The 50,957-nt window shown below is 38.1% G+C and overlaps 1 protein-coding gene across 1 annotated transcript; it reads right to left on the bottom strand.

The window, feature by feature from the left end:
• Positions 1–25,386: 25,386 nt before the first annotated feature.
• Positions 25,387–49,875, bottom strand: LOC146550326 (uncharacterized). Its single transcript, XM_085260686.1, has 15 exons — positions 49,675–49,875; positions 45,507–45,611; positions 43,811–43,915; positions 43,109–43,213; positions 41,027–41,131; positions 40,325–40,429; positions 34,895–34,978; positions 34,189–34,205; positions 31,726–32,325; positions 30,863–31,594; positions 28,845–30,639; positions 27,705–27,881; positions 26,864–27,040; positions 26,551–26,597; positions 25,387–26,345 (listed from the first exon to the last, which is right to left on the bottom strand). Exons 1-15 carry the CDS (start codon positions 49,710–49,712, stop codon positions 25,822–25,824), a joined length of 4,716 nt encoding a protein of 1,571 aa, XP_085116812.1. The 5' UTR covers positions 49,713–49,875; the 3' UTR covers positions 25,387–25,821.
• Between the last annotated feature and the right edge of the window lie 1,082 nt (positions 49,876–50,957).

The raw sequence follows: 50,957 nt of genomic DNA, 5'->3' as shown, positions 1-50,957 counted from the left end.
TTCTGTTCCTGTTTTTGATGTGCAACAACTCCTTTGTCATAGGGGAGTTTCTGACTCTCCAGCTGCTAAATGTTACACTATATAAACAGGCAAATCAACTAACTGTTTGTCTGTTCCTTGAAAATGAGCCAAAGAATAAAAATTCCATCCCTATTTGCATAAACATGAGAGGTTTTGGACAGTACAGCTAAACAATGACATAAGACTCATTAAAAACCAATAGAGTCAGATATGATTAATCATTCAAAAAACTATATGACTAATATAATCGCATAGTCTCATAACACTGTAAGAAATGTAGATTTAGTAAGTAACTAGGTAAAATGTATTTAAAGTACATTTAAACACAGCTTCCGCTACCAAAGTGCTGTACATGTACATGCAGTCATATTAAAAAAGTCAAAGGTCCACACAGAATACAACAATAGCAGGCCATTCGTAACGACAACAGCAAGATGCAAACAGCTGCAAAACAAAATTCAGACACAAACAGAAAAAGATGAATTAGGTGGTGCACACAGCTGTGAAACTGACAGCAGTTCTGTTTTGATGCAGAACGAATAATAAACTCAGACTGTAAATAGTCACCAGTGAGGTCAAGTGTCTGGAACTCAGTCCTCTGTTTCATCGACATGTGATGGGTTACATATACACAATGTTCTCTGCAACAAAGACAAATAGCAACAAAAAAATTGCATGAAATAATTTTAATTTTCAAGACGCAACAAAATTTTGGTTTCTGTTGATGCTCTCAGATGCGCATTTAACATATGCATATGCAATCGTGCATAAAGACCAGTTTGTCTTTGTACTTCTTTATCTATATATGTATGAGGACATGACATTACATTTCACTGAGCCTTACTCTACACGTAACAAAAACTGCTTGCCTAACTACAACCCTAACCATAACCAATGACATAACCTTACTCTAACCTTAAACAAAGTCTCCACCTTAATATTTAATCATTTATGCTGTGGGAACTTGCTTTAAGCCCCTGACACATACCCACAATGTGTGAGCATATTAAGGTCCCCACAAAATGAGCAATGCAGGACTTGAGCCACACAAAAACATGCACACACTCACACTCACACACACACATTCAAACCCCTCTTTAGCCCTCAGGCTAATTTCCTATTTCCATGCGGCGCCTTGTCGTAATCCTTGATTTGACTGCTGAAATGACTCCCCAAAGTTAAACCATACACACACAAACACGATCCTGCACACACAAATACACAGACAAAGTGTTTAACCTTCCCACCAGCAGCCCTGAGGAACCCCCAAAGGTCTGTACAATCTCTGCACACAGAAGCAGATGTGTTTGGGTAACATGGGCAGGGTGATTTCAGAGTTTACCTTTCTTTGTTATCTTTGTTATCAATCAGTCTTTGATTGTAAGTCACTAATTGTTTTATATATATTTTTAAACGCAGTATAATTTTGAAGATATGCCGTATTATTAGAAAATACCAATCCTCAAGAAATGAATAGAGCTTTATTCATTCATCAGCCTGATTGATGGTTCAGCTTCTCACTGCTACTGTAAGGAAAAAGATAGAAATTCAAAAAAAAAAAAAAAAAAAGCAACAAATTCTGTATTTGCATGAAACTTATCCTTCACTGACACTTGCAGTGCACAGTCATTTGATGCAAGGCTCCCCAGTGTTCATAGATTATACGCCATTCCTCTTGTTTGGCCATGAATCAGACTGTCCTTGGTCTTGTGTTGGCAGTTTCCTTTTGAAAATGCCAAAGAATAAAGTGTTTTCTTGGCAGTAACCATCATGGATCAGTAGATGATGCGAGCCCAAAAAACTAAATGTGGGGCAAAGGATTTGTTTGTGTGGAAACATGTGTTTGACTCTTCATTCTGAGTAGTCTGAAAGTAGTCTGACATTTTGATAAATCTAACAAGCATGCAAGTCACACATTTAGCATGAAAGGACATATTTTATTTGAGTGAAATCTAAACTCCTTTGATAAGTATAAATTTTATTCCTATGGTCTTATTTGACAGTCTGCTTATACTCATCTGCTCCTATTGTCTTTTATGTAAACTGTTTGAGGTGTTGCTACAACTGTTGCGTGATTCCAGCTGCTTTGCTCTCAGGGAATCACCTTTGAGTTTTAGTACCGGTGCATCCATCACTTAACGGGTCTTTGTCAGCAGCATGTTTCTTATGAGATTCACATGATCTGTGTCACTTTATGGCACCGCCCTTTGTGATGACTTGTATTTTTCACTGGGAGGTGGAAAAACGTGAAAAAGCGTTCATGTGCAGCGTTTGCTCTCACTTGAGCCTTTTCTGCTTTCTTTGCCAATACTGAATGAAAGGCCTCTCAGTGTTGACTCCTGAGAAACAGATCCAATTAAAAATGTCTGATATTATCTCGTTATGATGGATTAGGAAAAAGGAAATATATTTTTTGAAGCTCCATGTAAAGTGGGACACCAAATCACTCATGCCAGATGCACGAGAGTGTCAGACTGAATTTATTTCAGTATATTATTTCCCAGCTGTGAATGCAAGTCTTTAAAAACTGTGCTTGTGTATATGTTAATTGGCACGAAGAATATTGTGGCTCCTGCTAAATAAAGATGCTTTGAATAAGCTATAACAGCAAAACCTGCCTTTTCACTATTTGCGCTGAATGAAAGGTTTTTCTCTTTCATTCTGTTTTGGCAGAGGCATGAGCAGCTCTGCAGAGGGACATTTCCACGCACCGCACATGAAACAGCAAATGAAAGAAACTGCACCATTCAGCAGACAGATTCAAATAAATTTGATTTGGCCAAAAGCTTCAAAGAGCAAAAGGCTGCCTGTTGCTAAGCACAGACAGATACAGAGCCACACAAATACGTAGACATCAAGACACACATGCAGAGTGTTACTTCCTGATGTGATAAGTCTTAATCACAAGTCAATGGAGCAGACAGGGAGGCAGCTTGGTGTGCACAGTGGCAGGTCTGACACACACACACTCACTCACACACACACACACAATTCATTCCACAAACTTAGTCCAGTGGTGGGGACTCCCTGGGGACTTGCAGATTAGCCATGGCCACAGCCACTAATCCCTTCACATACCTACACTCACCCCACACAGAATTTCTGTCTCTGTCTCTCTTTTTTCTTTTTTACTTCCATATTTGGGTGGAACTACTGAGGACTGAGTATGCTGGAAAAAACTGTGCAGTGCAGCCTGAAGTGACCGTTTTTCAAGATGTGGTTCGGCTCAGAGACAGAAAAAGTAAAGACAACGTCAAGAATAAACTTTTACATTTAAAAATCTGATTTTAATCTGATTAGATATTAAATGTTTTTATCCAACCATATTATTATGGTTATTAACTCTGCTTACTGCGCCACATCTGTCACCATTTAAACTAACCACAGGCAGGTTTATGGCTTTGCAGTTGGCAGCCCAAATGATCATGGTTGTTTGCCCCTGTATGCTCTGATATGACCCTAAATAGTTGATATGACCCTATCAACTATTTTTGTCCTCTAGGCACAAAATTAACTTGGTGTGATTATCCACACTCAGTTCAAATGAAGCTTGATTGTCCAGTCTCATAAGGTAAAATCCTGCATTTGGATAAGCCACAAACAGATCGCCTGCTTATTCAGACTTATTAAGACCTCAATTCTTTCCTTGCTTCCTTCATATCTTTCAAACTGTGTAATCAAAGGGAACTGTTGTAAATAAAAGCTTCACTCTCAATTGGTTTCCTCTGCCTAAATAAAGCTATACTGACCACAGTCCTTAATGAGCACTGTCAGACTGAACCCAACAATGGTTTATAACAAGCTGCTTGAACAAATGACCTAAAGGGTCCACCTCAATCACCTCCTGGGGACGCTGGTTTCAGCTCATTAATGCAGAGCTTCATTCATTCAAAAATGCATTTCCTGTGGTCACAATGCAGGTAGGATTTTTTTTGCCACCCCAGAATAACTGGAAGAATTTGGAGCCACAAAGTAACATTAGCATTAATTGAAAGTCATGTTTGTAATCCTTTCATTACTGATGATTCACCTTTCCCTCACTTGTAGCTCTGCTTCAGTCCCTCTATTCCAGAGGGAAGATATTGTGCCATTTAACTGCTAAAAGTTAGTTGGTAACTGCTGAGCAGGTGCTCTTTCTCGTGTTTGCTAAAGCTTCTTTTTTCCTTAAAAAACACAACTGCCTGCTAAATGCAGCATTTTTAAAGGTTCCATGTCTGAAATGAGCTAAAGAACAGGAGATGGGACACATTCAGAGATGGTTTAGTGACGTAGCAGTGGATCTGCGGAACATTCAGCTGTTATGCATGCATGCACACACAAAGCAAACCAAGCTTCAGTCAATACGTCTGCCCTGCCCTGGTGCTGCCCAGTGCAGTGTCATTGAACAGGTCACTGAAAGGTGAAAGGCTTAAATTCAAAAAGGACACATGGAGAAAAAAAGAAATGAGGAATCGAGAAAGTTAGCATTAGAGCTGAGGGGGTTGTTCTCCAGAGATTTACTGAAACCACTCTGCTCTACCTTTAACCCCTGTGTTTGCTCTGCCATCAGAAGGAATCCATGTGAAGAAAAGAAGAAAATCTTTAGATGAGCTTGGAAATTTTGCTCAATTACTCATCCACGTGTCTATCTAATCTCAAAAGCACTGCAGCAATGCGTGCAAAGGGAAAATGAAAGAAAGTTTCAAATGAAATTAAGACAGACTGTGTTTTATATCCATTGCAAACTGAGGATGCTACATCTGCTTAAAAATGTTACTTGTGGGGCAATTTTTATATTCTTGCCCTACAATACAGACACTTTATTTAAAAATATGAAATAATGGCCAACACGATTAAGTACCTGCACAGTTTGTGGCTGTGTAACAATACATAGATCTGCATGCTGAAATGGCAGATTGCCTCCAGAACGCTTAATTATTTACAAGAAGAAAAATGGCAACCTCTGCAATTCACTGCATAAACGACGAAGCCTTTTAACTGCACTTCATTCAGGTGAGATGGCTTAACAACATATAATCACTCCCCAGCTACAACTTTACCACAAGTATCTGATGGTTTCACAGCGGCTAAGCTGTCTGCGTTGTAACTAAGACGAGGTCGCAGGGTCAGAGGTTAAAACCACACTGGCTCCTACTGGGAGATTTGGTTTCCTAATATATGTGTGCGTGCATGTGTGTGTGCACGCCATGTTCAGCTTCTTCACCACTCCATAAAAATCATTCTTCTCAGGCTGACCACCAACTCAATATCCTGTGTGGTTTGTTATGTCAGTTCACAAATGTTCGCTTGTTTTATTTTGCCTCTTTCCATCCCGCAGCTTTTCCTCTTATTTACGTTCTCATTCTTTTACACCTCTTATTGTTTCCAGTCGATCCCACATTATTCCTTTCTATTGTTTTCATGCAATATTTCAGTAAAATCATTCCCACCATCTCCCTCTCTCTTTTGGCATGTTTGTATTTTTCACTTTATCTTTCTCCTTATAACTTTGTTCTCTTTTAAGCGGACATTTAATTCTTCCGCTTGTGCCGTCACTCCATCATCGAGATCCTCTTGCAGATCCTCTGATTTCTGTTGGAAGAAAATCCGGGGCCAAACTAAAAGCAGATTACAATTTCTTCTTAAAATGGGAAAAGAGAACAAGAGCTGGTCCACTTTTAAAGGATTATCAGTTTTAAACCCCGAAGAAAGAAAAAGGATACCTTTGAAATTTAAAAGGATTACCTTTCTGCCTTGAAAACTGAACAATGGTCAGGAGGAGGAAAACAATCTGCCCGATGGGTTAGGGTTTGCTAACAAAAACTGTCCATTTAGCTTCTGAATTATAATCACATTGCACCCTTGTGGTAGCCTGTGGGTGGTCTAATCTCACAAACAATTTGGTAGTGAGTTATAAAGCTATAAAAAATACATGTTGACATTTTCTGTTTGCCTTTCCCTTAATGCAAAGTCTTGTAACCTATCACATGCTCTATGAAGTCACTGTTGGCTCTTGATCTCTTCCATGACCTGAAATATCTCTCAGACAAAATAGCAGATTGAAGTTTGGCTGCTTGAGCTGTGCACAATGAGAACCATACTCTGTTTCTCTGTATGAAAATAAAGATCACAAATATAAATCAGAATGCTGAGAAAACCAACATAAATATTTAATCACTTAAAACACACACACACACACACACACACACACACACACACACACACTGATTAAAATCTGATATTTCTTGGCTGTAAACAGAAACTTCCTGGATTGTCCACTTGCTTCCTGGCAACTTGATTTTAAAAAAACTCAGGAAGGACGTGTTAGCCTAGCTAGTTCCATAGACTGTATATAAGAGATGGGCATTGACATTTTGAAGCATGAACTAAGTCCTTTGACCTCTGCAGTAGTGACTTGCCAGTCACAAGTAGACATTTCCAGAAGCACAAATGCTTCAACATCTTTTTACACATAATTTACAAAATCAACATCAAGTTGTATTCAGTGAGATTTTAAACTATCAACTGACACCATAAACTTATCAGGAAAGTCTCTGCTGAGGTCATACAGCAAGTGACCAGCGTAGGGTCATTTAATGAGAGATTGATTTACAGTCTAACTTCTTTCTTCTTACAGTCACCACCTGCTAACCATTAAAAAGAATGCAGACTTTTATCTTAAATGAACAGCTAGGACAATTAGGAAAATACTTCTTGTCTCAGAGTTTGAGACTGATCCTATCCTTATTTAGAATAAGGAGAAGTTTAGTGTAAATTATTTCCTCTTGATGTAATAAATATGTCTGTTGGCTTGATGTTCCCTTTAGTGTACAACGAGGTGCAATGGGCTTTGAAGTACTTAAGATTTACCCAATCAGTAGTGATTTTAACTCTGCAAGTGCTGCAATTCAGTAATGCAGCAGGGTGTATACCAAAAAACACGTATTTATATACTTCTACTGCAAATATTTTTTGGTGTGTTATCGAAGCTAAACACATCCCAGCCATTACCATTCAGTGTGATATGGGACACATGTAATTGGAACAGTTATAAAAAGAGGGTAAATGATGAAAGGAAACAGGGTTCAAAGGAGAGTGAGAGTGTCGAGGGAAGCTTAAAGATGTAAGAATAAGAAAAGATAGAATGACATAAATGGTAAAAAGAATTTGGGGGGTGGGGTTTGGTTGCTGGTATCCATGGAGGTAAATAATGAGAATCTCATGATATGGGGCCTCCAGGAAAGCGTCCCACTTTTCTCGATCCTTTGCCTCCCTTTCTCTTTCTCCCTTTCTTTCATTGCACCCCTCCTCATCTTATCCTCTCCCCGTTGTTTTCATCTGTGGTCCTCTTAGCTGACTCCCTTTTGTCTTCGAAAATCCTTCCTGCTTTTCGCTCAACCAGCTGCACACACACGTATGAATTAATAGACACAATTTGCATGAGAAAAGAAAAGTCTGTTTTTTTATTTCTCAATGGAGCAGTTGTGAGACATCATTGAAGTTTTGAACACTGATTATTGACATGAGAGGCTTTTGACTCTCGCCTAATTTTGTTCACGTCAGAAAGTCATGAATAAAAACGTATCTGTATTTCTCTGGAGTAATAATAAAAATGAGCATTTATCAAACACAGTAAAACCTATTAAACAAAGCTCTACTCATATGGATCAGCTGAGTATTTTAAATGCAAACCATGACTCCATGTTGTGTTTCCATATGTTGTAAACATTCACTGCTCTTTCCAGAACATTCAGAATTATGTCCCTATTGAAAACTATTTTTTTTAAAACAGAAAAATGAATGAAAAAAATGAATGAAATGAAACAAAGAAAGTGCATAAAGGGATTTAAAACAGTATTAGAGGGTGGGGAGGTGAAAGTGAAGTTATAAATTAAAATCATAACAATGAGCGCGCACACACACACACACACACACACACACACACACTGGATACCACGAAGCAGCAAAAACTGAATATCTTTTCTGTGTACTGTGGTGCTTAGTGTTCTATGGAAGAGGATTGGGGCACTGGGAAAAAAATTGGGGACGTCTTTTTTTTTCACTTTTTTCTCAGAATTTTTTGTTCTTGGAATTCTGACTTTAATCCCAGGATTCTGACTTTGTTCTCAGAATTCTGATTTTTATGTCAGAATTCAAACTTTTTTTCTCAGAATTCAATTTTTCTCAGAATTCAGACTTTAACCTCAGGATTCTGACTTCTTTTCTCCGAATTCTGGATTTAAGATCAGAATTCTGACTTTTTTCTCAGAATTCAAACTTTTTTTAATCAGAATTTTGACCTCAGAATTCTACTTTTCTTCTCAGAACTCTGACTTTGATCTTAGGATTCTACAGAATTCTGAGATAATAGTCAGAATTGTGACTTTTTTCTCAGAATTCTGATCTTATTCTCAGAATTCTGAGATTAAAGAATTCTGACTTATCTCAGAATTCAAATGTTTTTAAAAATCAGAATTCTACCTTTAAACTCAGGATTTTCACTTTTTTTCTCTGAATTCTTTTCCTTCAGAATTCTGACTTTAATCTCTGGATTCTCAATTTTTTTCTTGGAATTCTGAGATTGAAATCAAAATTCAGACTTTTTTCTCAGAATTCTTTGTTATCGGAATTCTGACTTTAATCTCAGAATTCAAACTTTTTTTTAAATCAGAATTAATCTCAGTCTTAATCTCAGAATTTGTACTTTTTTCTCAGAATTCTTAGATTAAAGTAAGAATCTCAGAATTCTGACATCAATCTCTTAAAAATAAGACATCCCCATTTTATTTTTTTTGTATTTGATATATATTTGGTTTATAACTACCATTTAACAAAATAAGAGATCCCACAGAGTGACTCAAATCATTACCTGGTGTGTGTCATCATTAGGATCTTTCTTTTAGTGTTTAGGGATAAACACAAAGCTAAAAAGTAGCCCAATGAGAAACTACAGCAGTTGTCATTGCAATTCTGATATAGAAACACATACGGTTAGAAGTGTAGCTACAAACATAGCCGCTTATCTCTCATTTTGTTCCCTGCTGGAGGAGCCAACTTTTCTGGGTTCAGCATAGACTCAATTTAATATCATTCTTCATTACTAGCTTTGTTTTAGCATGTTGTCTTTGTCCATGATTGCTTAGAGTTCCATTTATGTAGAGCTGGACAGCTGTGCCTGAGTTGAGTGTACTGTATTTTCCATGTGTGTGTTCTGATGAGATCATCTGATGATTTAAAGGTGTTTATACCACTGGAGTGACCTCGCAGTCAAACGACAGGTTGAATTAAACCTCCTGGAACCATCCCCACAGCAATGTGTGTTTGTTGTCCCTAATGGTTGTGTCTTTACTGTGAGGTCATTGAGGGTAATCCCCACCTTTAGAGGAAGGATAATCAGACACGCCACTACAAATGCAATCCTACAAAACTAACAGAAAAACAGAGAATTTCAGGGATATTTAGCATGTTGTTTAGGATGGCTCTTGCGTTTCAAACTGCCCTGTGTTTATTTTAAAAAGGTTTAGGATTACCTATGTGCCTCACATCCTTCCTCTTAAATAGTGTCATTACATTTTGTACAAGCCTTTTGCAGCTGAGGACAAAACAGGGCTTTTCTATTTGTGTCTGATCTACACTCTGGCTTCTCTCACAACCAGAGGCAGCCTACATTAAGGCCCTGGCTTACATCTGAAGGCAGTCCAGGGTCCATTCATCCCTTTTCTGAAGTGCTTAAATCTATATTCATTATAATAGCCACTAGGTGGTAACTCATCTGAGGAGACTGATTCTATAGAAACCTCTTTAAAAATTAGCCTTGGCTTGTTTGATCTATGAGCCTTGTGAACACTTTTCTAATCAGTGTATGGACTCAATATGGAATTAATAAATTTCCGTTTGTAAAGGTCCTACCCTTCAGAGTTAAAAATGATGAATAAAGACTTTAGTGTGGCCCTTATTTATACAGTTTTACCAATTTGTGTTATCTGTGACCAGTGTTGGTCAAGTTACTTGAAAAAAGTAATCAGTAACTAATTACTGATTACTTCCCCAAAAAAGTAATCAGTACTTTGATTACTTATTTTCAAAAGTAATTAATTACTTAGTAACTTAGTTACTTAGTTACTTTTTAAAAACACAATTTACAACCTGAATAGGTGATAGAGCGATAGATCTTTCAGCCAAATTCTACTTTTTCTACATAATCCATCATACAAAATGTAATCAAATGGAAAAGTCTCCTTTTTTAAAACTTGTTTTATTAGTTTTAATCTTTTAACTTTATGCATCAAGCAAAAATGTAATTATATGCAACATTCTCTGACTGGAAGAAATTTGTTTAATATTTAAACCTATTTTCTGCACATTCCAGCACATAAAAAAAATTTTTTTTGTGTGTGTTTACACTCACTCTTTCAAATAGATGCAAGTAAAACACAGCAGAAAATAAATAAAGTCAAAGACTAGGGTCCTTTTGCTCTATTTTCACCTGTAAAGCAGGAGTAGGGTAGGCGGAGGGTTACCCTGGTGCAGGTGTGCCGCTGCGGTCAGTGGAAGAATCCGCGAGTTTCTCTGTGAGTTTCCCATTACGTCGTTGCGCACTCGGTGCTTGCTTGGAAGTTTGGGGGTTTTTTTCGCTGTAAAAAGAAGTTTTCTTCCCACGCACAATGCTAACGGACGCTAATGTTTTTGTCACTTTTTATGTAATCAAACTTAAAGTAAGGTCAGTACTTCCACGCTTTAAACGCTGCACGCTCATACTCTCTCCTGCACTCGATATATGATCCACTGTTGATCTGCACACAGCTGTTGTCACGAACGTTGCACTTGCTTACATCACTGTCATGAGACATTCTCGCAAAATAAATCACGTTTTTAGTAACGCAGTAACGCAGCATTCCTACGGGAAAGTAACGGTAATCTAATTACCGTTTTTGCAATAGTAATCCCTTACTTTACTGGTTACTTGACAAAAGTAATCGGATTACAGTAACGCGTTACTGCCCATCTCTGTCTGTGACAAATCAGTGTTTGCATGATGTATGTGGATTTCAAATCACAAGTCTAACTTTGCTTGGATTCAACACACACATACACACAAAGCATAAATTCTCACAAGTCAAAATACTTTTGTATATGTATGTGTGTCTCAACAAGTATTATGCACTCATCACTCAGCCATACACCTCAGCTACCTAACTTTATAAGTGACACAGAAACTCATTCACATATTATTTGAACATTATTCTCACAGTCAGGCACTAATTTCATTTAATCTGTTATGCCATGTTACACATAGATGCCCTCATCCACAGAGAGGGTGCCATCCGTAACCCGCAGCACACACACTTTCCGTTCCTCTTATTTTCTCATCCCCTTAAGAACCGTCTTTGTTTAATGTGTGTTCTAACCATGCTCGCCCCTGCTGAGTGACAAATCTCTCTCCCAAAGAGGCAATCCGTCAAGTCCAAGCACACACACACATGCACACACACACACACACTGACAGATCCACTGTGTATTATGAAGATTAAATGTCACAGTAGCCTCACTTGATCCAGTCCAAACTGATTCTCATCCTGAATTCTTGTAGGAACCTGCAGCTGATACACAGATCATAGCAGGAATGCATGTTAAAAATGATCCAGACCAGAGTCACATACATATAAGTTTGTGTGTGCATGCGTGCATGCTTGTGTGCTTGCGTGTGCATGGACTCAATGCACATTCACACAGAGAGGCACACACAGGCTGCTCCACATACTAAGACACACAGTGTAGTTGGAACAGAGCTCTGTGATTTGGTCCGCTCAGCAGGAAGTCTGTTGTCACAGTACGGTTTCCCATGGTTGAACTTTAAAGGGAAAATCCACCGAAAAACTGCTTTCACATTGTTGATGGACCGGGCATAAGTATAGGCAGGAAAAGCAAGTTACAACAAAATCCAACAACTTGTATTTTGTTTTGGGGATTTCACAATGAAAATGTTTCTGTTTTTATTTTGTTCCATTAGCTTTTGTATGAAAATAAATAAACAAATATTCAAAATAAAATAAAATAAAATAAAATCCTGATATACATGGAAGTCTTCAGTAGGGAATGTACAAATATACAGGGACTATGCAATAGCAAACACTAAAAACAGTAATTATATAGATACGATTCTTCATTGTGAAACAAGGATTATGTGCATGCAGAATGGGCCATCACAGAAAAGAACATATTCTCACTCTGTCTTCACAGCTGCAGCTGCATCGACCTAAATGGGTTCTTTCAATCTAAAATATAAATCTGTCTTTCTTGTTGATTCTCAAAAGACCAGAGGATGAATGACTAGATTAGTTCAAATTATCTCATTTATCTTTGGTACTTTGAAACTTTAGGTCCCACTCACAGAATCAGGCCTAAGGTTTCACAGGTATTAAGGCTTCACAGGGAACTGGCAAACTGCTGCTAGCTCCCTCTAACCCTCCTTGTGACTGACTTCATTCAGCAGCAGCTAGCAACCTCTAGCAACTGGTGGTTTTCACAGGGTCACCAACCAGTCTTCAGGCCTGTTTGGTTGAGGCCATAAGCTTTGAAGAAATTCCAAAAATGAATAGTTCAAATACACAGAAATACAAAGCAACAGTGGGCACTAGAAGAGCTGTTGGCGTTAGATAAGTGCCTCCAAGTGTGGTGCTATGAGTAAAATTTATATTTCGATTTTGAATTAATAAATGAAACGAAAGCATTTTTTAAGTTATAGTGGATTTGATGAATGCTGTAGATTTATTTCCACATATTTGACAAAATAACTACAGCCTGTTAATAGCTCTTTTCTTAATGTGCACCAATAAATCGTGTAGTCTTAGTGAGTGAACTGACGTCTCTGAGAAACACCCTCTCACTTTAGACAGCTGTAGCCAGTGGAATCTGAAGAAGCATTTCCCACACATACAGTCTCCAATTTGGGATCAACAGAGCAGCTCCAGGTTATGCATTTCACCCCCCTGTCCTTTTGCTCTTGTGGCTTTGGAAGAGTCCTACCCTTTCCAGGCTGAAAGGGTTTGTTACAAAGACCTAGGAATAACAAATTTCAAAGCTGGTATGTGGCTCTCAAAGTTCAGCTGGTATTTGCCTTTAAGGTCTTACCAACATTTATATACACAGAACACTGCAATAGGGCAGAAACCACCCCAAGTGTTTATGTATGAGAGTAGCAGGATAGTCCCACAGTTCTTTTTATAAGCCCGGTAGACTCGGTTGGGGTTCGGAATTTACACAAAAACAGAAACGCTATTCTTTGTGATCTTTCCATCAATGTCCAGCACAGAAGAATCAGCCTCTATGTTTTCTCTCCCTTTAGACATACATGAAAATACCTCGCTTTCTCCTGTACCTCCTGTACCCCGAGGCACTTACAATACACTCCAGACACATACTCGAACTTACAAATGAACCATCAACAGCACCCACTGCTGCATTAGGCCTGAAGGTATGTTGGACAGTGAATGGAGTTATTTAGAGTGTATGTTTGAACATTAATCACATATTCAGAAACATGATAATGTTTCCCTCAGTATGCTGGTCAGTCCTTGGGGGGATTTGTAAAGGGTTTAAAATCCTGTGTTGGGATTTTGGTCCTGAATCAGTGATTAGTTTAGCTGATTTACTCCCCGAGAGGCAAAGAACCGTATGAAACCTGCTGCTGCCTCTTTTTTCTTTTTCTTAAAGACATTTTGTGGTTTTCAATTTCAATCTGTTTCACTTATCAAATTATTTGGAATTATATTTGGTACTCTGGTTCATTACGTTAATTTGCCCTCATTTCTACTCCTACATGTTGGATTTTAAGGGGCTGGACATACAAACGTTCTGTCATGCAAACTTTAATTAAGCTGTGTCATAAATCCAGTCCAAAATTCCTCATGTTTTCGTTTCCTTATAGTATCTTTAAAGGAAGGTCCTGTTACAAATGTGGAGTTTATACTATTTAAATACAAACTAAATGAGTATTTATAGTATTTATGAATGATGCTGAAATGTCACACCAGTGCGAGTAATATATTCACCCATTCCTCCTAAAGACAATTTTTTTCTTTGCCTTTGCAGTATGTCTCACTCTTAAAATGTGGCTCTTACCATGAGTTGGTGTTGATTTTGGCCTTGCCCAGCAGACTTTACTTTCGCAAAGTGAGCCTGAGCAAACTCTTTGTAATTTAATCAAACTATGCACTTCCAAGAAAATGGTCTTCAGCTGACGCTGCAGATGTCATGTCTCTAACTTTGCACCAAACATTTAGAATTAACTGCAAGATAGAAAAATTGCACAAAGGGTGAAAAGAAAGAAACTAAGTAAGGGAGAAAGAGAGATAAAGATACTGAGACAGAGTACCAGCAATATTATACTGAATCTGGATTTCCCAGTGGGAACCATACATAGCAGGGTACCCAAAGCGCTGACCCTCATCATTGTTCTTTGACAACGCTTCACTCTCCTGATTTATCGCACCATCATTCATCTTTCCTCTGCAGATGAGACGAAGAAGGGAGGGAGTGTAATAAGAAACTCAAGAGGAAGCAGTACATGAGAAATAAAAGTAATGAAAAGAGATGAAAACGGAACAACCTGGTTAACAAAGACGTGGAGAACCTTGAAGGCATGAGAGGCCAGCGTGCTACTAACTTATTTACAAATATATATATATATATATATATATATATATATATATATATATATATATGTATATATATAAAGAGAGAGAGAGAGAGAAAGATATATATATATGTTTTCTTTTTCTTTATGTATAAAAAGAAAAAGCAGAAAGTTGGATTTTAAACACAATCACATGATATGAAACCAGTAATAGCTGCAATAATCCATCATTGTTGGGTATGCTGCTAATGCATTAAGACACATTATTCCAGACAACCTGTAGATTATGTGGAGAAACCCCTGGAAATCAGTCAAGAGTCTATATGTACAGCAAACAAGATATTAAAAAATATGCATTTTTCTTAACCTCCTAGGACCTGGCGTCCACATATGTGGACATCACATTTTGGGTTATTTAGACCAAGATACTCAATTTTGCTCTACATGGGCCTGATATCCACTTACAAGCACATTATACTGCTACTGTTCTATCAAAATTTTAAATGAATATCCTCATTTGTGGCTCTCATTTTTCTTAAAAACAAAAATAAGGTTAAAAAAAATATTGTAATTCTTTGTTTTTATATTCATCGGGCCCATATATGCCCAAATGTCAAAGAGAAATTAAAAATGCATGTCGTGGAAGAGTTTGGGTCTTAGGAGGTTAAATAAATACATGCAAAAATATATTTAGAAAAAAATTTAAATGTTTGCTGTTGTAATCAGGGGAAAAATGAAGTAGATCATGGGGGGGAAAGACAAAAGAGGGAGTGTAGGGATAATAGAAACTACAAGGAAAGAGAAAACAGATGAAGGGAGCAGGGAGGGATGAAAAGAAATGAGGAGAGTGCTCGGGGAATAGCGGCCGTTCCAGAGGTGATAAATGTTGTTTTGACACGTGTGTATCCACAGGCATGAAGGTCACAGTTTAACAGAAGGAACGTAGGTCAGTTTTAAGTCTGGGTCAAGTCAAATATGATTCCTTAAGAGACACATTTTGAATTCAGATCTATGGCACGCTGTAGCTCATGGCATGATATTAACACAGGGTTTTCCTATTTCATTATGTGAGTAAAATTAGCTTACTGGCTGCAAATTAAGATAATGTAGCTGTGGTCAGCAGGGGGTGGGAGCAAAACAAAACTTTTCTACAAGCAAAGGAAAGGAAAAGAAAAAGGGAAACTCCAAGTTATGAGCAGGAAAAAGTAAAGCTATCAGATGTTGTTAAAGTTAACCTGAACCTAACTTTTAACTAACTTCAGTTACAAATTTGACAATTTGTATGCCAGTAAAGCAGAAACACACACACACAATCTGGAACCAGTTAGTTACTCTTTACCTGCAGGCCGGAGGCGACCCTCATCAAACATGCTGTGTTTAGACATGAGTAATCAACACCACCCTTGTGTGCATATATGTGTGCGTATGTTCCAATGATTATATTACTTGTGTTGTGGAGACATTCATCTGTTTACATAGTCACATTGTGAGCATCCACCTCCCTTATGGGACAAAGAGTAAGTCCCCATAACGTAAATCATACAACTTTAGGTTTAAGGTTAGAGAAAGGGCCAGGTTTAGGCTTAGTGTGTGTGGGTGTGTACGAGAGAGAGAGAGAAACAGACAGACAATAATTGTCTTTAATATTTAAATGTACACTACCTGAGGGAAACACATACACACATGTTCTGCTCTTGACTCTTCAATATGTGGCCATGTTATGTAAATAAGTACATATCATGTCCCACGATGGGGAGATGAGACAGATTACTGAGACTGAATCCACGCAGTGAGACTCCAACATCAGAGCATCACGTCAATACCCCATACACGTGGTGGATATATTTACGTCTCCATCCAAATTAATTTTGGTCTGGTATGATATTTTCTGTGGTCCCAACTCATGTTTCAACCAAATGCTAACACAAATAAGCTCAACGGATTGAAAAGCATTAGTAGGATTATTAAAACTCCTTCGAACTATCCTCCACCTGCTTCGGGTTTGCTGTTTAGGTTTGCCCTGTCCATGTCTTCAGTTTGCTTTGGAACTTGGGTTTGGTTCGAGTCACACTCAACCATAGTAGATCACAGTTTAAAGAGACATATAGAGTCTTGGGCAGATAAGCTATAATTTTCAAGCTTAAGCCTAAGGATTTGTTGCTTCTTACCTGGTGGGCAAACAAAACTTATACGAACAATAATTCAGCAGTTGAAGCAGACATATATATGTCATACATGCAGAAAAATGGTCAACAGATCTACTTAAAAACACTATGACAGGACTATTTATCCACTGCAACCAGTCAACTTTGTTCGTGCTTCTTCTGCTGATACAAAAGGACAGTACAAAGCTTTTTTAGAAGTTCAAGGGTACCACATCATTATTAACCTTGACAGCTTTTCAAGGCCTGTCCACTCTAAAAACACTAAATGAAAATATGAGTCAGTATTCACATATGGTTTTATCTATGACATCATAATGACGGCTAAATCATGTGTGTTTTGACTTTACAAGTGTGTTTAGAAAAAACATGTAGCATGTAATGATGGTAACATAACTTTACAATATGGACTTTCCAGAGTTTCCTGTCGTTGCCAAGACTGCACGCTACGTCTCCCCAAGAGACGTTCATATGGGTCTGTATGTCAGTAATATATCTTGGCCATATGCAATAGATATCTGGATGAAGTAACAACAGGCAGAATCAGAGAAAAAACTATGTATGCCAATGTGACCTTTTTGTTTTTTAAATGCTTTGTACATTTTATGGTTCATACTGACTGAGGGCTCACAGATCACAGCAATCCAATGTTAATTTTAGGCTTGAACAAACAGAGATTTCTTCAGATTCATGTTATTATGTATTGTAATCCATTTGAGTTTTGGAAGTAAACATTTTTTGTCAGTCCTTGCTGGAAAGACACTAGTTTTAGTAGAACAAATTTAAGACCTGGGTTAGCCATGATGATTGCAACTTTAAGACATCCACGTTCGTCTTCTCTGCCTCTGGACAACTCTCTATCTCAGCCCTTCAGTTCTCATTCAATCAGTGATGTAGCAAAGGGGGTGACCCTATCACCCCAGCACCATGGAAACACCCTGCAGCCCTGCACCCTGGGTCCACAGGGCCCTGGGAAGGTGGAGGAATGCGGGAAGCACAGTGGATGCGCAACCTGACCTGATGGATGGATTAAATGGCAGCTGGAAGAAACACACACACACATGTGCTTCCACACACTCACACACGCATACACAAATACATGTACAAACGTTCAACACATTGTGTTTAGCAAAGTATTAATTAACATAAAAACTTTGGAGCCTAAAGGTAATTTATTCACACAGAAACACACTAATACACAAACATGTGATACCTACAAATCTGCACCAATCAGAGTCTAATTTACTTTGTCCTTACAAGCTACAGGGCAGAGGCATGATGTGTCGGTAGGGAAGAGTGGTGAAAGGGCTTATTTCCATTCATTCACAGTATGTCAGAGTTGAAATACTTGAATTCTGCTCACTTAAGTGCAGCATACTAACTCACCAGCCTTCACGGCTCCTTTTTAGTTCTAACGTGGCTCTGGTTTTAAATCCAGCACGCCTGACATAGCTGACCCCGTGAACAGGTTTTATAGCAATGAACCAACAAGCTTGTTAAAGAGAGACACTTACAGACAGAGACCACACTGACTAGACTCACAAATCATTGTTCTGAATGAATGACCAGGTTAATGTTGAGAGAGATGTTCAAGTTGAAATATTTGGCGCTGGCTGAAGAAGAGTGAAATCATGAATAGACTGTGAAAGATAGTAAATCACAGCTCCCCACACAGATTTATGAGCCTATATCAGAGAGCAGTGAATGAAATGCAGAAAATCTGGAAAAATGAGGATATTTTAAGTAACATTTAGCATGGTATGGAGATGGTTTTATGGTTAAGAACAAATAATGTTCATTTTGAAGGTATAATAGGAAACATTGAAACATTATTACTGGGAAAGTTTACACTCAATGACATCCTCAGAAAGACATATTATTATTATTATTAATATTAGTAGCAGTATTGTTGCTGTTTTTGCTTTGATGAAGCCATATAGGTCAACTCATCTAATCGCACGTTAACGATTGCCATGTATGAGCTAGCATTACTTGTGGCAGTTTAATCAGAATCATTCAATCATTCAAATATAAATGTAACATGAATTAAACTAAAACTTTCTGTCTGACTTACCACAGACAGGTTTTCATCTGTAATCGTTGTTAAGACGGCAGCTTTAGAGGTTCTATGTTGTTTCAAGAGGTCTTGAAATTATGGCATTGTTTTGATTTAAAGACCCTTAATAGCAGAAGTGGTTAAGATAAGGATTTGAGGTTCAACCAGCAATTTAAGTATTTTAGGGGAAAAAAAGTTCCTACTGTAGTGGGTATAAAAAGTCATTTGAATATTTTCCTGTATGGTTTGTTTCCTTATATGTTTCAAACACATATAGCTTGCATGTTTAATAACAAAATAGGTAGTCTAAGGACAGATGGTTGCTCACAGTTTACGTCCACTGTGAGCGACCATCTTTGAACAGAGGCGGTGGTTTACGACACCAACTGTCTGCCATCTATAATCCAGTTTTGAGATCCCTTCCCAGACGCCTTAACGCCCACTCACATCCTGGGCCATCTGACCTCAGGAAATCACATGAATGGGTGGGGCCAGGTTTCACAATGAGCTTACCCGAAACCCTGGCTGATTGTGACCCACACCCGCTTACACATCTTGGCTCATGTGATTAGGTAGAGGATCATCAGGGGGTCCTTTGTCCCTCTTTGGGGGGAAACTCCCACTGGGTTTAAATCTGGGACTCTCCACCATTTGACCCTTAGAACTGAAGAAGCTTCTCGGATGAGAGGTAAAACATCTTCAAGCAACTCAAAGAAGTCCAGATGCTAATCTTTCCATGGTCCTTAGACTACGATGACCTGGATGACTGAGAACCTTCACAGACAACAAAATAGGTAATAGGTAAGTATATAAATGTGAAATAATTAATAAGTAACCCAAAGATGTGCAAAACAATTCAGCTTTGCGTTCTTTAAATCAACTAAATCAGCAAAATTCAACTTACACATAAACGCACTAGTTGTAAAAACATGAGTATTTTTTAGTAAGATTCTTTTAATAAAAGCAGCATAAAATTTTACATTTAGCTCTTTAATTGAGCAATGTACACCATGGTAATGTGGTCAATATCGACAGGAGGAGTAGAAGTATTAATGAAAAATTAATTCTTCACATTGGAAGTGGTTGAGGAACACCCTGTTCAACTTGCCTGTTTTATTAAACTGAGGTTGTCAACATCAAGGCTTTCCTAGCTAATGTGCTAAAATTAGTTTGTTAGCAAGTTCTCACAAACTTCTTCAGAGTTTCCCGGCACATCAGGTCAGGAGTGGAACCAGGATGTGTTCCTTGTTTTAACATTCACATCATGAGTTGTTCTCCAGGGTCAGACTGTCAGTGGAGATGTAATCTGTGAGAACTTTCAGTCAGAAATGACCTAAAATGCTGTGAGTGCCAACACGCCTGCACACAGTGCATTAACAAAGCAGGAGCTTATTGGCCACGACACCACTTTTTCACTCACAACCTGCTTCACTTTCCAAATCTGTCTTCTTCTCAGTTCTTTCTCTTCCACAAAATTGCCGTAGGATCCCAACAAAGTAAGACAAGGATTGTGTTCTGCACTTTGGTCCTTTTCACTTCTAGTTTGCTTTTATTAACTTGCTTTTTACTTTCACTTCCTGGTATTTTTATGCAGTGGATATTTCTTGATTCATTTTAGTTATCACAGTCTAATTGGTTAAATTTAGGATAATATAGTGGTCTGGGTTAAAAAGTTTCCCTTCACAACAGTAAACCTGCTCATTGATAAATGAGGAACTGGAAGTGGCAGATGCCTCTCATAAACTCCATAGACCAGGGTGTGGTTGTGGCTCATCTGTGGAGGGCAGAGGTGGGCTGCTGCAGTCTGCAGAAACAGAGAGTACTGTGAAAAAGTTCTTTTCCTCTTCCTAACTTCTTTTCTTACATTTTTGTCACATAGAAGTTTCAGATCTTCAAACAAATTTTGAATTAACAAATTAATCCACTAAAAATACATAGGTTCAGTTTTTGGAAGCCACTATATTCCCCATCATATTTAAATACAGTGTCCTGGGAAAGATATCCCTTTTCTGACTAATTGTGTTTTATGCATGTGGCTAGGCAGAGAAGGCTTCTTGGGGGGTATATCAGTTTGTATCTGCACCATCAGCCTCATGATAAAAAGGTCAGGACCCAGGTCAGATTGACTACTTTTTCCTTTCAAATATTTATCTATTGTTATTACGTGCTGCATTGTCTCACTCACAGCATGACTATTATGTAATTTCTTCTGTTTTACTGGCAGTTTGCAACCAATTTAATTAGAGCAGGTAGTACTGCCCTCTAGTGAAAGAGAATGTAATTTTCTGCCTGTTACTCACGCTGATTGCTTAGAGTACCAGGTGGAACCAGATAATCTTCCACGGGACAACTGATCATTTCTCACGGCACACCTATATGTGCCGCAGCACAGTGGTTGGAATGCATTGGATTAGAAATGCAACCCTCCTGTCTCCAGACAGCTGACAGCTAAACAACAACAGCTGTTTTAAGCTAACATGTTAGCTAATGTTAGGCTTGAGTATCCTACAAATCTCTTTTTCTCTCTGATATAGTTTAATTACAGTCTCACACCGTATGAGAGTTTATTCACTAATCATCACAGTCCAAACACTTCAAAGAATGTTTCAATAACAGCAGCTACCAACATCCAGCTAACAGCAGCTAACAAAGGTTAGAAGCAGCAAAAACAACAGTTTTACCAAAGCAAAAGTTCCATGTATCCTCAACAACACAACTCATTATTGCTGCCATGACTAGATTATCCATTGCCTTATGAGTTTAAAAACCTTTACTTCTGGAAATCAGCCAAAATTAATTAAATGTTGTATTAGTCAGTAGATGCGCATACACTATTAAAAAGGTCAACATAATCATTTAACAGGGCCTGTGGGGTTTTAAAAGGTTTTTTGATCATTGCAAAAGGAATGTACATTTTCCAGTTCAAAAGCAGAGACGTCCACACATTTCTCACAAAGTCTGTTGTAAACCCACACAAACCATTCATTCATTCAACTCAAAGTGTGCTCAGGCAGCTCTCTAATCAAAACAAATCTTAAGAGACTGATGCAGAGTGAGACAGAAAGAGCGTGAGGGGCCCTAAATGTGTTGTCAATTAGCTGCAGCAGATCAATAGTATGGAGTGAAAGAAGCAGAAACAGGAGAGATCCTAAGCAAATCAAACAGGTCTGTTGCTTTTATAAGGCCCGTGACGTGAGAACTGGAACTAAATTTTTTATTGTGATTTTCTTTAAGGCTCTTCACAGACTCAGTCAAAAAATAGGTTTATGGAAACAATGAATTGTATTGTGGTGCAAAAAGGCCTTCAGTTCGCTCATTGCCACATTGTCCCAGATGTTTCCTTTCTCTTCTACTTCCATCCCTTCCTTTGTAACTGCTTTCATTCTAGCCACCATCCACTCCTATACAGGGAGTGCAGAATTATTAGGCAAATGAGTATTTTGTCCACATCATCCTCTTCATGCATGTTGTCTTACTCCAAGCTGTATAGGCTCGAAAGCCTACTACCAATTAAGCATATTAGGTGATGTGCATCTCTGTAATGAGAAGGGGTGTGGTCTAATGACATCAACACCCCATATCAGGTGTGCATAATTATTAGGCAACGTCCTTTCCTTTAGCAAAATGGGTCAAAAGAAGGACTTGACGGGCTCAGAAAAGTCAAAAATAGTGAGATATCTTGCAGAGGGATGCAGCAGTCTCAAAATTGCAAAGCTTCTGAAGTGTGATCATCGAACAATCAAGCGTTTCATTCAAAATAGTCAACAGGGTCGCAAGAAGCGTGTGGAAAAACCAAGGCGCAAAATAGCTGCCCATGAACTGAGAAAAGTCAAGCGTGCAGCTGCCAAGATGCCACTTGCCACCAGTTTGGCCATATTTCAGAGCTGCAACATCACTGGAGTGCCCAAAAGCACAAGGTGTGCAATACTCAGAGACATGGCCAAGGTAAGAAAGGCTGAAAGACGACCACCACTGAACAAGACACACAAGCTGAAACGTCAAGACTGGGCCAAGAAATATCTCAAGACTGGTTTTTCTAAGGTTTTATGGACTGATGAAATGAGAGTGAGTCTTGATGGGCCAGATGGATGGGCCCGTGGCTGGATTGGTAAAGGGCAGAGAGCTCCAGTCCCACTCAGACGCCAGCAAGGTGGAGGTGGAGTACTGGTTTGGGCTGGTATCATCAAAGATGAGCTTGTGGGGCCTTTTCGGGTTGAGGATGGAGTCAAGCTCAACTCCCAGTCCTACTGCCAGTTTCTGGAAGACACCTTCTTCAAGCAGTGGTACAGGAAGAAGTCTGCATCCTTCAAGAAAAATATGATTTTCATGCAGGACAATGCTCCATCACACGCGTCCAAGTACTCCACAGCGTGGCTGGCAAGAAAGGGTATAAAAGAAGAAAAACTAATGACATGGCCACCTTGTTCACCTGATCTGAACCCCATTGAGAACCTGTGGTCCATCATCAAATGTGAGATTTACAAGGAGGGAAAACAGTACACCTCTCTGAACAGTGTCTGGGAGGCTGTGGTTGCTGCTGCACGCAATGTTGATGCTGAACAGATCAAAACACTGACAGAATCCATGGATGGCAGGCTTTTGAGTGTCCTTGCAAAGAAAGGTGGCTATATTGGTCGCTGATTTGTTTTTGTTTTGTTTTTGAATGTCAGAAATGTATATTTGTGAATGTGGAGATGTTATATTGGTTTCACTGGTAAAAATAAATAATTGAAATGGGTATATATTTGTTTTTTGTTAAGTTGCCTAATAATTATGCACAGTAATAGTCACCTGCACACACAGATATCCCCCTAAAATAGCTAAAACTAAAAACAAACTAAAAACTACTTCCAAAAACATTCAGCTTTGATATTAATGAGTTTTTTGGGTTCATTGAGAACATGGTTGTTGTTCAATAATAAAATTATTCCTCACAAATACAACTTGCCTAATAATTCTGCACTCCCTGTATTATGTGTGTAATTGCCTCCTACATTAAAATGCCCAAACATGCCAGCTTGGATGCAAATTTTGGTAAAACAAAACAAAACAAAACAAAACAAAACAAAAAAACAAACAAAAAAAAGATGGATGCATACAATAATATAATGTTAAAATGCACAATGGCCTGTGCCAATTTTAAGTAAACAAGCTGTGTCTTGAGTAGTATGCAAACTGTCCCCACTGTAAGGATGTTTAGCTTTAACAGTAATTTTTAGAATATTTGAAATACTGTTTCTTTCCTCTTTGATTAACCAGAAAGGCTCAAACTGGTCACAAACTAAAAAGGAAATAAATAACTGGTTATGCTCTGTAACTTTAAGCAAAGATTAGGGAGGAAAGAATGAAATAAAGTAGTCAAATTTAACATTAAGAAGATTTAGACAATTTTGGACATGGAAGCTGCTAAGCTTACCTTACTGTAAATGCAAAAGGTCTTTATTTCAGTTTTTCTCTTCTCTTCTTACAGTCTGGTGGACACCGATGGAAATAATCACTCCCAACAGACTCAACTGCCATGAATATAACTGTATGTGTCAGGGAAAATAGGCTGTTTTAACATCACATTATTGTACTGTAAATGTCTATGATTGTGCATGTGTTTGAGACCTGGATACCAAGACTGAAAACTGCGGCTGCCATTACTCCCCTAATTATTCCTATAGTCAACCAGGCTTCTTCACAGTGTAACACAGTAAAGTTTGATCAGGATCCAGATGGAAGGGAAGGGAAATAAATTGTGTCTGACAGCCGTTTGACTGAAATTATGTTAGAAAGAGTGAATGAAAAAAGAAATTTGGACAGAGACAAAGACAGACGTGGATGTAGGAACATACCACCTGGACAAGCGATCAACTGACACATAATTAGGAAGATAAAGACTAAGGCAGTAGATACAGTCCAACCACAATACTCATCGGGTGACATTCAGAAGTGTTTTTGTGTTCAAGTTTCCAGATGTATCAGTTAAGAAACACACCTGATAAAAACCTAATCCTGTGATGTGAGCCAAAGTCAAATGTGAGTAATTTGTCCTTAACAAATCAAAGTCTGTGAGGTGTGACATTTTGATATTTTTTGGCATACATTTATTTGACTTTGGGAGCAACTCTCCATAAATTTTTACTAGTGAAGCCTCTCGCTTTCCTTATCTTTTTCTCTCTCTCTCTCTTTCAAACTTGGTAAAACAAAATTATTTTTTTATCAATTTCTCAAGCAGTCTGACCTTTTATATCTATGTATATCAAAAAGTCAGGTTTCTGTATGTACAGTTATATATGACCATCAGTCTTCACTGCTGATGATACTGACAATAAAACGATCCATCCATTTTACCTCACTGTTAATTTAAATGTTAGCTATCTTTTCATTAGAAAGTGAAAACAAAAAACAAAGAAAAATGTCAATGTTCAAGAGGAAATGTAAGTATTATTTGACAGGGATACAGTTATGTATTCTTTCTTGTACATGTTCTGCTTTATTGTCATTTATAAAATATAAAATTAAAGTAATGAAAACATGAACAAGGCAGAACTGAATAAAAAACAAACAAACTTGAAACTCGTAATATTCATCATCGTTATCAGGATATCTTACACTTAGAAAAATATAAGTGATTAAACAAGGAAACACAAACAAGTTTTAGAAAGAAATGAGTGAAATCAGCGACTGTCCCTTCTCTTGACAAACAGAGCTGCCTGTATCATAGCAGATCTACAACTGCCATGGGTTAGTGCGTTTTAAGGACCTCTGGATGTTGTGCAAATGTAACTTTATGATATTACAAAAGCTTAGTTTTCTTTTTACATTGTTCTTTTTTTCTTTATCATCATTTATAAACAAGTCACATCTAAAAGGGAAAAACAGCAAAGTAATTTTTCATGTTAAGGAACTGAAATATTAATTAAATGAAATACGAAGAACATCTGTGGTGATCAGTTTATCAAACCTGTTTCAACCACAGTGATTTAGTTTATCTCACATAAGGTCACAGAGCCTGTTTTAAACCAGAACGCTGGGAAGAGCGGCTCTGTGAATTTTGCATGGAAGGTGTGTATGAGGCTCAGCTTTTCTGATGAAACACTGTAATAACTCAGAATTCCACCTTCACAATCCAAGAGCACTGCTATTTTTTTACTGGAAGGTAATTCCAGCTGTGTTGATGTCTTCCCATGCAAGGCAGTGCATTTAGTCTTAGAGCAGGACAGAGCCCAGGACATCTCATTGCATCCAAGGCCACCACTACTGTCCCAATTTCTACCCACTCTTTTGTATGCTGCAGCAATGCAGACTGTCCCACTCCATTCCACTTCCCAGTAGCAGAGACCTTTCAGTCCCTCGACACAAAACACCTGAGACCTCTTGAACCTGTCCTCATTTTCAGGTCGTGTAGGTTTCTCCTCTACCTTCTTTACAGTTTTTACTTTTCTGTCTCCTTCTAGGACAAGCCTTTTGCTCGCGGTAGTTTCGTCAAACTTCAGTTCTACACCATCTGAGAAAGACAACGCAAGAATTTGATATCTTTGGCATGACCAAAAAATATAAATACATAAAAAAATACAAGCAAAGCAACAAATCAAAACAACATTAGCAGGTATAGCTAATTATAATTGGTGATTTTGATTTCAAAAATGAGCAACTGGAGCTTTAATTTGGTTACTACATGACAAAACGCTGAAGATCAGAGACCAACTTACACTTCTTCATCCCCGGCTTTAACCGATGCTCTCCACCATGGTCCAAACTGTACAAGATTTTATTTTATATATTGTATTAGGTATAGTAAGGTATTGTGAGGAAGTAGTGCAGCAATAATTTTCAAACAGAGTGGAAAAAATATGACTTCAAATTTAATTTATGTTATAAATGAAACATTGACTTTTTACTTCAGGTTCTATTATAATTTTTCTTTAAAGTTGATGTAGGCTCAGAAAAAGATCCTTCCATATTATTAGAAATAAAAGCCTTTTATTTATATATACTATATAGACAATTATATTTATAACTTACAGCAGTGTCTTCAGCTTCATATTGGGATCTTCCTGTATATCAGTGAGTTGTCTGGTCCCAAGGTCTCCTGGGTGATTATAACTCAGATCCAGATGTTTCAGGAGGGAGGCTGCATTGGATATGAGAGATGAGGCCAAGAAAGAGCAGCCTGTCTGTGTTACCTGACAACCAGACAATCTGCAGAACACACAGAGATAAATTATTTTGATGGTCTTTCTGACTTTTTGATAAAGGTTTGAAACAATCAAAAAACGATTCAATAAACACATGACACATTAATGTCTTTAATAAGATGATCATATCACCTTCTCTTTAACATCAAGTTTGCTGCAGTGAATGTATTTACATAAGACATTTGAATGCTGTGAATGTTTTTCCTGCTTGGGTAAACTTGACAAAATTTTCAGAGAAATTTCATGTCCTATTTACATAAAGTATGAGGGTAGGTAGACCATTTAATTGGTTTCTATATTCAGAAACCCCAGACCTGCCCAAGATAATGCAAACAATTGGCTGTTAAAAGTCAGAGGCAGGAAGAGGCAGTTAGGATTAGATGACTGTTTGAAGAAACATGTTATTTGCTTTCATCCCCCTTTAGTTTGGGCTTAGGATATAATGGTAATGGAAAGCAATCATGTTGTTGAGGTACAGCTTTTCTGCAAACTTTGACTAAAGTGTAAAAAATATCTGTCTCTAATAAAATTCATATGTGGCTAAAAACAGTCTAGCGTCTCAGCAACCTAACAGTCTGTTATACTTTGTACCATGTGGAAACCTTTTAACTTTCTAACAAGAAAAGACAACAAAAACCTCTTTGGCAGTCTGATTTATGCACACTTACTTCAGAATCTCCAGTTTGCAGTGTGAACTCTTCAGGCCTTCTGCAAGATGCTTCACACCCACATCAAGCAAATCATTATGGCTAAAGTTCAACTCCAAAAGGTTTGAGAATGCAGAGCTTAGGACTGAGGATGTCAGACCACTGCAGGCATTTTCAGAGAGCTCACACCAAGTCAGCCTGTGAAAATGAGACATACAGCAAAGTGCTATGAACTGTTACTTTGCACTAGTATGTTCAAGTAACTAAAAGACCAGTGTATACAGTTATATAAATTATTTGTTGGACAGGGACATAATTTTTATAGCTCTGATTCTGTGCACCACCACATTAGATTTTAAATAGAACAATTAAAAAGATTCAAGGAGATCAACAAAAAATTTGCATTTACTTTAGAAATTACAGACACTTTTAAATATAGTTTGCCATTTTCAGAAGCTTTGAATTAATATCACAAAAGTACATAATTTTAAATCCAAATAAATAATCCTTTAAATAAAGAATTATTTGTAATATTTGGATGGAAATCATTTGTTAGTCATAGCTTTAAGTGTAGAGCCCATGGGCGTCACCAGATGCTGCATTTCCTCCCCTAAGATGCTCTGTCAGGCCTTTACTGCAGCCACCTTCAGTTGCTTTTTGTCTGTGAGCCTTTCTGTATTCAGTTTAATATTTAATGAAAAACCAGGTTTAGATAAGTTGACACTGAAGAATATCCCATTTCTTTGCCTTAAAAAAATCTAGCATGTCAGGACTCTGGAACACCGTCTGATCAGTTTTCTGGTGTTTGGCTGCAAACTTCCGAATTCATCCTGTGACTTACATCAGCAATCACATAATAATAATAATAATAATAATAATAATAATAATAATAATAATAATAATAATGAGCTATACTTTTAAGTTTCTGAAAATAGGTGACTTTCCACAAAGTTATCTGTAACTACTGAATAGTGAATGCCAAGTTGTTCTTAAACCCTCTGGATTAAAGCAGAAAGTTTGAAATTTAAACTCGATAAATGACACTGAATTGACTGAATCTCCCACTAAACTCACTGGAGTTCTACGTCTCTGTGAAACCCGTTTAGATAGTTAAACTTTGTGTACACTGAATTACAAAAGTAATTATTCAAAAGTACTTACAAGGTAGTTTTTGAGACTTTGACCACTGGCAACATTCCCAGAAGAACTTGCTCTGATTTCCGATACTTTTTCAGATCAAACACATCAAGTTTCTCATCTGACGTCAACAGCACAAACGTCAGAGCAGACCACTGACCAGCAGAGTAATCTTCAAAATTCTGTTTTCCTGATCGCAGTTGCTCTTTGATGTCTTTAACAAGAGAGTGATCATTAAGCTCATTCAAACAGTAAAAAAGATTGAGGTTTTTATCTGCATCACTGATGTCTTCATTGATCTTCTTTTTGATGTACTCAGCTGTCTCCATGTTGGTCTCCTTGTTATTTTTTTTGTTGTCTATCAGCAGCTCTTTCAGATGATTCTGATTGGTCTCCAGTGAGAGGCCGAGCAGAAAGCGGAGAAACATATCCCAGTCTCCATGTTTACTATCTAAAGCTTTGTCCACTGCCTTCTTGTAGAAGTCAGATGCAGGCAAATCTGAAACCACTGAAGGAGGTGGGGTAAGCAGATTTTCACTTTTGTTGTTAAAGACGTAAAACACATAGAAAGCTGCCATGAACTCCTGAATGCTCAAATGGACAAAGCAAAACAGTTTCTGTGGGTACATTGAAGGACCTTCTCTCTCGATCTGAGTCAATATCCCAGAAAAAACAGCAGCTTTTGTGATGTCAGTACCACACTCTGTCAGGTTTTCTTCAGTAAAGAGAAAGTTTCTTTTAACAAGCTCTTCAAAAGCTAGTTTGCCCAAAGATATAATGGTTTCCTTGTTTCTTTCATTCCAGCATTTATCTATCTCACAGCTTTCACTTGTCTTATCTTCATTATACTTTCTATTAGCCTGTCTGCACTCAATCAAAAGAAAGTATGTGTACATGTCAGTTAGAGTCTTGGGCATTTCATCATCTTGGTTTGTGGTCACATATTCCTCCAGGACCTTTGCAGTGATCCAACAGAAAACTGGTATGTGACACATGATATAAAGGCTCCTTGATTTCTTCACATGGGTGAGGATTTTTTCAGCCAGATCCACATTAAACCTCTTCCTGAAGTACTCTTCTTTTTGCTCATCATTGAATCCTCGCACCTCTGTGACCCGGTCAACTTTATCAGCAGGAATACGGTTCGACGCTGCAGGTCGGGAGGTGATCCAGATCTGAGCTTCAGGAAGCAGATTTCCTTGGATGAGGTTGGTCAGCAGAATATTGACTGATGTTGGCTCTCTCACATTGATGCATTTATTACTTTCACTGAAGTCAAGATCAAGGTGGCATTCATCAAAGCCATCCAGAACAACCAGAATTTCATACTTGTTATAGTCAGATATTTCTGAGGTTTTCATAGCTGGAAAGAACTGATGAAGAAGGTTTTCAAAGCTGAGTTGTTCCTCTCTTCTCAAATTAAGCTCTCGGAAAGGAAGTGGAAACATGAAATAAATGTTTTGAACTGCGTTACCCTCAGCCCAGTCCAGCATGTACTTCATTGATGCGATAGTTTTTCCTATGCCTGCCACTCCAATTGTCATCACAGTTTTTATATGTTTATTTTCACCAGATGTGAAGATCTCATTATATTTAATTGCTGTTTCTTGTTTAACTGGTTTGAACTTTGCATTTTGAACCTGTCTGGTCTCTTGCTGCTCATTGACTTCTCCACTCTGTCCCTCTATGATGTAGAGCTCTGTGTAGATCTCATTCAGGACAGCAGAGGTTTTTTGCCTGTCGATGCCCTCAGACACACGAGTAAACTGCTCCTTTAGTTGAGACTTGAGTTTGCGTTGGCTTGTGATATCAGGCTTCTCTGTAAGAAAACATTAGAAACAGAAATTACACAAGTATACATTGTGCACATTTGTCTTGTTTTCAGCAATAAAAAATTTGTTATTAGTCATATTAGTTATAATATTTACTACATTTGTCTTTTCTGAAAGTTTTTTTTTTTTTTTTAGTATTTTGACTCTTTTTTTGTCTGACATATGTTCTACAAAGATGCACAATGATATCTAATTGCATGATAATCTTACCTCGTATTTCTGTCACCCTATCAACACATTTTTCAACATTCAGCTGTTTAAAAGCTGAAGGTCGGGACGTTATCCACACTAGAGCCGAAGGAAGCAGGTTCCCTTTAATGAGGTTGGTCAACAGCACATCCACTGAGGCTGGCTCACTGATATCAGACAAGGTGGTGTTTGTGTCAAAGTCAAGTGGAAGCTGAAATTTGTCAAGTCCATCCAAGACAAAACAAACTGGGAAGTTTGAAAACTCAGTGATTACAAAGTCTTTGGTTTCTTTGATGCCATGGTTGAGAAGACCCACTAAGCTATTTTTATCTTTCATCTTATTAAGTTCAGAGACTTCAAGTGGAAATATTCCTAGTTCATTTTCTTCACCTTTACCAAAAAAAGCTTTTGTTTTGTCTGCAACCCAAGTGAAAAATGAAAGGTTTTTCTTTTCCGCCCACTGTTTTATGAATTTCTGTACGTGGAAAGATTTTCCAACATCAGCCTCTCCAACAGTCAGCACAGTTCTGATTTTTTTCCCATTCGTGTCTTTAAAGATATCAGATGTTGTCTTCACTTTCACCACAGTCTGTTTCTTTTTCTGTTCATCAGTGCCCTCTGCAGTGCTGTCTTCTCTCATGATGTGTTCTGTGGTGTTCTGGTTAGGATGATTTTTGTTTTCAGTCAGAGGGTTTTCTTTAGGAAGTCTGACGCGCAGATGTGTCACCAGTTTTGTCCATCTCTTTGAGGTCTCTGAAAAGACAGAACAAAATAAAAGATATGTACCATGAATGATGTTAATCGTTATTAAAAGTATCTTTTTTTAAGTCTGTTTAAGTAAACAAACCAGTGTGCTGTTATTAAAGCTTAATTTTGTTCAGTACCTTGACATTTTGTAACTTTCTGGATATAATCAGATGGAATCTTATCAACTCCTGAGGGTCGAGAGATGATCCAGAGATGAGCAGAAGGAAGCAGAGTCCCTTTGATTAGGTTTGTTAGCAGTTCATCCATTGTGGCCTGTGCCTTCATGTCAGTCAGTATCTTGTTGTTTTTGAAATTCAGAGGAAATGTACATTCTTCCATGCCATCCAGAATAAAAAGTATTTTAAACTTGTCGTAGGAGAGATCTCCTTGTTGTTTAATATCACTGAAGTAATCATTCAGCAGTTCTTCCATACTCTGAACTTGGTCTCTTTCATTCAGCTCACTGAACTGGAATGAAACTATAAAGTCTATGTTTCTGTTGGTCTTCTCTTTTGCCCAGTTAAGCATGAACATCCTTGATTGAAATGTTTTACCAACACCAGCTATTCCTGTTGTTAGCACTGTTCGCACGTTAAACATATCTTTGTAGTCGGGTGGCACTTTTTTTTCTTCCTTTTGTACACAGAGTTCTGTGTCGATTTCTTCCTTAATCTGTTCTTTATACTTTTCATTTAATGACTTCTTCAAAATTTGCTTCATTTTTACAGCATCTTTCTCTAAAGCAAAAAGATAGAGCAAAAAAAATCATATAAACAACATAGTATTCACCAATTACAGCAATTTACTAATAGTAGCAATATGACTGCTGTAAAAAACAAAAAAAAACAATACAACTGCATGTCATTCTTTGATGTAACACCTTCTTGGAAGAAAGAAACTTGTAGCCCGAGATACCTTCTTGTTCCAGTAGCCCACTTCTCGCCTCGCTTAGCATAGGGGGTGTGGCCTTAAAACCCTTAGTGGATACAGACCCCCCTAGCAGGAATCGAACTTGCGATTCTCTGCTCCAAAGGCGTGTAGTCTAACCACTACGCTATCCAGCTACTGGAGAAGTTTAGTCGGATGGTAACAAAGGGAGGGAAGGTAGTCAGAACTGAGGGGATCGAACTACCAGAAGGCAACATTGCAGACATAGAGGACAGTTACAAGTACCTGGGGATCCCGCAGGCGAATGGGAAACATGAAGAGGCCACTAGGAAAGCTGCAACCACCAAGTACCTGCAGAGGGTCAGGAAAGTCCTGAGGAGTCAGCTGAACGGTAAGAACAAGATCCGGGCCATCAACACCTACGCCCTGCCCGTGATCAGGTACCCTGCTGGGGTAATAGGCTGGCCAAAGGAGGAGATAGAAGCCACTGACATAAAGACAAGAAAGCTCCTTACCATGCATGGAGGGTTTCACCCCAAGTCCAGCACCCTGAGGCTGTACGCTAAGCGGAAGGAAGGGGGCCGGGGACTGGTGAGTGTCAGCACCACAGTCCAGGATGAGACAACAAACATCCACGAATACATCACGAAGATGGCCCCAACTGACAGCGTGCTCAGTGAATACCTCAGGCAGCAGAAACCCAAGAAAGAGGAGGAAGACGAGGAACCATCATGGAAGGACAGGCCCCTGCACGGTATGTACCACCGGCAAATAGTGAAGGTGGCTGATATCTAGAAATCCTACCAGTGGCTGGACAAAGCTGGACTGAAAGACAGGCAAGACCCCAGGTGCAGGCTGTGTAAAGATGCCCCAGAGACAATCCAGCACATAACAGCAGGGTGCAAGATGCTAGCAGCAAAGGCATACATGGAACGCCATAACCAAGTGGCCGGTATAGTGTACAGGAACATCTGTGCCGAGTATAACCTGGAAGTCCCGAGGTCAAAATGGGAGATGCCCCCAAGGGTGGTGGAGAATGACCGAGCTAAGATCCTGTGGGACTTCCAGATACAGACGGACAAAATGGTGGTGGCCTACCAACCGGACATAGTGGTGGTAGACAAACATGAGAAGACAGCTGTAGTGATCGATGTAGCAGTTCCGAATGACAGAAACATCAGGAAGAAGGAACACGAGAAGCTCGAGAAATACCAAGGGCTCAGAGAAGAGCTCGAGAAGATATGGAGGGTGAAGGTAACGGTGGTCCCAGTGGTAATCGGAGCACTAGGTGCAGTGACTCCCAAGCTAGGCGAGTGGCTCCAGCAGATCCCGGGAACAACATCGGAGATCTCTGTCCAGAAGAGCGCAGTCCTGGGAACAGCTAGGATACTGCGCAGGACCCTCAAGCTCCCAGGCCTCTGGTAGAGGACCCGAGCTTGAAGGATAAACCGCCTACAGGGGCGAGCGGGGAATTTATACATACATATACATATACATTTACATATATACATATGTATATATACACACTGAGTAAAGCAGCCAGACATTTTCTCAAGTAAGAGTAACAATACTCCATAATAATATTACTCAAAGTACAGTGTAGTAAAACTACTCCTTTTTTCCCCCTTTTTTTTTTACTCCTAAGAGTATTCTTTTCCAAAAAAGTTACTCAAGTGAATGTAAAGGGGTAAATGTAATTAGTTACTACCCACCTCTTTTGGTAGCACTGCTGTGGTCACATCATGTGGTTGAGCATCAAGAGAGAAGACATTTTTAATTAATATTTTATTTGTCAGCACAGCAGGATAAATAAACTGTGATATCATTATCTTCATTCTGGTTAAGTGTATCACTGACGCTTCACTTTGGCATTTTCTCATATTATCTCCATTTCCTTTTATTCTTTTACAATTAAATCAAACTTATAATATTGCTGTTCAGATTTAAGGTTAAGTTAAATGCTAAACATTTGTAAATATCTCATCTTTTATTTACCTCTGAAGTTTTATGTAGATTACTGTCCAGTATCCTCTATTCTAAAGTAAGGGAACACTTTGTTTGAACCCTCACTGATTTTGTAAGTTTGCCTAAAAGTAAAGAAATGATCAGTCTATAAATTCAATAGTATGTTAATTTGAACATTAAATTTTTCTTAGGGAATAGGACAACTGCACCACATCAAACAGATGGGCCCCATAACGTCAAATCTTGGGTGAGAACCTCCTTCCCTAAACACTTCCAAAAAGCTAAAACCATAAATATTGTACTTTTATAACCAGACATTGAACTGTCAGAAAACACTATTCCAAGGGTGTAATTGTGATTTTTTTAATATATTTACTAACATCAGTGGGATTTTAAATTGGGTGTTATTGGTGATAGAACAGAAACTGTAAAATTATTTCATAAAAATCTTACCTTGGTGCTGTATTCTTGGAGTCTGGAGGGTTACCGCTGTTTCTTTCTGTGCTTTTTGTGGCAGAAGAGTCTGGTTTTTGTTTGCTTTAACACAGATCACAAAATACTTCCATCAGACTAAACAATATGGTGCAATGTGTGAGATTCTTTTGTTCAGAACATGAAACGTATATCTACTCAAGTTAGCATGCTAACCAGGTGCCCATGTTTCCCTAATGTCAATCTGTATTTCAAGAGGCAAAAGTGAATCACTATGGCATTCAAGCCAGCCTTCAGTTTGTACCACTAGCGGACACAGCTACATAATAGAAATGATCAAACCAGCATGACAATCTGTTGAATAAAATACAAACACATTTTAAAATCAATACTTACAACTAATTATACAAATATTAGAACATCGTTGTTCATTAAGGAGGACTTTGAATGTAACATTTTGGTAAATATCTTAACTGGGTGAGTCTATGAATTTAGCACAATTTCAAGTTAAATTACTAACAAACTTTTAGTGTCAGTGTATTAAGATAAGTATTGTTAAGGAATAAATATATAATCTTAATGCTGATTAGATTGTTTTATGAGAGGCCCAGACTTCAGTGTAAAACTAGGTCGCAGGCTGACAGGAAACTGCATGCTTTTGCAGAGCATAGAACCAGAAAATGAAACTAAGTAGGGTGTCTAATTGAAACTTAAAGTGTGGTGTGACGTAGAGAGCAAGTAGATAAATAACCTGGCTTCCTGTTACTGCTTGAGACTAGCTGATTTGAGCAGGCGTTTCTGTGTGTGCTTAGTGTCACAGTCTGGCACAGGCAGACTGTATGTATTGTGAAGAGCGGACCCAAAATGCAGACACGTAGGAACTTGGACCAAAACTTGTGTATCAACAAAAAGCGAGCCGTTTAATATGGCTGATGAAAAGGTAAAAAAAAAAAAAAAAAGGCAGATGCACACAAGAAAGAACCTAACTAGAACTAAACTGGGAAAACTAAATGTTAAACACAAAAAGGTAAAGAACAAAACCTTAAACATTGCAAAAAACCTAAACATGGAAAATCCTGGAAACATGACGTGGAACAACAGACGACCTGACAAGGAATGAACAGAAACACACAGACTAAATACACACAAGGGTGATTAGGGGAAGTGGAAACACATGGGGAAACAGCTGGCACTGGTCTGACATAACGAGACAAAGGAAGCAAAGCTGACTACACTGACATAGGACACAGACCTTCAAAATAAAACAGGAAACATGAGACAGACAAGACAATGTAACCTTGACAACATAAGACACGCAGCATGAAACACATAAAGGGCAAAAGGAGACTAAAACACAGGGGTAGAAGACACAAGGGTAATCTAAATAAACAAATGAGCTTAGATAACCTAATGAACTAAAAAATAAACAATAAACATCAAAATAAACTAAAACTCAAAACGCGACACTTAGTCTCCATATCCCGGGATATGTAAAATTAAAGATAATTTTTTGAGTTTGACCACTTTGAGCCCTGTGTCTTTCTTGGCCGTTCAAGAATACAAAGAACTGGGATTTAATAATTAAAGTAGAAAACAATTTCTCAAAAAAATTGTTGAACTATGAAATTCAAGTATTAACGCACATCCTCCAATTTGCTTTCTACCCTATAATGCCATAAAAATAACTTTTGATATAGGCACCAAAGAAATTATTACCCAAATCTCTTGAAGAATAAACTACAAATAAAGGTAAATGTCACTATACTACCTTACCTATTATCTACCTATAGTTACATTTTTTAAAATTTTCAGATTGAGCCTGACAAGCTCAATGCTTGAACTCTGTTATAAATGACATGATGATGATGATGAATAAATGACAGTGCATAATTGTTTAAGAAAAGAAATTGTGTTGAAGAAAGTGCTGAAAATATTACAATTAAATAGATAATACAGAGTTGTAAACTAAGTACAATCTTTACTGCTTTCATGACAAGCAAGAGAGTAAATAACAGCCAGGTGCTGCTACACAACTACACCTGATTATCCTATCATCAGGAAGTGTGACCACCTCTATAAAAGCAAAGATTTTTGCAGTTTGCTGGTCTGGAGTATTCAGGTGTTTGTTAATACAATGCCAAGATGGAAAGGTATCAGCCATGATCTGCAGTGGTCAGAAAAACTGCAATAAACTCAGACTCTATAGGCCTCAATTAGCATTTTAAATCTTAAAGTTCACGAAAGTACATTTTGAGTGAATGATATGGTTTGTTATGAAGGGCTGAAAGAGAAAAACTCTTCTTTGCAAACAGAACACCGAGACTTCTAGGACCATGTCCTTTGAACTGACAAATGTAGATGGGTAACACCACATTTGAAGAAAACCAAACAACACATCAACCTGAACACATCATACCAACTGTCAAGCACAGTGTTAGAGAAAAAAATACTTGTAACCATCTCAAAGACATAACAATATGTACTGTTACTTTCAATACCATTGCTGTTTATGTAGACTTTTTCTCCAATTGAGCTTTCTGAATTAACTTTAATAATTACCTTCTCCAAACCATCAACATGCCTTTCGGAAGCAATCCCTACCAGATTTCTCAAAGAATTACAACCATTAATTAATGCTTCAATCTTAAATATGATTAACATATTAATCTGCTACATACCATAGGCCTTCAAGCTGGCAGTAGTTAAAATGTTACTTAAAATCTCCAACCGTTTATCTCAAAAGTTCTTGAAAAAAATGCTAACTGATCACCTGCAGATGAATCGTTTATTTAAAGAGTTTCAGAGCCCATCACAGTACAGAAACAGTTTTTATGTAGTTCAATTTAGTGAACTACGAGGAGGAGGAGGAGGAGGAGCTTACAGGACAGTGTCTTCTGTCTTAAATGTCCCAAGTAACATAAAACTCCTCCAGGTCCTGTTGATTGTAAAAACCCATTTGTGCTATATTTTCTTTCCTAACTCAGTGAGAATCGAAGTGATATTGATAATGGAATTCCAATCCATCTATATATATCAGATATTTATAGAAAATAAAGGAAGTCGAACTAATCTAAACCACATTGCAACACACACAGACACACAAAAACACACACACCTTGGGTCACAGATTATTACCTCTACTACCCACAGTGCCAGCACCAACCTAATAACAAGCAGTTTCTTACTGGATAGAGGAACTTTATTCCTTTTTCACCTCCGCCTTATCAGTCAAGGCTAATACTAAGATGGTCCTAAGTCTAATCACTAAGTCAGGCAGCACCTCAACATCTTTACTATAAAACTAAAAGCAGCTTATTTAAGAAGGGTTCTCCTGTGGCACATGAAACCTGGTCATCTGGATGCTGTGGACATCATCTCCATATATGATCAATAGAGGTGTTGAAGTTTAGTGTCTAAGTTACTTGTGTAAGAAACTATTAATTTTATAAACTACATTTATAATAATCTGAATCAGCATACTTTATTCATCCCTAGGGAAATTATGTATACACCAAGCAGATATACCAATACATACCAAGATACATTTTATTAAATGTATTATGGGTCAAATCACTAATGAGGATAGTTTATTTGTTCATCTCTTCCAGGTATTTCTGGATTAAGTATTGATAATCTAAGTACAAAAGTATGATTTGTACCTCTTTCACCATTTAAGCAGTAGCCGCTATCACCCTTTAATAAGGAACTATGGCTTTTTAAATTAATAGCCAAATTTCAGAGTGATATGCAACTGGTCTAAGTCTGTCCTCCTTTTGTCTCACCTACTACAGCAGAGGTATGTTCTGGTGTTGCCTTCTTAGAACAAGCTCCCCAAATGAGCATATCTCCCAGTTAGTTGGCTGATGTCTGGGAAATAACAGGTTAGCGCGGAAAACTCAGTGTCCCTGTTTTGTCATATGCGTCAGCAGGAGTCTCTCAGGCAGTCAGATTAGCAGCAGACATCAATCAATGAGACATCAATTCACTGATGCACACTGCCAGGATATACAGCAATGACATTGGGATGTCATTCGGAGTAGAGAAGTGTAATTGGATGATAACAAAAGAGAGGGAAGGTAGTCAGAACTGAGGGGATCGAACTACCAGAAGGCAACACTGCAGACATAGAGGACAGTTACAAGTACCCGGGGATCCCACAGGCGAATGGGAAACATGAAGAGGCCGCTAGGAAAGCTGCAACCACCAAGTACCTGCAGAGGGTCAGGAAAGTCCTGAAGAGTCAGCTGAACGGTAAGAACAAGATCCGGGCCATCAACACCTATGCCCTGCCCGTGATCAGGTACCCAGCTGGTATAATAAGTTGGCCAAAGGACGAGATAGAAGCCACTGACATAAAGACAAGAAAGCTCCTTCCCATGCATGCAGGGTTTCACCCCAAGTCCAGCATCCTGAGAAAGGGGTGTCAATTGCATTTAGGGACCAGTTGATCCAATCCATAATTTTAGAGAACGGACTGTGAGAGAATGTTCCAGGGGAAAGTAATACAAAAAACACAAGACTAGACAAGGGCATAAGAGGCTAAGCAGGGAAGCTAAGGGAGAGGAGGAGAGGAGAAAAGTGCGACCGCCTTCATCAAGAGCAAGAGCAGGAAATAGGAGGTTCCCCTTTGGACATGTCACGTTTCATGGAAACATAACTCTTTGCAGGAGGCTCTGGTCTTTGCAGCTCAAGTGAACTTCAAGACAGACCAAGCAATAATTTAATTAGACACAGCTTAAAAGTGAAATATGTAAGATTTTTTGTTTTAATTCTTCCAAACGACATTTTCTATTAATGTAAGATTAGGGTAGTTGTAGCATACACCTTCCACTTATTTGCTGGTTTAGTAAATGTGTTAAGCACATTACTGCATGAATGTAATGTCTTTGATATGCTGCTTAGAGAGGGTAGTTACTCTCAAAGTGGACCTAATGAGAATCGATAAAGGAATCAACAAGTTCTCGAATCGATAAGTGATATCGATAATAGAATCGGAATTGTTAAATTCAATTCCCATCCCTTATTACCAGACACAGCTAGAGCATAAAAATCATCAGACCTGCATGATCATTTGTTAAATATTCTACAAAGGCTCAATTTCCACACACACACACACACACACATACACACTAATAAGCTTTCAAACATCGATCCTATTCTCTATGTTCTTCTTCAGGAACTAATCCTGCAGACACAGTGCAGCTTTGAGAATGCTATATCACTGATCACTGTTGTCATAGAAACAGGTAAGCAACACATTTGTCATTTATCCACATTCCCATCCTATTCAGCTACACTTATTTTATGCTGGCAGCCTGCTTTGATGCCTATTCCATGAGCTACAATCCAAAATATGTAAAGATATATCAATTAACAGCAATGTGCTGATAATAATATTACATGATTTACTAACGAAAAAATGTCATTAAAATTACTTCCAAAATATCTTACCTCGACACTTCATCACTGAAGTTTAGTGGCTCCCCTTTGGACATGTCACTTTTCATGGAAACATAACTCTCTGCAGGAGACACTGGTCTTCGGCCCTCACGTGGTCTTTAACACAGTTTAGAAAATGTCTTCATTAGATAACGCTTAAAAGTGCAATGTGTGAGATTTTCTGTTTAACTGATTCAAAAAGTCATTTCAATTCTCAACAGAATCTGACGACCAGCAGTAACAATTTTAATGTTATGTCACAGAATTATACTTACTATGCTTTGCTGAACGCAATACTGAACTCACCATGCTAACCAGCTACCTCTGTCCCATTAAGATCACTGTTCAGTTCAAAACCTGACTTATAACTGATGTAGTGTCCACTCTACCTTCAACACATTACATGTCCAGATACCCTTATTGCAGAAAAACAATCAACACTGAATGACAATCTTCTGGATAACTGATGCAATTTGATGTAATAGCCGCTTATGAACATGATTCACGTTCTCTCCTTTCTTTCACTACACAGTAAATTGGGTAACTCCTGCTGACTACACAGAGAGACTGCTGTATCTGTGCTTCCACAGACTCACAGCTTAGCTACAAAGATCCACACATAACATTTAAACTACACTTGCTTTGTGCTGATAATAATATTACATGATGTACTGGTGAAAAAAAGTCATTAAAATTATTTCCCAAATATCTTACCTCAGCACTTCATCACTGAAGTTTAGCGGCTCCCCTTTGGACATGTCACTTTTCATGGAAACATAACTCTCTGCAGGAGACACTGGTCTTCGGCCCTTATGTGATCTTTAACACAATTTAGAAAATGTCTTCATTAGACAGTGTTTAAAAGTGCAATGTGTGAGATTTTCTGTTTAACTGATTCGACGATTTAACTGATTCATTACAACCAGCTGCAACAATTTTAATGTTAGGTCACAGAATTATATTTACTGTTTTTTGCTGAACATGATGCTGGTTAACTCAGCATGCAACTGGTTAGCATGCTGAGCATGCTAACCAGTTGCCCCAGCCCCATTAATATCACTATTCATTTCAAGACCTGAATGATAACTGATGTAGTGTTCACACTACCCTCAACATCTTCCATGTCCAGATACTCCTATAGCAGAAAAATAATTAACACTGAATGACAGTCCTCATGACAACTGACACAATTTGATCTTATGATCAGGCCTCAGCATTAGTGATGGGATTTCCGGCTCTTTTTAGAGAACCGGCTCTTTCGGTTCGGCTCACTAAAAAGAGCCGTCTCTTCAGGTTGTTTTGTTGCTTTAATTAATTTATTATTAACAACAATATAAAATTATGCACAAAAGGAATCACTAATTTTAAAAAAAAGTGATTTTATTTATATATGTTTATATATAAATATATGCAGTGGCCACTAGAGACAAAGCACGTACAAACTCCAAAACACATTTCTAGTGTTAACTGAACTTCCAAAACAGAGCTACCTAGATCACTTAAATTACACAATTGAAAGCATATGTGTATTGTTTGTGTATTTATACACAAGCACTCATATATATTCAAATAATTTAAAAAAAATCTTCATTTACCTGTTACTACCACACACCAAATCTGGTCGTTGATACTTGCTGGCTTGTGTAGCCACTAGGTAACAAAAACTCAACACTGCACCTAGCATCCTGGAGCACTTCTGTTGTGTTTTGTACATGTTTTGGAGTTTTTACGTGTTTTGAAGTTTGTATGTGCTTTGTCTCTAGGGGCCACCGTAAATATACTTTTATTTATTCACTCCACATAAAATGTAATAAATAAATCATATAATATAAAAAACAACTATTCACATTTCAACTTTTAACTATTTAAATTTTCAACTTTTTCCTTTTAAACAAATTTAAAGTGAAACAACACAAAACACTGCAAACCACAACACAATTAAATATAAATTAAAATATGAAAACAAAAAGAAGGTGCACATTCTCTGTCATATGGGCCTGCATGATTAAACTTTCTGAATCCTTTATCATCTGCAACTGAAAATAGTTGTGGATGATTACTATACCTTTCTAATGTGACGTTGTTGTCCCTGGCTCTCTTTCTCTCTCTCTCTCTCCCACTCTGTTCCTGTGCTACTGCGAGTGTAACTACCGCCCCTCCCCCCTCTTCCCAGCCAAGCACAAGGATCATGTGCGGAGTGAAGGGGGGGAAAAGTGCGAGAGAGAGGGTGAGAGAAAGAAAAAGAAAACCCCACGGTTCGTGATAAGGAGCATCCTTCACGTCAAAAAGACCCGGCTCTAAGAGCCGTTTTGTTCGCAACCGACACATCACTAGTCTGCTGTATCTGTGCTTCCACAGACTCACAGCTAAGCTACAAAGATCCACAGACCACATTTAAACTACACTTTCTTTGTGCTGATAATAATATTACATAATGTACTGGTGTACCAAAATATTGTGACATGCAAAGAAATTTTGGCAGAGAAGCTCTATAAAAAGTTGAAACTTGCTGCTTAACCCCAAGCTGGTAGGGGGAGCTTTTTATTAACTACTTGCTTGTGCTATCATGTGTTTCAAGGGTCAATAACAGCATAACAAACTCACTTATGGTACTGCATTCTTTCTATAAGACGATAACTGTCAGTGACTTTGAATCACAGTATAAACACAACATTCAAGATAACAGTTAAAAGTAACGTAACCATAAACAAAAAACAAGAACATCTAACAGCAGCACATGTCCCAAGGCATGATGGGAGAGAACTAGCTGCTCCCCCAACACCCACAATATCTTACCTCGGCACTTCATCACTGAAGTTTAGTGGCTCCCCTTTGGACATGTCACTTTTCATGGAAACATAACTCTCTGCAGGAGACACTGGTCTTCGGCCCTCACGTGGTCTTTAACACAATTTAGAAAATGTCTTCATTAGATAACGCTTAAAAGTGCAATGTGTGAGATTTTCTGTTTAACTGATTCAAAAAGTCATTTCAATTCTCAACAGAATCTGACGACCAGCAGTAACAATTTTAATGTTATGTCACAGAATTATACTTACTATGCTTTGCTGAACGCAATACTGAACTCACCATGCTAATCAGCTACCTCTGTCCCATTAAGATCACTGTTCAGTTCAAAACCTGACTTATAACTGATGTAGTGTCCACTCTACCTTCAACACATTACATGTCCAGATACCCTTATTGCAGAAAAACAATCAACACTGAATGACAATCTTCTGGATAACTGATACAATTTGATGTAATAGCCGCTTATGAACATGATTCACGTTCTCTCCTTTCTTTCACTACACAGTAAATTGGGTAACTCCTGCTGACTACACAGAGAGACTGCTGTATCTGTGCTTCCACAGACTCACAGCTTAGCTACAAAGATCCACACATAACATTTAAACTACACTTGCTTTGTGCTGATAATAATATTACATGATGTACTGGTGAAAAAAAGTCATTAAAATTATTTCCAAAATATCTTACCTTGGCACTTCATCACTGAAGTTTAGTGGCTCCCCTTTGGACATGTCACTTTTCATGGAAACATAACTCTCTGCAGGAGACACTGGTCTTCGGCCCTCAAGTGGTCTTTAACATAGTTTAGAAAATGTCTTCATTGCACAATGTTTAAAAGTGCAATGTGTGAGATTTTTTGTTTTTATTCTTTCGAGCAACATTTCCTTATTAAATTTCTAGGTTAATAATTATATGGCATTAAAACCTCACACATACACACACATACACACTTTATACACCTATCCTGTTCTCCATGTTCTTCTTCAGAAACAACTCCTCAAGACTACAGAGTGCAGCTTTGAGAATGCTCACTGTTGTCATAGAATCACAGGTTAGCAACACATTTACAGATGTTTCTATTCAGCTACACTTAATTTGTGCTGACAACAGTATTATGCTTATCCAGAAAGCTAAAATCTAAAATATCAATATACATACTTTAACAGCAATGTGCTGTTGGGAATGGGGTTTTTTTCCCTTTTAATTCATGCCTCTTTCAAACCATCTGTCCTCTCCTGTTAATACGGCAGGTAAATAATCAACTAACAGTGCATATTATGTTAGCGCGATCTGCCTTATAACAAATCTGCCATTACTGTGCGCTGCATTTAGGTGACCATGATGAGAGAGAAAGAGTCTGGCAGTTCTCGTTGCAGTCTACCGGTAGCATCTCCTTTGATTGATTTTATTTTATTTTATTGATTAGCATTCAAATATCTCAGTGAAGACAGAACAAAGATCTACCACAAAGCAAGAAAGCATGAGACAAGGCTAATCAAAAGGTATTGGCTGAAGCATTTGCTTATTACGCCAACCCTTTTAACAAAAGATCTTTTTGCATGCAGCTCCTGTACACAGGGCTCGAAGCAAATAATAAAACAAAGCAAAAACAAAACAAACAAACAAACAAACAAGAAAAGGCCACGATAGACGAATGTCACCGAGCAGTGACTAAGTTTGTGGTAAAAGGCTTGCATCTATTTGCCACAGCAGATGCCCCCGATTTTCGGTAAGTGAATGTGTTTAATTGTAGGCAGGGACATTACTGGATATTCTTGTGTAATTGCTACAGAATAATTTATGTTATACTTTGTTATTGCTACAGAAGAATATTTATTTTATTAATATTTTACATTTACAATTTTTTTTCTCTGGGGACCCCGTGACACCCCATCGAAGAGCCGTAAGCTATGGAACTCTTAAAATCTCACTGTTGGGTTTGTAAGGCCACCTTACTCCCAAATTTCTATCTTGTTCAAAGAGAAGATATAAAACAAAGTTCTAAGCTAACACCTGTCTGTTCTCCTTTCTTAAAAATAAGAATCGATTGGGGAATCAATAAGGAATCGAGTTGTTAAACAGAATCGAAAATGGAATTGGAATCGTGAAGATCTTATCAATTCCCATCCCTACTTGTGACAGAAGTCACTGCTACATGAATGTGGATGGTTCCTTGTCTTCCTAGTAAGATCCAGATCTTACTTGCTCCTTCTGATTTTAAAATGCTTAGGCAATGACCACAATGCTCAACATTTAACCTGAGCAACACCGTTTCTGGACATCATTATTCAGTTTTACATTATCTCCCAAAAAGCTACAATCCTAAATACTCCATATGAACTGACAGTGACAGGCTGTTGAGAAAGAGCATTTCATGCCTTACCTCTGTACTCCATTGTCAAAGCTTGGAGGTTCCTCCTTGGACGTGTCACTTTTCATGGAAACATTATTTTTTGCAGAGGAATCTGGTCTTTGGTTCTCAGGTGCGCTTTAACACATCACAAACTTTCATTAGAACAAAACTTTAAGGTGCAATATGTGAGGGTTTTTTTTTTAACCTGAAATATCTGAGATATCTAACCAAGTTCGAATGCTAACCAGCTACCCATGTGGCTGTAATATCATTGTGTATTTCAAGAGAAAATAGTAAAACGTTTGCACCAGCCTTCAGTTTGCACTACTATCAGACACAACTATGAGAAATAATCAAACCTACATGAATAATCTACAAAGGCTCAGGTTTCCATGGGAAATTGTGGTCCTGGTTCACCAGATTTAAGTAACAAATATTTTATATTGTAAAAGGGCCTGCCATAGGAATCCACCACAGGAATCCACCATATATAAAATGTGGATATTGGTTCTACTAAAAACCAATATGAAAACTAAAAATTATGGTAACACCTCTAGTTGCAAAAAGAAAAAAATGTGGTTATATAGAATCCTGTGGAAAAACAACCTTACCCTTCTGTGAACTCATAATAATAACAATAATAATATAATAATACGTCTGTGAAGGTTCTCAGTCATCCAGGTCATCGTAGTCAAAGGAGCTTGCAAAGAAAAGCGTCTGGACTTCTTTAAGTTACTTGAAGACGTTTCACCTCTCATCCGAGAAGCTTCTTCAGTTCTAAGGTCAAATGGTGGAGAGTCCCAGATATAAACCTAGTGGGAGTAACCCCCCACAGAGGGACAAAATGACCCCCTGATGATCCTCTAATCGCCTGAGCCAAGGTGGGAAACTGGGCGTGGGTCCCAATCAGCCAGAGTTTCGGGTGTGTTCATTGTGAAACCTGGCCCCACCTTATCATGCGAATTCCTGAGGTCAGATAGCCCAGGATGTGAGTGGACGTTAAGGCGTCTGGGAAGGGATCTCAAAACTGGATTATAGATGGCAGAGAGTTGGTGTCGTAAACCCCCGCCTCTGTTCAAAGATGGTCGCTCACAGTGGACATAGATGGCTTCTTTCACTCCTCTTTCAAACCATCTGTCCTCTCTGTCCAAAATGTGAACATTGGCATCCTCGAAAGAGTGTCCTTTATCCTTAAGATGCAGATGGACTGCTGAATCTTGTCCTGTGGAGGTGGCTCTTCTGTGTTGTGCCATGCGCTTGTGAAGTGGCTGTTTGGTCTCTCCAATGTAGAGGTCTGGGCATTCCTCGCTGCACTGTACAGCATACACCACATTGTTAAGTTTGTGTTTTGGCGTTTTGTCTTTCGGGTGAACCAGTTTCTGTCTGAGCGTGTTGCTGGGTCTGAAATACACCGGGATGTCATGCTTGGAGAAAACTCTCCTGAGTTTTTCGGATACACCGGCTACATAGGGGATGACAATGTTGTTGCGTCTGTCCTTCTTATCCTCCCTCGCTGGTGTCTGGTCTTCTTTTCTGTGCCTCTTTGCTGACTTTAAGAACGCCCATTTAGGATAGCCGCACGTTTTGAGTGCTTCCTTTACATGTGTGTGTTCCTTCTTTTTCCCTTCAGGCTTAGAGGGAACATGTTCTGCCCGGTGGTGTAGGGTCCTAATTACTCCAAGTTTGTGTTCCAAAGGGTGATGGGAGTCAAAGAGGAGGTACTGGTCCGTGTGTGTGGGCTTCCGGTAAACTTCGATGTTGAGGTTGCCGTTCTCTTCAATGTGCACAGCGCAGTCCAGGAAAGGCAGACAGTTGTCCTTTGTGTCTTCCCTGGTGAACTTGATGTTTTTATCCACAGCGTTAATGTGCGCAGTGAAGGATTCCACTTCTTGTGTCTTGATTTTGACCCAGGTGTCGTCCACATATCTGTACCAGTGGCTGGGTACTCTTCCTTTGAAAGAGCCAAGAGCCTTCCTTTCCACTTCCTCCATGTAAAGGTTGGCTACAATAGGTGACACGGGGGAGCCCATGGCACAGCCATGTTTTTGTCTGTAAAAGCCTTCGTTGTACTTGAAATATGTAGTGGTGAGGCAGAGGTCTAACAGTGTGCAGATCTGATCGGGTGTGAAGTTGGTCCTGTCCTCCAAAGAGCTGTCTTCTTGTAGTCGTTTGACCTTAGAACTGAAGAAGCTTCTCGGATGAGAGGTGAAACGTCTTCAAGCAACTTAAAGAAGTCCAGACGCTTTTCTTTGCAAGCTCCTTTGAATATAATAATACATTTTATTTATAGGCGCCTTTCAGACCCTCAAGGTCACCTTACAATAACACTAATATGTTATTCCTTCCTATATTATTTGTTGATAAATCAGTAACTGCTCCTAAATCAACTGAACCTAATATTATGTTTATTTAGTTAATTACAGTCCCCATTCTTTCCAGATGATAAAGTCAGACATTCTTTGGGTCAGGATTTACTTGTGATTGACAACATTCTACTTTCCTCTATATGAAGTTTCCTTGGTTTCTCAGTATTTCTCACTTTGTCTTTGATAGATGATGAACCACAAGTAGTGGTGGCTGATATAGTACTATGAGGTCTTAATTGGATGCTGTGCGGTCAAGTGTTTGTGTTGGAGATATTTTACCTCTTTGTTCTGTTTTGAGGTTGTTACTCCAAACAATTATGTATCATTTTACACAGATTTTTTTTTTAGGTAATACAGTATAATTACTTAATTTGTTAGACAACTCATCGCATTAAAAAACTGTAACAGACTGTTGAAGGCTAGGTGCTGGGCTGAGGTCGGCATTCACTCAGCTTTAACATGGCTAACTTTGCATTAACATGCTGTCTGTCCAGATGCTTGCAAACACCCAAAGTAGTGTTAGCAGCATAATGCAGTTGTTTCAGCTTTAAAGCAATGCATGATGAGTGAAACCCTTTCAGCATGGATGTACTTCTACAGTGATTTAATTCTCATTTCAGCTAGTCATCTGTAACAAAAACAAAAGCTTACACCCTGGACAGGCTGATTGTTCATCACAGACAGAAGGACAACCATACATGTAGGGGTGGGTTTAAAAAATGTATTCAAATCAATTTTAGTTTGAATATTGCGATATTATTAAATCCTGAATCGATGTGTAAATACAAATGTATTTTGCCAAAAACGCCAGAATCTTTGCTTAAAGTTCACAAAACAATTTCAACAACCACCAAAAAGGTAATTCCAGAAAATGGTGTAAACAAAGCTTGGCTGGTTCACCTGACAGTATCTATGCAGACATCCCATCAGGTCCTGTAAGCTGTAGGTTTCATCACTCTCTAATTTACTGAATCAGCAGCGAAAGATGATCAAAACTACACTGCGCATTTGAAATACATTCTCATGAATCCCCTCTTACTTTTCCTGTTTTGCTTCCAAGCCAGGACAGGAAAGTCTCCTTCATGTTTTTTTTGTGTTTTATCCTCAGTTACTTTGACAAAAAGGCATCTGCACAAGTGTCAGCTTTGTTTTTATATAGAGATGTAAAAATGTGGATATGTAGTGATAAATGATCACAATTATAATATTTATGACTGTCTGAGTCAAAATTGAATTGAATCAGACTGGGGATCGAATCGTGTTGTACCTTAAAAATCAGAATTGATTTAGTTAGAGAAATCAGTGACAATACCCTGCCCTACATACATTTACATCGACATGCAATTCTGAGTCACAATTTAACCTAACAAGCTTGCCTTTGGACCAAGGGAAAAACCAGAGTACCTAGAGAAAACCCACAAAGCCACAAGAAAACATAGAAATTATTAAGGAAACCCCAGAGAACCAAAATGTTCAAACCAGGAACCTTATCGGAACTCTAGTGCTTTCTCTTGGACATGGTCTTTGAGTCTCAAACAACACATGTTTTACAAAGCTACATAATGATTTTAATGTTTGTTTCACAACTTTTGTATAAAATTATAATTTTCTTTACTTTTCAAAGCTTTACCATTTTCAAACCTCTGATTAGCAGATCTGTTAGCATAGAGAAAAGAAGTCCAGTGACAGACAGTGACATAAAATACAAATTGCATCAACATCTGTATATTAATCTACACATTCAAGTGTGAAACATCAAGTACATTAATATTTAGCAAAATATTTAAGTTTAGTTTGCATAATACCACTGAGATCAAAAGATTTTAACTCACTTGGCAGTCGATGTGGACATATCTTGTTCCTCAGACATGTTTGTTTAAAACACAGTTTTCTGCTTTCCGGTGGTCCTGCATCTGTTTTTAACTAATTGTGGTGCTACTTTAAATTAAATTGTTTCCAAATCCATGCAGAAGTTTATATGAACACAAAAGCTGCCACTCTTTCAGTCACACTTGGCTTGAAAGCGGTCTTGATCCATAGTATCCCTTTGGAACAGTCTTCTTTCTAAACAAATTTCAAGCGCTGAATTAAGTCTGGTTTTAACCTGACTTAAAAAATGGTCTTATGACAAAATGAAAAACTAGAATGTCTTCAGTGCATGTGACTTAGACGAATTAAGAACCTGATCAAAGTCCATTACAACACTTCCTGGTTAATTTATAACAGAAACAACTGTAGTGACCTTGACATTCCAACTGCCACAAAATAAAGACTATTATCATTAAGATTTGTCTACAATGTCGTGTTCTAAGTGAATTGAGGACGGATAACTTAAGCAGAAATATCTTAATAACATATTATCTTGGAAGGATTTCCATTACATTATATTACATACAGACTCCAGTAGTGCCCAAGTCTGATTGTTCCTCAATGCCACTGACATTTGTATTTTTCATCCGTAGCTGCTGAATAGATATCAACACCAGCACTGACTCCTGTGTCCAGGTACAACCTCAGAGCCTCTAGTCTAGTACCATTCTCTTAGTCTTATATTCTTATATTTTCTGTGCCAACTGCTATTTACATTTTAGATATATTGTTATCGTTTTAAGCTCTTAGCATATTCAGCTCTTTATGCTGAAAGAGTATTTTTGTCATATAATTTCCAAGAATAAAAATGCAGAATTTAAGACACAATATAATGGGACCAACAGAAAAAAATCATTGTGTCTATTTAAATTGTAATATTGGGTCAGCATGCAATCTTCATAAAGACTGTGATCCACAGAAGTTAATACACGAACTCATATTACTGAATCCAGCATTGGGTTTTTTTGACACTGTGTTTTGGAATAAAAGCAAATTTGAGAAGTAACGTAAAACACATACAGATTTCTGTATTAAATAAGTTGCCCTTTTATTGATTATTACTTTTGGTAATTAATTTTCTAATCCCAAATTATTACTCTTCCTTTTCCACTTAATTACCTCAAGTACCATATTATTAGCAGCTATAATAGAAAGTGCTACCCTGATTTCTGTTTACAGCGCTGCTTTCTGTCTTGCCAAAAGGCAACTTTTGGCATGTTCTTATCAGTCCTCAGCAAAGTCTTCT

Source organism: Mchenga conophoros, linkage group LG20 (genome assembly GCF_057382185.1).
Source record: "Mchenga conophoros isolate Kocher_MC1m ecotype Shallow Benthic linkage group LG20, M_conophoros_male_GT1.1, whole genome shotgun sequence".
NCBI classification, from domain to species: Eukaryota; Metazoa; Chordata; class Actinopteri; order Cichliformes; family Cichlidae; genus Mchenga; species Mchenga conophoros.
Note: the sequence above shows the minus strand (reverse complement) of the source record. Positions and strands in the feature narration are given on the sequence as shown.

Coding starts and splice junctions, on each gene's coding strand:
- LOC146550326 (XM_085260686.1), bottom strand. CDS start 49,712: ATGTCTGAGGAACAAGATATGTCCACATCGACTGCCAA. Junction 27,041..27,704: donor TGCAAACTGGAGATTCTGAA/GTAAGTGTGCAT, acceptor TGTGTTCTGCAG/ATTGTCTGGTTGTCAGGTAA. Junction 26,346..26,550: donor AAAGCCGGGGATGAAGAAGT/GTAAGTTGGTCT, acceptor TGTCTTTCTCAG/ATGGTGTAGAACTGAAGTTT.